The sequence below is a fragment of the Sceloporus undulatus genome, chromosome 1, assembly GCF_019175285.1.
Source record: "Sceloporus undulatus isolate JIND9_A2432 ecotype Alabama chromosome 1, SceUnd_v1.1, whole genome shotgun sequence".
Classification (NCBI taxonomy): domain Eukaryota; kingdom Metazoa; phylum Chordata; class Lepidosauria; order Squamata; family Phrynosomatidae; genus Sceloporus; species Sceloporus undulatus.
The window spans coordinates 669,925-732,414 of NC_056522.1; the positions used below are offsets into that span (position 1 = coordinate 669,925).

General features: G+C 49.2%; 5 protein-coding genes across 10 annotated transcripts in view; 3 read left to right on the forward strand and 2 right to left on the reverse strand.

The window, feature by feature from the left end:
- Positions 1-13,540, forward strand: part of ADGRF3 (adhesion G protein-coupled receptor F3) — a 27,195-nt gene extending 13,655 nt beyond the window's left edge. Inside the window, exons 9-13 of the mRNA XM_042446599.1 lie at positions 1,791-1,976; positions 8,276-9,058; positions 11,056-11,682; positions 12,848-12,889; positions 13,517-13,540. Coding sequence (XP_042302533.1) covers positions 1,791-1,976; positions 8,276-9,058; positions 11,056-11,682; positions 12,848-12,889; positions 13,517-13,540 — 1,662 coding nt within the window. The remainder of the gene's footprint in view (positions 1-1,790; positions 1,977-8,275; positions 9,059-11,055; positions 11,683-12,847; positions 12,890-13,516) is intronic.
- A 16,470-nt stretch (positions 13,541-30,010) lies between these two features.
- On the forward strand, positions 30,011-34,657 carry LOC121919294 (protein ANTAGONIST OF LIKE HETEROCHROMATIN PROTEIN 1-like). Its single transcript, XM_042445755.1, has 3 exons — positions 30,011-30,618; positions 32,446-33,023; positions 33,814-34,657. The coding sequence occupies exons 2-3, from the start codon at positions 32,466-32,468 to the stop codon at positions 34,312-34,314; spliced, it is 1,059 nt and encodes a 352-aa protein (XP_042301689.1). The 5' UTR covers positions 30,011-30,618; positions 32,446-32,465; the 3' UTR covers positions 34,315-34,657.
- Positions 31,258-49,743, reverse strand: LOC121919735 (CAD protein-like). Its single transcript, XM_042446608.1, has 4 exons — positions 49,522-49,743; positions 45,991-46,120; positions 31,645-31,787; positions 31,258-31,308 (listed from the first exon to the last, which is right to left on the reverse strand). Exons 1-4 carry the CDS (start codon positions 49,546-49,548, stop codon positions 31,258-31,260), a joined length of 351 nt encoding a protein of 116 aa, XP_042302542.1. The 5' UTR covers positions 49,549-49,743.
- An 18-nt stretch (positions 49,744-49,761) lies between these two features.
- LOC121919295 (all-trans retinoic acid-induced differentiation factor-like) lies at positions 49,762-58,544 on the forward strand. Of its 3 annotated transcripts, XM_042445756.1 has the most exons (6): positions 49,762-50,034; positions 55,659-55,730; positions 56,565-56,636; positions 56,807-56,928; positions 57,683-57,783; positions 58,204-58,544. In XM_042445756.1, exons 1-6 carry the CDS (start codon positions 49,766-49,768, stop codon positions 58,306-58,308), a joined length of 741 nt encoding a protein of 246 aa, XP_042301690.1. In that variant the 5' UTR covers positions 49,762-49,765; the 3' UTR covers positions 58,309-58,544. The 3 variants fall into 3 exon arrangements, with proteins under 3 accessions (XP_042301690.1, XP_042301691.1, XP_042301692.1); XM_042445757.1 differs by lacking the exon at positions 57,683-57,783; XM_042445758.1 differs by lacking the exon at positions 56,807-56,928.
- Positions 58,545-59,947: 1,403 nt separating this feature from the next.
- The window catches only part of HADHB (hydroxyacyl-CoA dehydrogenase trifunctional multienzyme complex subunit beta), a 29,132-nt gene continuing 26,589 nt past the window's right edge, over positions 59,948-62,490 (reverse strand). For all 4 annotated transcript variants that reach the window (XM_042451966.1, XM_042451881.1, XM_042451792.1 and 1 more), the window contains 4 exons: positions 62,033-62,120; positions 61,228-61,302; positions 60,752-60,916; positions 59,948-60,430 (listed from right to left, as the gene is read on the reverse strand). In XM_042451966.1, the coding sequence (XP_042307900.1) occupies positions 60,395-60,430; positions 60,752-60,916; positions 61,228-61,302; positions 62,033-62,120 (364 nt within the window). In that variant the 3' untranslated portion in view covers positions 59,948-60,394. The remainder of the gene's footprint in view (positions 60,431-60,751; positions 60,917-61,227; positions 61,303-62,032; positions 62,121-62,490) is intronic.

Here is a 62,490-nt window from a genome sequence, read left to right on the forward strand (position 1 = left end):
CCCCCCCCCCCTTCCTAAAATCCTAGCTATGTCCCTGCTTTCATGGCCGGCATCCATAGGTTTTGTGGGTTTTTCGGGGGGCTGTGTGAATGCCATGTCCTAGAAGAGTTTCTTCCTGACGTTTCGACAGCCATACAGCCCCCCCCCCCAAAAAAACACAAAAAACTAATGACATTAAAGAGTTTTTTAAAATTAAATCACAAATTTCATATTTTATAAAAAAATTAAATTTTATTTAAACACATCACATTTTATCAGATTTTTCACTTCCAGCGCATGAAACAACATCAATACATTTTTTCCTGTGCATATGCTTTGTGTTAAAGGTAACATTTTAAATTGTGGCACTTGTTTTATGTCACCGCTGTTCCCATGAGATTCAGTGATGTGTGGAATTACAATGTGGGAATTACGGAATCCAATCACTAACCTGGGTTCTGTATGGTCAGTATGGGGCGACTCCATGAGTGACCGCACCGGGTGACGCCAGCCCTAAGGACAGAGAACGGGTTTCAGGTGTCATGGAGGCATTTTGGGAAGAGTGGAAGATCAGCAGATAAGCCAAAGCTGATAAAGGGGACCCCAGGGAGGACCCAGAATCAGCTGCCAAGTCTAAGAGATAAGGATGGGGACCTTCTAGCAACCAATCCATGGCTCCATTCACACTACGAAAATACTGTAGTCCGGAGAGAAAGGAGTGTTGAGGTAGTCTGTAGCAAAGGGGACGTGAAACAAAACGAAATGTAAGATAGAGGGATGTAAAAGTAAGTGACATAAAGATAGATTATAACGGAATAAACTGTTAAACGGTGAGAAAGGTGTTAGTGTGATAGTGGCTGAAGAAGGTATGAGTAGGTTATATGGAAGGTGAGAGCAGGGAAGAGGAGAAGGAAGAAAGGGAGAGAAGGAAGGATGTCAGTGAGCGTGAGATGGAGGGAAGAAGGTAAAAGGATGTAGAAAGTATAACAGAAGAAGGGATAGAAATGATGAAGGCTTAGAGAGAAAGAAGGGTGGATTGTATCATCAAGAGAGATTAAAGAGAAAAGATCAAAAGGAGGACTCCCTCAGATTTGATAGAGATATTTGTTTTGCAGAAATAATGATCAGCTTCTAAAGAAAATAGTTGAATGGTAAAAGATAAGGAAGGATGCATAGATGATGATTACACTTTGAAATGACTATCATCACCTTATAGAATCTGGAACTTGAAGTTATGATGAATGTATGATATGTATTCTTTATTTTAATCAATAATTATATATATATATATATATAAGAAAATAATCCCGGATGAATCCAGGTTGAATCCCTGGTGTTCACACATGTCCCAAATGCACTTTTTTTTTTGGGGGGGGGGAGGCTGGGCAAACCCCCACTTCAACCGGGATATTCGATACCAGGTTTTCCCTGAGTTTTCCTGAAGGATTTGCACTGATCTGAATCATCGGATATCTCCAGTGTGAATAAGCTTCCAAATCTATTCGGATCGCTCTGTATTGTTAAAGGGAGGGAGGCAGCTCCATTTTAACCCAAAACAATGGGGTGTGTGAACAACACAAGTAATGAGAACACCAACCCCGATATGCATCAGCGCGGCAATCTGCATCTCCTCAAGAGAAAGAAATGAGTGGGAATGCCTCCATAAGGATTTAGAGGAGCTGAGGACCGGACTTCAACTTCTGGTTAGGAAAGTTGGGAGCTGCCTTTCTAATGGGTGGCAATGAGTTCCATAGCTTCCTCCCCATTTATGGTGTGCTCTAATGTTCCCTTGGGTCTCTGTCCATGCGCAGCTGCTCCAAGCGGGGCTGGGCGATCCCCAGACGGCAATCCCCATGATGCTGGCCACGCTGGACGGGACACTTGCGACGGCTGAAGAAACCTCCCCGTGGGACCTCCTGACAGCGATCGCCATCATGGAAGTCCTCTCCCAGGTGGCCCTGGAGTCCCAGCTGCGCCTGGAGAGCAGCGCCGTGGCTGTGAGTGACCGGTCAAGGGGTCTGGCCACTGGGGATGGGGAGAGACCTCTGAGCTGGAGAGCACACCCTTAGGTGCACCCTGAGCAGGGTGGCCAGGCATGCCCTCCTTTTCCAGGACATGATGTCCCACATTACAACCTTTTGTCCAGGAAGAATTCCCAAATGTCCTCCATTTTGAGCATAGCTAGGAGGCCCATTGAGTAGGGCCAGGCATGCTTTTCTCCTATGATAAATGCATCTTCTGGCCCTGATGCAAATACGGGGATAAGATGGATACTTCCAAAGTTCTTTTTTCATTGAGGCATCAGCAGGCAAGACTCGCGCCCAGAGCTTGAGGCGCATTTGTTTCCCAGAGGAGAAAAGGACAGCAAACATGTCAGGCACAATGCAAACCTTGGAAGGGTTCCCCCCCTTAATTTTAGCACAACGGAAAAATGAAATATAGATTCAGTCCAGTATTTGTGGCTGATAAAGTACAATTTTAAGCCTTTCTCTATAAGTATATTTCAGGCCAACGAGGCATTTTAACCTTTAATGAAGATAAGTTTATCAGGAAAATATGCTTGAGTACATAATAAAATACAGTATGTAACGCAGGAAATGAACTTATATTTACATCAGTGTTGTTAGCTTTCGTTTTGGAATGCCCTGCATTTTGTGGTGCCTTGTCCTCCTTTGTGGTTATTATGGCATCTGGTCACTTTGTCTCTGAGGGAACGATGCAAGGATCTGGCCAGCATTCAGTGCCACACAGTTGTCGGTTTGTGAGTGAAGAATGAGTTTATCATGTTTCTGAAGAACACAAGGCCCCAAGACTCTGCCCTGCTCCAGACCTTGAGCAATCCCTATAAGGAAGACCAAAGCAGCGTAACATGCGTGGTAGTAACCCATTATGATGCAATTGCAATGTGCAATGTGCCAAGGCAACACATGGAGATTAGAATCATAGAATCACAGAGTTGGAAGATACTTCCAATGGTCTGATCCAGTCCAACCCCCTTCTTCTGCCATGCAGGAACTCCAAATCTAAGCACTCCCATTGTCTCTGCTTAAAAACCTCCCAAGAAAGAGGCTCCACTGCTCTCCATTGAGGGAGCATATTCCACTGTCAAACAGCCCTTATTGTCAGGAAGCTCCTAATCTCTCTGGCTTTTCTCTGCCAACGAAGATCCAGGAAGGACTCATGATCCCTCGCTTTCTACAAGCAGCGCGTTGGTGACTAAAAAGGCCAATTCGGGACAAACAGGTCCAGTTGCAGAAAGCACAGTGGAAAGTCTCCTTGGGTGATGTTTCTGGCTTGCGGTTCTTTCTGCCTTGTCGTTTCTCTTCGAGGCTCGTTCGGCATGAGCTTTCGAAGAAGGCTGCAGCGTCATGGATAGTGCGTCTCCATGTCTCCCGATGCGAGGCCAGGGAGGACCATTGTTGGTGATCTATCTGGCCAAGCCTGAGATGTTGTTTCAGGGAGTCCTTGTATCTCTTCTTTTGGGCGCCCCTCTTACGCTCTTGACCCGTGGCGAGTTCACCGTAGAATACTATTTTGGGGAGGCGATGGTCCTTCATCCTAGAAACGTGTCCTGCCCAGTGCAGCTGCGTCCTCAATAGCATGGCCTCAATGTGGTGATCCCTGCTTGCTCAAGGACAGCAACATTTGTCACATAGTCAGTCCAGTGTATGTTTAGAATTGTGTGTAAACAGCGCTGATGAAAGCGTTCCAGGAGTCATAGGTGTTGGCGATAGGTGACCCATGTTTCAGACCCACAGAGGAGAATAGACAGTACAATGGCTCTATACATACTGATTTTGGTGCTTCGCCTCAAGTGTTTGTTACTCCAGACTCTTTTGTGAAGAGTCTGTTTGTGTAGTAGTAGTAGTAGTAGTAATAATAATAATAATAATAATAATAATAGACTTATTCCGCCTTTTCAGAAGGATCAAGGCGGGTTACAATAGAATACATAAATAATGTATTAATGTTGAGGTGGAATCTCTTTCCCTGCAGTTTGCATCCATTGTTCCTGGTCCTGTTCTCTGGAGCATCAGAAACCAAGCTTGTTCCCTCCTCAACATGACATCCCTTCTAATATTTAAACAGGGCTCTCATCATATCACCTCTTAACCTTCTCTTCTCCAGGCTAAACAGCCCCAGCTCCCTCAGGCATTCCTCATAAGTGTATTCATGCACTACTATGTCTAATCAATGTGCTCTTGTCCCACATAACTCCACTTAGACAACTGTTGTGCATTGGACAAACAAATTGGTCTGCATGCATCGCACAACTTTTGTTGTGCATGCACAACACAGCTGCATATGTGTGTTTGTATGTGTGGGTGTTGCTGCGTTGGAACAATGCAGCAGGAGACTGTATACTCTCTGGCGAATTAAAGTCCAAATGCCTACCCACCCATGCCAAAAGCATTGCCAAAAGCATAGGGAAGAAAGCATTTCTCTTTCTCTTCTTGTTGAATATGTCATAAACAAAATATTCCATCTGCCAGGGGTCAAGACACTGACCCATCTGAAGCTCATTCAGCCGTCAGAATCGCACGGCTGTAAAGCCCCATTTCTGAATGCAAACTCTATAATAAGTTTCCAAAGTAAAGCAACAGTATTCCTTACCTGTCTCTCTCTGCGGCCGGAGGCAGGGAACAACAACAACTTCTGTTAAAAACACAGGTTACGCATCAGTTTAGAAGGACAAATAAGACGTACACGTATTAACACAATCCACGTTGACGATTCCTCATTTAAAATCCACGACTGAAACATAATCTGGATCACCTCCCCAGAGGAGGCTGCTCCTTCATGCTGCTCTGAATTCGGCAGGTCATTCCACAGTTTAGGGGGCTGAGGAACAGGTCCTCTGTCTGACGGACACCAACCTAGTCCTGTCCGTCTGGAGTAAATGTCCGCCAAAGGACCTGAGTTTACAGGATGGAGTACTGTATACAGATGAATAAGGATGGTCTTGCATCCCTTTTCCTATGCAAAGGGATTTTGGAGCATCTTTGAGGCTGAATGAAAGGGCGAAGCTGGCAGCCTGAGCTTTCATAGACTGGAGCCTCCTTCCTCAGATACTTGGGTTGGAAAGAGAGGAGTTGGTGGGACCCTCTGCTCCAGCAAATGCATCTGAGGAAGCAGGCTCCAGTCTGCAAAAGCTCATGCTACCAAACAAGAACTCTGCATAAAAGGAAAGGAAAACACATGTTTCTCTAGATCTGTTAAATATGCACATATTATATATGTACTCTTGTATACAACTTTTGTTTCTAAACAAACCCCATAAGTATTTTCCCTTTCCATCTCTCTACTCAACACTTAACTTCCTGAGCTAGGAGAACTCCATGTCACTACTATATTATTTTAACCCAACTGTTCTTATTTTGTTATCAATAACAAATAGTATCTAATTCTACTATAACCTCGGGTACGCCTTTATTATCCTAATCTATCTACCTATCTACCTATATACTATCAATTTCAGTAACCCTGTACATCTGATTTGCCCATATCTCCCACATGTTTCATTGTCTGTTCCCATATTTTTGCATGTTCTCCCAGTGTATCACCTCTTAGAAGACATGTCAGTTTATCAATTACTTTTAATAACCAGTTTTCTATATCTGGGTATATCTCTTTCCAGTTCTGTGCTATCAATAATCTGCTGCTGCTGACAAATAGTAAATCAACCTTACATTCTTTTCCCTCAATTTGATCATCTATCATCCCTAATAGATATGTTTCTGGCTTCATTGAAATTTTATCTGCAACATTCCCCCCCCCCCCCAATTATTCAGTGAATACGACTCCAGAATGTCTTAATTTTAACCCATGTGCTCCATTGGTGGCAATACTTCCTTCTTGTACTTCCAGCATTTATTATCGACATGTTTGTACATCTTAGATAATCTTTGGGGGGTAAGATATAATAATAATATATAATAAAATGTTTATTTCTACACTTCTTTTCTTGGAAGATCAAAGCAGTTTACAAGTTCAAGACAGATGTACATTACGCCATATTGCAATATAAAATACAATCAGAAATACATTTCATTGGAACATCATATAAAAACAGTTTAAGATCTAACAATCCCAGATTAAACATCTTGAAGTACACTTCAAATTAGAGGATAGGAGGATATCTTTCTCTATAAAGGGTCAGGAGGGTATGCTAGCCAGAAGGGATGAGTTTGTAGAGCGCATTGCAGAAATCCAAGCGAGAGGTTACCAGTGCATGTGCTACTGTTTCTAGGTCCTTTCGGTCCAGACAGGGACGCAGTTGGCGCATCAGCCGGAGCTGGTACCAAGCACTCCTGGCCATCGCATCCACTTGGGATGATAACTGTAAGGATGAGTCCAGGAGTACTCCCAAACTGCAAACTCTGTCCTTTAGGGGAAGTGTGACCCCATCCAGGACCAGATGACAAATTCCTCTGTCTGGACTTGGGGTACCTATCATGAGTACCTCTGTTTTCTCTGGATTCAGCTGGAGTTTGTTTTCCCTCATCCAGCCCATTACTGCCTCCAGACAGGCATCCAGAGGAGAGGTGCCATCCTTAGTCACTGAATCAGTCGGGGACATGGAGAGATAGATCTGGGTGTCATCAGCGTACTGATAATACCATGCTCCATGTCTCCGGATGATCTCTCTGTGGGCGGGGCAGGCGTGGCCGGCTGCATCCTGGGTCTCTAGCTTAGGAACTGACTCCTCGTGAGTAACAAACTTGCACAGGCGAGGGTGCTTGCAACAGAAACTTTAATAATGCCCAGTCAACACAACTTGCAACTTAGTCCCAACCTCTTCTCACAAACATAAACTTTCAACCACCTCCGGTCTGGCCCCTGGGGAGTCTCCACTCACAGCCCCTCTTGCCCCTTCAGCTGGATCCTTGTGGCTTGCTGCCGACCTTCGGTGTTCCCTTCAGTACTTCTCCAGCAGCTCCCTCTTGGCCTTCTCTATTTCCTTGGGGTTTGGGCCTTGTTCCCAGCACTCGCCCTTCGGGTCCCAACACTCGCCCTGCCTCCAGTCTCCTTCCCCAGGGTAAACAAGGTCTCCTTCCAGTCTGAGGTCTTTTAGTTGGACCTCCTCGTGTGGCCCCAGTTGTCGCACCCCATGTCTCCCTTGAAGGGAAACAGGTATAGCCTCTCGTCGAGGGCTGTGGGTTACCAGGGCTGTCCCTTCCCCAACTGCCACTCCGCGACCCCCTTTTCCGCATCTCCCTCCTCTCACACGCCTCTCCTCCTTACTACTTATAACCCCCTGGGGCCACACCTCTTCTTCTGGCTCCTCCTCCTCCTTCTCCTGTGCCACCTGACCCTCTTCACCCCTCCCAACTCCCTCAGCTGCCCCTGCTTTACTACACTCTCCCAGCGGCTTCATGTCAATGTTAAACAGCATGGGGGACAGGATGGCGCCCTGAGGGACGCCAGATCTCAGCTCTCTTTTATGAGAGCAACAGTTCCCCAGCCTCACCATCTGGAATCTGCCCAAGAAGGAGGACCGGAGCCACTGGAGCGCAGTGCCCCCGATACCTAACTCTCTCAGGTGTTCCAGAAGGATATCATGGTTGATGGTATTGAAGGCCGCTGAGATGTCCAAGAGCACCAACAGGGTCACACTTCCCCTGTCGATACTCAGACGGAGGTCATTAACTAAGGCGACTATGGCAGTCTCAACTCCGAACCCCACCCTGAAGCCAGTTTGAAATGGGTCCAGAAAATCAGTTTCATCCAAGACAGCTTGGAGTTGAAAGGCGACTGCCCTCTCAACCACCTTGCCCACAAAAGGTAGTAAGGAGACCAGTCTGTAATTACTCATCTGCAGGGGGTCAAGGGAGGGTTTCTTCAGAACTGATTTCACTATGGCCTGTTTTAAGGCAGATGGAAATATGCCCTCCCAAAGGGATGAGTTAATTATACGGAGTAGTGAAGTTGTTATTACATCCCCTCCCTGAACGGTCAACCAAGATGGGCAAGGGTCGAGAGGGCAGGTCGTCCTTCTTACACAGCCAAGGAGCTTGTCCATGTCCTCGGTATTCACAAATTCAAAACGATCCAGTATAACCTTGTTACCAGAGGCACTGGACACCTCTCGTCTTGGTTCTGATGAAAAACTGGTGTCGAGATGCCACCTATAATGCATCTTATATACATTCTCTTTAAATGTTTTGTGACAAAGAAATGTTCATTGTTCTCATTGATTTTCCAGACTAACATGGCGATGTCTTTCAGTTCTCCCTTTTCCTGCTGCACAAACCTTCTAGTTGCAAGACTGAACCCCTTTTTTCCTCCTTTCCAGAACTTTCTGAGCGCTGCCAATGGGATGCTCAGCTTAGACACTGAGTCGGACTGGTCAAGAGTGGAGACCTTGAACCCGCGGGCGGCTTCGGGGTTCCTGCAGGCCATAGAGAATCTCACCAGCCTCTTGGTGCTGTCTCTCGGGGGGTTCAAATTGTCCCTCCCCAACCTTGAGCTCCAGAGCTCCCAGCTGGGTCCCGACTCCGTGGACGATGATTATCTCAAGACCTTTGACACGGAGCCCGAGGTCTCCCTCCACATCACTGAGGAGGAGCTGCAGGCACTAGTGCGCCGGGAGGGGAGCATCACCATCACCAGCCTGGTGCTGAAGAAGATGGGAGGGATCCTGCCCTGGAGCCACAGCGGTGCCACCTTCAGCCTGGGCAGCCTGGTGATGTCCAATGCCATCATGTCCCGCAAAGGGAGCATCACGGAGGTAGTGGTAGACATGATGTTTGGCCGCCAGAACGCAACCAACAAAACTGAGGGTTACGTGGAAGGTGGGGAGGAGCAGGTGGCCCAGTGCGTCTTTTGGAACCACAGTCTTCTGGAGGGAATGGGAGGTTGGTCCACAGAAGGGTGCTGGGCCTCAGGCACCAAAATGGGCACCAACTGCACTTGCCACCACCTCACGTCCTTCTCCGTCCTCATGTCTGCCGGCCCCGTACCCACCAGCCTGGCCTTGACCGTCCTGAGCAACTTGGGCATCTCTGCTTCCATCTTGGCCCTGGTGGCCACTCTCCTCATCTACTACCTCGTCTGGTCCTTGGTAGTGAAGAACAAGGTGAGCAAGGACCGCTTCCACTTACCCCTCTTGGTGCTGCCCTCGCTTTCACCATCAGTTGGCATCTGGATGGTGCATTTTCGCTAGCCTTTTGCACTTTGCCCACAGTTATACAGTGGCGGCAAGGGAAGGTGTAGCAACACTGGGATCCTGTGGGTGATCTAGGGAGATGTAACCTCCAGTTTGTGCCTCCATATGTGCTTTGTAGGCCATTGCACAAGGTGTGACCCTTTTTTGCATTCCCACTGACCTTTCCATGCCAGTTAGTGGTCAGGGAAGCACAGCCCAGGAGTGTCTGGCTGCATTCCACAGCCAGAAAAAAGGGAAAAGGAAAGCATGCAAAGGCTGGGATGCTGTTGGTGACATACGCACATGCTTTGCATGGTTGCAATTTTCCAGGTGTTGCACAGCAAGCATGGCAAAGGGGGGGGGGGGGGGGAGAAAATCTGATGGGAGTTTTTGTGGCGTTTTTGGGCTATGTGGCCATGTTCTAGAATAGTTTTTTTCTGATGTTTCACCTGCATCTGTGGCTGGCCTATTCAGAGAATGCTGGCATGGAAGTGAGTCTCTGAAGATGCCAGCCACAGATGCTGGCGAAATGTCAGGAATAAACTCTTCTAGAACATGTTCCCATAGCTTGAAAATCCCACAAAAAACTGTGGATGTCAGCCGTGAAAGCCTTTGACTTCACATTGAAAATCTGATGACTCCAAGCAGCCTCTCCTTCTCCAGTGCTTTCAGAGCTGCTGCAATGGTCATGATTTCTTTCCTCCTCCTTCTGGCACCTATGCCAGGGTAGTTACCCTGGCATAACACTCAAACAGGTCCTTGGCTATAAAATCCAGAAAAGAGCAGGCAGAAGGGCACCCTTGCAAAGGAGCTGCCAAGTGAAACTGCTCTGGGTGACTCGAGTGAGTGAGTCAAGCCACGTGCTACTGGCAAAGGTCCTCCCTCCACACGACCCTCTGGTCAGAGTCCCCAAATGGCAACCGGCCAGCCCTCCTTGGGACTAACCTAGGCCACAGGGCGATGCCAGGTGAGAGGTCGGAGAAACTGGGCCATCTCACTGAGGATTGCCTACACTGACTGGCAGTGCATTTGGGAGATGAAGCTCGCTTGCATTCTGTTGTCCAGAAAAGTAACACACCTGAGCTCTGGCTGGTGGGATGATTCTCCAGGGTTTTAGCAGGCATTTCGCCCCAACTGGAGATACCAAATTTGGGAACCACCGCCTGCCTACAACACAGTCCTATTGGTTGGTTGGTTGGTTGGTTGTATAGTATTCTTCAAAGGGTACGTTTCCAGAAAATTGTCTGAGCATCTTTTTCTGGAAAGGTGCACAATCATTGTGTCACAGGCCACCACTCTGACAGTTGTGAGCTGTGTATCAGTTTGAAAAGGCAGTGTAACTGCCTACAAGGTTCACCATGAAACAGCTTAGGGAGTTGGGTATACTTTGCCTGGAGAAGAGAAGACTGAGAGGTGACATGATAGTTGTCTTCAAATGTCTGAAAAGATGCTGTAATCACTAAAGGTCAAGCTGGGTTTCTTAAAAACAAGTCACACCAGACCAATCTCACAAGTTTGGTAGATAAAGGGATTGCCATGGATGTAGCATACTGTATCTTGATTTCAGTGAGGCCTTTGAGAAGGTACCCCTGATATTCTTGCAAACAAGCTTGTAAAATGTGGGCTAAGCAATGCCTCTGTTAGGTAGATCTGTACTTGGTTGACTGCCCAAATCCAAAGATGCCCAGAACTGGACACAATATTCCAGGTGAGGTCTGACCAAAGCAGAATAGAATGGTGCATGGCAGGAGGTTGGACTGGATGGCCCTTGGGTCCCTCCCAAGTTTGGTTTTTATCATCATATGAGCAATAGCTTCAATATCCTCTCAGCTGAGTGACATTCACAGCTAAAATGGGTGGTCTATGAACAAAGTCCCAATCCAGTTCCCTATAATCCCAGGATTATCTCCCCATCTTCCCCTTGCCAGGTCTCCTACTTCCGCTACATCACTTTGGTCAACATTGCCCTCTCCCTCTTGCTGGCAAGCTTTTGGTTCCTGGCCACCTTCCAACTGACCGCCAGCCATGAGAACAAGCTCTGCGTGGCGGCTGCCTTCTTCACCCACTTCTTCTACCTGGCCACCTTCTTCTGGATGCTGGTCCAAGCCCTGATGCTCTTCCACCAGCTGATCTTCGTCTTCCACCAGCTGACCATGAGCTCCGTCACACCAGCCATGGTGGCGGTGGGATACCTGTGCCCCCTGGGGATCGCTGCAGCCACCGTGGGTGCCACCTTCCCCAAGCGGAGCTACATCCAGGAGACACTCTGCTGGCTCAGCTCGCAGAGTAAGGCCATCTACGCCTTCTCCATCCCTGTCCTGGTCATTGTGCTGGTCAACCTCCTGATCCTCTTTGTGGTGCTAATGAAGCTGATGCGGCCCTCGGTTTCGGAGGGGTCTCCCGGGGAGGAGAGGCAGGCGCTCCTGGGCATCTTCAAAGCTCTGCTGGTCCTGACACCAGTCTTCGGCCTCACCTGGGGGCTGGGGGTCATCACCATGACAAGCCAGGCCTCCCAGTTTGCCCACTATGCCTTCACCATTCTCAACTCCTTCCAGGTATGTAGGAGGCCAAGTCATCCATAGAATCATAGATTTGGAAGACTCTTGTGTACCTCTAAATGCACACAAGGAGTAGAGATAGAAGTAGGTGATGGTCAGGCTAAAGCCACAACTGCACAAACCAGCATGTTTCCACTACCATCCTTTGCGTTGTGGCTCTTGGTCTCTTTTCATGTAAATCTTTGGGTGAGTCAGCATGGCGTTGGGGTTTGTGTGTTGGACTACAACTCTGGGGACCAGGGTTCAATTCCTCACTTGGCCATGAAACCCACTGGGTGACCCAAGTCACACTCTCTCAGCCTCAGGGGAAAGCTAGCCTCTTCTGAACAAATCTTGCCAAAAAAAACCCCATGAAAGTGTGTCTTAGGGTCATCATAAGTCAGAAAGGCACACAACAACAACTTTGCAACACATGCTAGCAAATCCCTGTTAATTGGGGGAGTGATGCCAGAGAGAAAAGTGTAGAGGGCTCCTGTCCCTTGTCATAGTTGTGTAGAAGACTGGGCCAGGACTAACAAAATGAACTTCAACAGGGAGAAATGCAAGGTACTACAAGGGCAGAAAAAATGAAATGCACAAGATATAGCATGGGGGACACCTGGCTTGACAACAGTCCATGTGAAAGGGGTCTGGAATTGTAGTGGACCATAAACACACACCCCCAGGACTTAGCCAAACACTACTCCAATGCCCACCTCTCTCCCCCATCCATTGAATGGCTGGCGGGGGGCTTCAGAAGCTGCATGGTAGGACTTGAGGGACAGGGTTGATCCTTGTGGAGGGAACAAGGGAATACCAACCTCCAGCTGGACCACAGATAGGCTGACCAAGGCCTGTGCATGCCACCGACAGGATTGCCAGGCAAGGCTGGACAAAGACAAACCAAGATGAGCAATGGAGACAGACTTCCAAGGGACTTTATGCGCTGAATGGAGGCAGAGACAGCTGAGAGGGCGCTCATGGTCTTGGCGCACTCATAGCCACCCGTCCCCAAGAGTCAGCTGGAGCCACCAGCCTCATGGGCTCTGTCCTCTTTGGACTGCTTGCAGAGTAATGCTCAAGAACAGGCTGTGTGTGTGGGAAAGAGATGCTCTTTTCTGGATTGTGTTGTTTCAAGGCTGCTGGATATTCTGAACCAAAGCCTTTTTCTTCTGCTTTGCAGGGAGTCTTCATTCTGATCTTTGGCTGCCTGATGGACCGGAAGGTAAGGGCTCCACTTGATGGGTCACAGTTCCTTTCCTTTCCTTCCTCTTCCAGGATTTTCTGGGTCTTGGGTTGCCACATTCCAAAGACAGAGTTGCTGTGAAAAGGCCAAGTGCATCATTCCCCCAGGCAGCAACATCAGTGTCCTTGCCAGTCCAAGCTTTCCAGAAGGGCTAGACTGGATGCATTCATGGACCACTGTGCTTTTTGCCTCTCTTAAGAGTTAATCCATCTCAGGTTGCCTGCTGACACACTCTGGACCTTATCCCACTTGGGGGGGTTGCAGCTCAGATCCGCAGTCACTCCTTTTCTAGCATTGCAAAGCGTGATGTTTTTTCACACCAGATCCATAGTCACTCCTGTCTAGCAATGCGAATTAAGGTAAAAATGTGATGTTTTACCACACCTGGTTGCCTTTCTGTTGCCCTTCCAAATTGAGGGGGAAGCGGAGTCAGTTCTATTCCAAGCAAGTCACGTGATGCGGATTCAAGCAAAGTGGAGTGACTGCACATTGTATTACCACACCGGAGGGTTCCACGATTCGAATCAGCACCCCTGGGCATGCTCAGTGGGGCTCTGGATGCTGCCCTCCTTCCCTGCCCCCTCCTTAATTGTCATCTTTCATCAGGGTGAAGAAGTAGTCAGGGGATGATGGGCTAGGTCGCAGGGGGTCGCTGGGGCCAGGGTTGGGATGCAGGAGAAGGCAGGGGATGATGGGGATGATGGATGGGTTGCAGGGTGGCAGAGGAGGCGAGATGGCATGAAGGAGGAGGAAGGGGATGATGGAGCAGGACGCAGGGGACCAAGGGGGCTGACATCGGAGTGGTTTTCCACACCAGACCAATTCGCAGTGAATCGAAGGGAACCTGGAAGCGAATTTTGGGAAGGCACTTTTTTTCCAGTTTTATCAAAATGAGGGGTCACTTTGGAATCACTGCGGAAGCATCTCGCAAGGAGCTCCCATAGAAAGGAATGGCGTCTGAAAACACATTCATGTTATGACGTGAATGCGCATCGTTGGAAGCGCACTCACGTCGGAACTGAGCTGCAAAAGCTCTAAAAATCTCCGTGTGATAAACCTCTCTGCCTCCCTCTCTCCCTCTCTCTCACACACTCCCTGCCTTCCTTTTATCAGGCATGTGGCTTCCTTGTGTGTATGTGCTTTCATGCTGTCTGTTGACTTATGGCAGACAACCCCATTAATTTTGCAGGGTTTTCTCAGTGAAGGAATCCTCAGAAGTAATGTGAAGTCGAAGGCTTTCATGGCCGGCTTCCATAGTTTTTCATGGGTTTTTCGGGCTCTGTGGCCATGTTCTCTGAAGGTGCCAAAGCCGCAGATGCTGCGGACGAAACGTCAGGAAGAAACTCTTCTAGAACATGGCATTCACAGAGCCCCCCAAAAACCCACCAAAAATCCTCAGAAGTAGTTTTCCCAGTTCCTTCCTCTGAAATACAGCCTACAGCACCTGGAATTCCTTGGTGGTCTCCCATCCAAGTACTCACCAAGGCTGACCCTGCTTAGCTTCCAAGATCAGATGGGATCTAGTGCCTTTAGGGTATTTAGGCGCTACCTTGCTCCCTGCTACAGCCTTTTTTAAAAAAGGCGTTCTTTCCAGAGCTGCATCCACACTGGAGAGATAACCCAGTTTGGTACCGCTTTAACTGTCCTGGCTCAAGGCTATGGAATTCTGGGAGTTGGAGTTTGTTGTGGGCCCAGAGCGGAGCAAAGCTTAAGGAAGGAAAGCCCCACAACAAACTCCAATTCCCAGAATTCCATAGCCTTGAGCCAGAATAAAGTGGTGACACACCGGATTATCTCTGCAGTGTGGATGCAGCCAGAGAAGGAAGGAGCCCCGATGGTAGGCCTTGGCCCAGCGCACATTTCTGCATGGGACGCCAGGGCTCAGCGCATGGTTTCCTTGCAGGTGAGGGGAGCTCTGTCTAAACGCCTCTGCAAGTCACCCAGAGCCAAGACAAGCACCACTCAGGTAAGCCTGGCTCTTCTCCGCTTCTGCCTCTTTGCCCACCTTGGGATGCAGCATCCAAGAGCAGACCTCATCTGCCCCAAGCCCCCCATCCTCTTTGCGGCAGCAAGACTGGAACATCTCCTCTGGAAGCCATGGGTCCCTCTCGCTGCACAGCTCAATGGTCTCCTTGTAGGATGGATCTCGCCTCTGCAAAGGCCCTAAGAAGGGCCTGATCCCTAGGCACTCCTACAAAAGGGGCCATGCTGGCTAAAGAATTTGGGGAATGCAGTCCAAAAGAAAAGGGTTTCCAAGAACTGGGTTATGTCCCCTTTTTCCTCCCTTGGGGAGACCTTCTTGGCTCTTGGACTCCGCTTCACAACAGCATCCTTTGTGAAGTCAAAGGTTTTCATGGCTGGCATCCATAGTTTTTTGTGGGTTTTCGGGCTCAGTGGCCATGTTCTAGAAGAGTTTCTTCCTGATGTTTTGTCAGCATCTGTGGCTGGCTGGCGAAACATCAGGAAGAAACTCTTCTAGAACATGGCCACTGAGCCCGAAAACCCACAGAAAACAATAGCATCCTTCCTTGTTTTGCATCCTTTCCGGACCCTCAGGAAAACTCTGCCCCAAGATGGCAGAGGCAGATTTGGCGCTTCTTGTTGCATTGGTACATATTCTATTCCCGCCCGCACTGTTAAGTGTGATAACAAATGTCGGAGCAGGATATAGTTCATTGCTGACAAAGGATACATACAACGCCCAAGAATTCTCAACCCAGCTATGCTGACTGGGGGATTCTGGGAATTATAGTCCAAAAAGCCCCCCTGCCCCAAGTCTTGCATTTCCTCTTACAGGTTGATTTTCCCTTTTCTGAAATGCTGGGAGCCAGAAGTGTTTGGGTTTTTCTTTTCTTTTGGCTTTGGAATATTTGCATATATGTAATCCTGAAGATGAGGTGCAAGTCTAAACATGAAATTCATTTATGTTTCATACACACCTTACACACTTAGTCTGAGGATACTTTTATACACAGTGCTTTTAATAATTTTGCGCATGAAACAAGGTTAGTGAACACTGAATCACCAGAAAGCAAAGGCTCAGCCATCCCTGAACACAGTTCTGGGTTTTGGAGTATGTCGGATTTCAAGAATTCCAGATAAAGGACACTCAAACCTGTATAATCCCATGCAGCCTCCTTGCCGTAACTGTCTTGACCAGCTAGCTTGGTCCTGGCTTTCCCTGCTCCTTTCCGGAAGGGTTCCTCTACCAAATCTTTAAGGGAATCTGGACTTCAGCTCCCAGAATCCCAGACTATTGGCCAACATGGCTGAGGCTTCTGGGAGCTGAAGTCCAAAATCTCTTAAAGGGCAGAGTTTGGGGACCACTAGCCCTTTCCTGCAGGAAGGCCACTGTCTCTTCATCTTTGACAGCTGGGACTCAGAAGAGAGAGTTCCTGTTTGCCTGTTCCTTGGGGTGGAAAGGCAGGGATTGCAGAGGGAGGCGTGGAAAGACCATCCCAGCCTCTCACTGCTGTCCCTGTACAGTATCTCAAATTTTGCTTCCAGAGCAAGCTTGAAACCTCCAAGGCTGCTGGCCACTAAGAGGACAGAAGGCTGCACAGGTGAATGAGGACAGAAGTAAGAGGGTTGGAGTGATGCTTCTCTGGGTGTGGAAATGGGGGGGGGGGCCTCACAAAACCTGACATGGGACCTTTTCACACGCTGGAAATTGGGAGGTTAAATGAACCTTAATCCAGGGTCATCCATGGGTTTGATGTTACTATTTTGTGAGAGACTATCAAATGACATTGCAGGGAATGCAAAGGCAGTCTGAACACAATCAGAGGAAGAGTGGCAATACTGATTTCACAGAATTCTAGACTTGAGAGGGATCTCAGGGGCTCTAGTCTCACAGCAATCCATCTATAAAGCATCTGAAGAAGGAGAGTCAAACCACCCTTCCACCTTCTGAGAGCCCATTACACCGTCACAACAGCTCTTTCCTTCAGGAGGTGCTTCCTAAGGTTGAGCTGAAATCTCCCATTAAAGGACTGTGTTTGCCGCTTGGGATGCTCCTTGACTCGTCGCTCCAGATGTCAAATCAGGTAAATGCGACCGGTGGTCAGCAGGAGTGCTTGCTATCAGCTTCTGCTGATACGCCAGATGCGTCCTTTCCTGAAACCGGGGACCTGGAAACAGTAGTACATGCGCTGGTAACCGCACGACTTGACTTCTGTAATGCGCTCTACATGGGGCTACCCTTGTGCCTAGTCCGGAAACTTCAATTAGTCCAAAATATGACAGCCAGACTACTGTATATACTCATGTATAAGTCTAGAAATGTAGGTCAAAAATTGACCGCCCAAAAACCTGAGTCGATGTATCCAGGGGTCAATGGCAGTGCTGTATTTGAACTCTTATTTAAAAGAAGGAACCATCCCCTGGTAAAACGCAAGAGTATAATCTGTCCTGGAAGCACTTACCCTCTGTATTCTCTCATCCATCCATTACTGAAGAGTAAACACAAAGAGTTATGTCTGCTAGAATTTTCTAAGTTCTTTGACATTATTTTGCTTGGCTTCATCCTTTAGATTGCTATATGCCCCTACATTTTATCATTGATTTATCCACGGGTCAAAGCAAAAGCCATCGACTTAGACATGAGGTCGACTAATAAACGCGTATATATGGTCATTACTGGATCAGCTAGAGATGCTCATATAACCCCTATCTTGAAATCTCTCCACTGGCTGCCTATTAGTTTCTGGGCACAGTACAAGGTATTGGTGTTGACCTTTAAAGCCCTTCATGGCTTGGGTCCAACCTGTTTGCAAGATCGCCTTCTTCTGTGCAATCCAGCCCATGGCTTTAGGTCCTCTGGGAGGAATTTGCTGCAGCCGATAAAGACTTGGCTGACTGCAACCGACCCGGAGAACCTTTTCATCATCCGCTCCCAAAGTATGGAATGGCCTGTCGGAAGAGACCCGGAATATTACCAACCTGGACAGCTTTAAAAAGGCTGTCAAGACGAATCTCTTCCGACAGTCCTTCCCTGAGTAACTCACCTGATCACCCATTGACATGGACTACCATACGAAGAACCCCAAGATGCCCATCTCTTTGTCATTTGATTGTTTGCTTTAATTACATTAGATGTTATTTTACAGGTTGTCAGTTGGGGGGAGGGGTAACGGGTTTTATATTGATGCATTTTATGGTATTTTATTTTATTGTTGTCTTGATTGTGTCAGAACTCCAAACCAATAAACTAATCAATATTCCCATCCACTGTAGTACTGTTCATATGTTGTTGTAATGGCTTAAAATGTAGTCTGCCAGCTTGCTTTTCTATGGGGTTGGGATGCTTTGGCGGGATAATTGCATAGGTCTGGAATGCACTGTTAATTAGTAAGAGGGACATCTGCAGAGCTTCTCCAAGGTCACCCTGCTTTCTCTAGCCTGGAAGCAAACCGGAGGGAGAGGTGTGGGGAGTAGAAGGCGGGAGAGAGTAAAAGGTGGGGCCAGCCAGGAGTGCTTTAACTTGAGGCTTGAGATTGCTTTTCAGAGTTCACTAAAAGTCTGTCTGCATCACTTTCATTCCTCATATCAATAAACTTCACTGCTTTAAGCAAGTTGTGTTGGAGATTATTGGTGAAGGTTGTTGGATCTTACAGTTAGTGAACTCTATGCGTAATCTCTTTGTCATCATGACCGAGGTGAAGGTGCAAGTTGACCCATCCGACCTGGAGATCGAGGGTGGTGAAGGAAACCGAGGCCCTCGGGACTGGAGGAAAAGGTTGGCGTCGAGGGACCAGGGAGCCCAGGCCCAAGACCGGGACCGGCGCTGAGAGGAACAACCAGAGGACTGGTTGTATTTGCCAGCAGGGACCCGGAAGACACCGGCGCGGGTGGCAGATTAACGGCTGGGACAAAGGCTTGGGGGAAGCTATGTGGAAAGCCCCGGAGCTGAGGACTTAGCGGAGGAGGGTGGCAGGAGTCAAGGACGACCTCCGCCAACTGAAGGAGATGTGGCCACCCTGATGCCCAAAGAAGGGAGGAAGAAACCGAGCAGGAGGCCCGGAAGGCAACCCGTAGCCACCGCCGCCAGGGCAGCCCGTCGGCTGGACTGGAGGAGGACTCCGCTCCGACTCGGGAGGAGGAGGACGAAGATGTCCAGGGCTCAGGCCGCCCTCTCGTCGGCGAGGAGGGGGAGGAACCGCACGCAGTCACGTGGGGAAGCAGAGCACTGCGGGAGCTGCTGGCTGGTAAGCTGGAGCTAAGTTCAACGGAGACCCGGAGCAAGCTTCCCTTCTTCCTCGGCAGGTGGCGGGACACATGCGGGCGAGAGGGACTACTTCCCGGATGAGCCGGAGAAGGTGAGATGTGTGGCCGGCCGACTGGAGGGCCAAGCGGCTCAGTGGTTGGTGCAGCTGTATGATGTGGGGCTCCTGAGCTGCGGTCCCTGGATGCCTTCATCGGCCTTTCGTGCAAGGTTCGAGGACCCATCCGCGTGGATCGGGCGAAAGCCAAGTTCGCCACCTTGCAGCAGGGAGCAGATCGGTGGCCGAGTACGTGATGGAGTTCCGGAGGGTGGCATTCCAATATTACGTGATATCCGGACGCGCGATGACGACGCCAGTTCCAGGAGGGCTCCGCGCAGAACTTGCTGGAGTGGATCCGATGAAGGAGTCGCCCACGGTACCTCCAAGACTGGATTCGTTTGTGGCTTGGGGAGGCAGAGCGGTACCCAGGGCGCGGATCAAGCTGGCCAAGCAGCGGGCGGCTCTCCAGCAAGGGAAGGCGGCAGCGGCTCCAGGACGATAGAGGGCAAACCCAAGACTACGGCGAGGTGGAGAAACAACCGCCGGGATGAGAAACTTGGCCTCTGTTGTGCATGTTGGAAAAGAAGGGCCCCCTGATGTGCTGTCCGGAGAGGGTCCACAGTCAAAAAGGCGACCAAGGCGGGCAAGCAACCGGCTCCGGGAGGGTCAGGAAGAGGGGCAGCCGGCCTAGGCGGCCCGCCGGCAGGTTGCCGATGACAGTTGCCCAGCGTACCGGCTCCGACAATGACATCCCGGACTTTGGTAGTGGAGGGGTTTCCATATATTACCTTGAAGTTTAAATTGGGGAACATAAAATAAAAGGGACTTACCGAGCCCATGTTGGCGGCTCTAGACTCGGGATGCACCCCGAGGCTTCCTGATCAGTGAGAGATGGTGCAATCTCTCCAAATTAAACTGGAGCCTTTGCCCAGAGACAATCCCTTTCCGCAGATGGATGGGACAGTCAGGGGGGAAAACCCAGCAGCCCACCAGACGCGAGACTTACTCTACAGATTGCAGGACACTGGGAATCCATCCGGTTTGTGGTGGGTCCTACCAGGGGTTGTGATCTGTGTTGGGAAATCGACTGGCTAGCCTTTCACAACCCATACATCAATTTGAGAACACAACAGTTGGTGTTCAACGACCCTGGGTTGTAGCAAACATGTGGCTTTGTCGGAACCCTGGGGAGGGAACCCAACCGAGCCACAGCGGTGACTGTATATGGCCCTTTCCCAAAACGGTCGTCAACCCAGCTTCAGGAGATGGGGAAATTTTCCATGGGTCTACCAGGACCTTGGGGGCGGTGTTCGAGGAAAAAGAATGTGTGACCTCCTGGCCGCCCCACGCGGACACGGATTTGCTATAGAATTGACACCCGGGGGCCCGCTCCCAAAACCTAACACTGTACTCAATGACTCCTAGAGATGGAGACATTGAGAGTCTTCATCAATAAGGAATTTGGCTAGTAGCTTTATTCGCCCCTCCAGTCTCCGTTTGGGGCACCGGTGTTCGTTAGAGAAAGAAAGATGGACCCTTCGAGTGGTAAAGACTATAAAAATCTGAATGCTATCAGCACGTGTAGCAAATACCCTTCCATTAATGAGGACAGGCTGAGCAGGTTGGCGACAGGGAAAGTTTTCACCAAGTTGGACTTGAGGGATGCTTACTTTCGAGTAAGGATGAAGAAGGGATGAGTACAAAACGCTTCCATGCCCCTTAGGGGCTTTGAGTACTTAGTCCTCCCTTTTGGACTTTCTGGAGGACCTTCTTGTTTTATGCAGCTGATACACGAAGTACTGCAGGACCCTGTTGTACGAGGGGGGTGCTGTGTACTTGGATGATATCCTTATTTATTCCCAAGACCTGTCCAGCCATGTAAATTGGTGCGCAAGGTGTTGCAAAGACTGTTGGAAAACAAACTGTATGTCAAACTGTCAAAATGTGAATTCCATACCGACAACGTGGAGTTCTTGGGTTATAGAGTATCCACTAAGGGTCTGCAGATGGACCCACACAAGGTCCAAGATGTCATGGACATTGGCCGCAACCAAAAACCCGCAAACAGGTAGCAAAGGTTTCTAGGGTTTGCTAATTTTTATAGACAGTTCATTCCCAACTTTGCTCAAATTGCCTTGCCCATCACAAACTTGCTGAAGACCAAAGTGAGGGAACTTCAGGGGGGCTGCCACTGTTGAGGAACAGGCAGCCCGAAAGAAAACCCTCTTACAAGGTGGAATGGACTAAGGAGTGCCACTGGGCTTTTGTGCACATTAAGAAAAAACTGTTCAGCATGAGCTGTGTTTTAAAGCACCCAGACCCGAACAACCTTTTGTGGTGCAGGTGGCACGCCTCGACGAGGCCGTGGGGCAGTGCTGTGAGAGGGACAGTGAGGCAAATTGAGGCCTTGCGCCTACTTGTCTAAGCGCTTGATTCGACCCAAGCCGGTTGGCTGCTGGGAGAGCGTGAAGCACTATGCATTAAAAGGGCGTTAGAGGTGTGGAGGCAATTCTTGGAGGGGACTCCACACCCTTTTGAAGTGTGGACTGATCACCGAAACTTAGAGGCCCTGCAAACCCCCAAGCGTGTTTGACTCCCAAACGAGACGCGGCGAAAGAATTACAAGTTCAATTTCACATAAAAATTCTTTCCTGGCAAAGACAATGTGCTTGCCGAGGGTTGTCCCGAAGCATGGTCGGGGTCAACAGAACGGGGGAGTACAGACTCTGTTCTCCTCAAAACAATTGGGGCTAGGTGTGACCACCCCTCCCAGGCCAAGAAGGAACAGGAGTCTCCTTAGAAAGCCTAGACCCTATGTTGAGGGAAATTTGGAAAATTATGAGACTGATGAGGAGTTTGACAAGCCTAAAACCCAAACTCCAATGTTCGGAACAGGGGTATGGACCAAAGATGGGAAGTTTATGTGCCTGAAGCCTGCAGGCGAAAGTGCTTGAACTTTGTCATGATGTCAAAGCTGCAGGACATTGGGGGTTTGTTAAACCTGGGTGACCCTGAGTGCAAAGTATTGGTTGGCCCAAAGCTCGTAAGGAGTTGAGGCTTATTACAGGGTGTTCAATCTGTGCCAGAGCCAAACCTCACACAGGCAGCCAAGTGGGCCTATTACAACCTGTGGAGAACTCCATCTAGACCTTGGCACACAATGCAATGGACTTTATACGGATTGCCAGAAAGCAAGGGCAAAGACACCAGTTTGGGTTATTTACAGATTTGTTCTCCAAACAGGTACACTATGTGGGTTGCAGGGGGTCCCATCGGCATCCAAACTGGCTGACCTTTTTATTGAAAACATTACAAGTTGCATTGCTTACCAGACAAGATTCTGTCTGACCGCGGATAATCTTTCACTTCAAATGTTGGAGGTGCTACAGGATAACTGGGGGTGCAATTGGCCTTTAGCTCTGCTTTCACCCACAAACGGACGGTCAGACGGAAAGGGTTAATCGGTCTCTGGGTATATTTAAGGTGCTATGTCAATTACCTACAGACAACTGGATGGACTTGTACCCCATGCTGAGGTGGCATTCAACGTATCTAGTCATGCCAGCATTGGAATGTCTCCTTTCAATGGTGTTTGGCTATGAGCCAGGGTTATCCCCTCGCTACCCCTGAGCCAAAGGATCCTGTGGCCAGTGGGAAAGTGAGCAACTATGCGGGACAGTTGGCCAAAATGAGTGAGGCTTTAAAGCAGGCCAAGTTGGACTACAAGCATTTTGCTGATCAGCACAGGAAATCTGGTTGGGACATCCGGAGGGAGGACTGGGTTGTTTTCTGACCAGAACTTAAAGTGTAGAGTGCCTTGCAAAAATTAGGCCCCCAAGTTTGTGGGTCCTTTGCTGTAAAAAGACTGGTACTGAGGTGACTGCTGGTTGGATCTTCCAAAGATGTACAACACATTAACCCCACCTTCATTTCAGCCTGCTGAAGCCTGCTGGGAAGAGGACTGAAGATGAACTGAACGAACCTGCTCCCCTGCCTTTGCTCATTGAGGGGGAAGAACATTTTGAAATATAAGGAATTTTGGACTCTAGAATTGTAAGGGGGATTGGAGTATCTGGTGCATGGAAGCATTTCCAGTTGATCTGGATGAAGGGGTGGGGGTTAACTGAAAATGCTGACAAATTGATTCATGAGTTTTCATTTGGCCTACCCTGACAAGCCTAAATTGGATAAATAAAGTGTTGGGGGCAGAGTGTCAGAACTCCAAAGCCAATAACTAATCATTGTCCCATCCACTGTAGTTACTGTTCATATTGTTGTTATGGCTGAAAATTGGTAGTCTGCCAGCTTGCTTGCTATGGGGTTTGGGATGCTTTGGCGGGATAATTGCATAGGTCTGGAATGCACTGTTAATTTAGGAAAGAGACATCTGCAGAGCTTCTCCAGGTCACCCGCTTTCTCTAGCCTGGGAAAGCAAACAGGAGGGAGAGGTGTGGGGAGGAGGCGGGAGAGTAAAAAAGGTGGGGGCCCAGCCAAGGATGCTTTTATTGAGCTTGAGATTTGCTTTCAAGTTCACTAAAAGCGTCTATACTTTCATTCATTCAATAAACTTCACTGCTTTAAGCAGTGCTGTTGGAGTTATGGTAAGGTTGTTGTCTTACATTGTCTTATTGTTATATTGTACTGTATTGTAAGCCGCTTTGACCCAGCTGGAGAGCCAGTGAAATAAAATTCCTATTCATTCTATTCTATTCTTTCTCGTAACCTTAATCCACTGATTTCTGTCCTGCTAAATGGATGGGCACACAGTGAACTTTTCTAGGTCTCTACGAGCAGCTATGAAAGAACTAGAGAGATCCTAAACATGTAAAGCACTATAGTTAGAAATCCCAAGCCCATCCTCATTCCCCATCACACCATGTCGATGTGGAGGTGGACAGTGAAGGCGCGGGTAGGAAGAAGATCAGCCCGTTGGACCTGCGGTGCTGGAGAGGAGTGCGGAGTGAGGTGGGAGAAAGGAAGGAAGCCCCCATTGCAACTTAGCAGCCAGCAATTTGCTTGCGGCCCACAAGGCGCATTGCTTTTGCACCAAACCTCCTGCTCATGAGTAACTGCTGTGTCCAAAGACGAAGGGATCCGTGCTAGGGCCCCAGGGGAAGGTGGTCTGAGGTTCATGCACCCCAAGTGTGTTTGTAACCTCTCCATCTCTCCAGATCCCGCAAACCACACTTTGATTCTCACCCCCTTGCCCCACGTTTACGTTTTTGAAACCACCTGTTTTTTTAAAAGAAGAGACGTGTCCAGGAAGGGCAACCAAAATGGAGAAAGGTCTGGAAACCACCAGACCTATGAGGAGCGGCCGAGGAGTGCTGGGTATGTTTAGCCTGAGGAGAAGAAGGCCGAGGTGGAGATGTTGAAATACGGAAGGGGGTCATATTGAGGATGGAGCAAGCAAGGAAGTGTGTTCCACTGTTGAAATTACTGTGAAGAGTTGAGTAGAATCTCTTTTCATCATGCTCCTATTGGTCCTATCTCTGGAGCAGCAGGCAGAAGCAGAAACAGCTTGCTCCTCCCAATATTGCCATCCCTTCAAGTATTTAAACCGGGCTCTCATATCACCTCTTAACCTTCTCTTCTCCAGGCTAACATCCCCAGCAGTTCCTAAGTCTCTCCTCATAGGGCTTCATGTTTCCAGGCCTTTCACCATTTTAGTCACCCTCCTGGACACAGTTCTCCGCTTGTAGTTTGAAGCCATTGTTCCGCATCCTATTCTCTGGAGCAGCAGAAAGTAAGCTTGCTTGTTTCAATAGGTTTGACACTACACTCATCCCTCCCACACTTGCAGCTTTGACTTTTGCAATTTGATTATCCACAGATTTCTCTAATTGTCCTCTCTAGGATATCTAGGTCCTCAGCCCACTCTGTGGAACTTTAACCAAAGTTGCACTGAAAGACCTAGAGATTCCTAGAGAAGATACTATACTAGGCCTTTGTAGCTCCTCCAGCGCAGTTCTATGTCGGTGTCTCAGACTTGACCATAGAGTTGCCTGGAGGATCTAGAGATTCCTAAAGAGGATACTATACTAGGCCTTTGTAGCTCCTCCAGCGCAGTCTTTGGTCAGTGTCTGTCAGACATTGACCATAGAGTTGCCCTGGAGGACCTAGAGATTCCTAGAGAGGATACTATACTGGCCTTTGTACTCTCCAGCGCAGTTCTGATGGTCACTGTTGGATGTTGACCACACAGAGTGGCCCTGGAGGACCTAGAGATTCCTAGAGAGGATACTAATACTCAGGCCTTTGTAGTCCTCCAGCGCAGTTCTATGGTCACTGTTGGATTTTGACCACAGAGTGGCCCTGGAGTAGAGGTTGCCATAACTGTCAACCTCCAAACCGGGAGAAATGTTAAAAAATGTAGGAAAAATATCCCCCCCAATGTAGGACATACTTTTAGAATGGAGGACTGCGAAAAAATTTAATAATTTAAAAAAGCATTAATATAAACATGTTTCTTAGACTGCTAAAATGCAGGACATTTGGCATTATTCCTAGACAGATGGCAGAATGTACTTCCCTTTCTGGTCACCCCCCCCCCAATTCCAAAACACACACAACGCAGCACTTTGGGCATTTCACATGGGCTTTACTGAACATGGCCTCTTGCATATTCAGAGGCTTATTGCATAACCACAACCCTTTTGGTTTAACACTTAACATGGGTTAACAGGGCTATGCATATTGAACATGTAAGGTGGTTTAACAAGAAGTGGATTTGCCCTCGGTTTTCAGGTGTCTGGCACCAACTGTACTTCTCAGAAGTGTCTACGTGGTCAGGAGACTTTGATTTTCTTCAATGCTCATGAGCTTGTAAAATCAGAGCAACTACATTGCCATGCCTCAGAGGCTTGCTGATATCAATATCACCATCATCTCATCATCATCACCAATCATTTACAACAAGGCAGCTTGTTAGCATTAAAAGCACAAAAAATACCAGAAGAAACGCATTTTGGAAAGTCACACTGTCTTGCCTGCTAAATTTCCCTAAGAGCCCCCTGCAGTCTGCTTTGCCCACCCTGAGTTTTGGCAAAACCAAAGTGTGGCTTGGATTGTGTGTTTCTGCACAGCACGGGTTTGGAATGGATGGCCCTTGGAGTCTCTTCCAACTCTAGGGTCCCCTAGGCTTCTAGCATCTATCTACTATCCATGGGCCCTCTCCTGAGGCCTAAGAAGGCAAATCCCTCTCCCACCGGGCTCCTCACCTGCTCACCTCCCACCTGCCGCTTGTCTGCCTGTTATAAACAGGTCGTTTTTTCTCGCCAGAAGAGACAAGATAGAAAAGGGCACCTTGGAAAGTGGGGGAGGAATGCCAGTCCTCCGGGATGTTTGCAAGTGACCTGAAAGTCGCCCTTGCCAAGAAGAAATGCCAGCAGTGTCCAGGGTGAAACTGCTGAAGATGCTTTTATCAGAAGCCTGTTTCTGTTTGTTAGATCTGACCTGGAGTCTCAGTCTCCGCTCCCCCATCCAGGACTCAGTTGGCGCTGCCAGCTGGGAAGGGGCGGCCTCCTGCCAAGGACGGCTCTTGGAGGTCACTCTCCATGCCTCTCTTGGGCACACCGCTCAGCTTGCGTGAAGCATCACAGGTGAGACACGTTGCTTGTGTTGCATAGACCTTTGGCCTCTGTTGTGTCCCTCAGTATCCTCTGCTCCTCCAAAGACCTGCAGAAGGCTGGGGAGCATTTGGAATATAAATACAATAGAGTAGGCAATGAATACAGCAAATCATAGAATCGTAGAGTTGGAAGAGACTCCAAGGGACATCTAGTATACCCCCTTCTGCCATGCAGGAACTCCACAAAGCATCCCCAAAGCTCGCCTTCCTCGGAAGGAGGGAAGGAGGAAGGAAGGAAGGAAGGAGCCGCGGAGTACGGTCGGAGGAGTCTGCTCCGCTGCGAGGAAGACGAGGAGAAGGAGAGGAGGAGGAGGGTTGCTGAGGGAGGCTCCGTGAGGAGGGAGGCCTGTGATCTTTGACTGGGGCAACTGAGGGGGTTGGACTGTTCTTGTGGTGAGCGGAGAAGTTGACCAGTTGGGTGTCGTGGGGCCTGTTCGGGGTCCAGGCTATTCAACATCTTTATCAATGATTGGATGACAGATTGGGGCATACTCATCAAATTTGCAGATGACACCAAATTAGGGGGAAGACTAATACTCCCAGAGGACAGGATCAAGATTCAAAGACTACTGAATGACTAGAAAGCTGGGCCAGGCTAACACAAATGATAATCAACACCGAGAACATGTAAGGTAATGCACTTAGGGCAGAAAATAAAATGCACAGATATAGGATTATGGGGGACACCTGGCTGAATAAACTACGTGTGAAAAGGGATCTTGGAGTCCAAGTGGAACGAAGCCTGAACATGAGTCACAGTTGTGATGCAGCAGCTAACAAGGCCAATGCTATTTTAGGCTGCAATCAATAGAAGTATAAGTCTAGATCAAGGGAGTAATAGTTGCCACTGTTATTCTGCTCTGTGTCAGGCCCCACCTGGAATATTGTGTCCAGTTCTGGGCGCCACAATTCAAAAAGGACATTGAGAAACTGGAGCCATGTGTCCAAAGGAGGGTAATAAATGGTGAAAGGTCTGGAAACCTTGCCCTATGAGGAACGACTCAGGGAGCTTGATATTGGAGATGTTTCGTATATCCTGAGAGAGGAAGGTTAAGAGGATGCATAGAAGGAGCACTGGTTTAAATCAGGGGTAGGCAACACTTTTGGAGACCGGGGGGACCCGGGTTGCTGGTCCCCTACAGCACAAGTTTGGGGGGGGAGGGGGGGGCGAAGCCCGAGGGGGGTGGGAGCTGTCCTCCACCCTCCGGGGGCGTGGGCTGCATGTCTGGAGCTCTGGAGCTTCCCACCATCCAGGGGTGGAGCCTCCACTGTGAAGCCCCGCCAAGTGAGGAGTGAGGCGGTTGCCCGCACCTCTTCCTACCCTCGGTGTCCCGTTTCTGGACACACCCCCCCCCAACCCTGCATTACACAAACACACACAACAGCAGCATCTTTGTGGCATTTTCACACACTTTGGAAGGTGACACGAGATCGGCTTCTCTCGGATTCAGAAACAGTTAGTTGTCCTGCCTGCTCAAAGCTCCACTAATACATCATCACACCATCATCACCACGTATCATTGTCCAAAGGCAAGGGAGACTTGGGTTTAGCATTAAAAGAAACCACAACAACACGCGTTTGGGCAGAGTGTGACCACTTTCTCAGCGTTACAGACAACAGTAGTTGCATGGCCTACTCAGCTCCACTCCATCCATCATCAACGATCACCACAACCACCACTATCATTGGTACCAGCAGGAACTCTTTAGCAATTAAATGCACTGAACTTAAAGGAAAGCACCTGACTATTCCTCCTTCCTAACTTAATTACTCCTTCTTCTCTTCTTTCTACCTTTCTTCTCTTTCTCCCTCCCTCCTATTTTCCTCCTATGCTTATCTTCCTCTACTTCTTTCCTTCCTCCTCCCCCCTCTTTTCCTCCTTCTTCCTTTCTCCTCCTCTCTTCCTCTTTCCTTCCCCCTCCTCATCCTCCTCCCCCCGCGCCTTCCTTCCCTGCATGGAGCGAGCGGCCCGAGCCACGCGAGCCCTTGCTGCTAGTGGCTCCTTGGCCTCTGGCCGCCCTCCGCCGGCGGGGAGAGTCCGCGACGAGCCAAGGAGGCCTAGCTGCAGCGGGGGCTCCTTGGCATCTGGCAGCCCTCCGCCGGCGGGGAGGTAGAAGCCGGCCAGAGCCAAAGGGAAGCCTCGCTGCAGAGGGGCTACTCCCCTGGCTCTGGCAGCCTCCCGCCCTGCGGGGAAGGAAGGAAAGCCGGCCATACAAGGCTGCCTCGCTGCAGCGGGGGCTCCTGGCTCTGGCAGCCCTCCCGCCGTCGGGGAGAGCCGGCCGAGCCAAGGAGGCCCGCTGCAGAGTGGGCTCCTTGGACTGGCAGCCCTCCCGCCGGCGGGGGGAAAGCCGGCCAGAGCCAAGGAGACCTCGCTGCGAGGGGCCTACTTGCTCTGGAAGCTCCTCACGCCGGCGGGGAGAGCCGGTCCAGAGCCAAGGAGGCCTCGTCCAGAGAGCTCCTTGGGTTGGGCTAGCCCTCCCGCCTGGCGCCGTGACCGGCCCCAGCCCTCACAGAGGCCCGCTGCCGCGTCTGACCCCATTGAGGGCTCCGGCGGCTGCAGCGGGTCCCTCCTGAGGGCCGAAGTCTCGCGCCACCTTTCTGTGGTCGCGCGAGACTTCGCCCCTGGGCCGCCGCCATTTTTTCATTCAAAATGGCGGTTGAAGCCTCGCGCGACCTCGAGGAAGCGTCGCGCGAGGACTTCGCCGCCCTTTTGGACGAAAAAATGGCAGCGTCCAGAGCGGCAAAAAGCTGCGGACCTCCGGCGGTCTCGGTGGGGGTGGTCTGTGGGCGGTTGGTGGCAGCTGCAGTCGGGGCTCTCCCAGGCCTCTGCGGCCGCATCCGGCCGCGGGGCCGTAGGTTGCCGGACCCCTGTTTAAATCCTTGAAGGATGCCACATTCAGGAGGGGTAGCACGTTGTTTTCTGCTGCCTGCACGGAATACGACACCATGGAGCAAGGAGCACGCTCCAGCAAAAGAGGTTCCAGCTCAACATAGGAGGAACTTCCTGAGGAGTAAGGGCTGTTCTGGACGCGGAACCGACTCCTTCCCGGAGATTATAGTGGAGTCTCTTCCTTGGAGGTCTTTAAGCAGAGGGCCATCTGTTGGGGATGCTTTGATATGGATTTCCTGCATGGCAGAAGGAGGTTGGACTGGATCAGGGCCCATCTTGGGGTCTCTTCCAATTCTATGATTCTATGATTCTATGAAAGGCATTTGGAATTCTCATTCAAAGAGCTCTTAGGCCTCAGTGAACTACAAACCCCAGAATGCAACAGGAGGCAGCCGGAGCAGTCAAAGTGGAACAGCAGTGCTATAAGAGTGCAGTGTGGGAATGTGGGCACACTCCGCTGTGTACATTGCTTTTGGCTGTAGCTGGGTGGTTTTGACTGGGACTGCGCCAGGAGTTGGCCTTGCCCAAAGATTATTGCTGGCTGACACTCCCCAAGTCTTTTGTGGGGTTTTTGGGGCTCTGAGGCTGGGTTCTGGAAGAGTTTCTTCCTGGCTTTTTGCAAAAGAACCCATGGACTGTACTTCTGGCCCTGGGGCATGGCCTCTGCTCTGAGTTTGGTTGCCTCCTGCCATCTTAAGGAAGCGCTCGGTGTCCTTGGGAATTCCATTGCAAATACGCATTTGCAAGCAAGAAGGACGTTTGCACACGGCAACCAGGCATGTTTTTGGAAACACCTCCCTCCTTCCCTCTAAAGCAGCCACTTTGAATTGTTTCTGAAGTCCTTTCTTTCAGGAAGGCATGATCTCTTCTTCACGTCTCCTCACCTTAAGCACTTGCCACTGCCTTTCTCTTCTAATTAAAACTGTAGGTCTAATTTGTGCAATTTTGTATTAGTGAAAAAGTGAGAAGATATATATAAGACCCCAGGATACATCCCTTTTCTCACATACTTAATTAAGGGATGTATCCTGGGGTCTTAGCCCTTTAGGGGAAAATATGAAGACTGGCTTTGTCAGGAAACAACCTCCCTAGCAGAGTTTTGCCTCTCATTCCTCCCTGGCTGCTGCGGACTGAAGCCAAAACAAGGAGGCGGCATCAGGCTCCAGTTCCTCAGTGCCTTGCTGGTTCCTGCAGCCCCTAAGCCCCACAGCCTGTCTTTCCCCACAGGGCCGCTGTGGGACGCCCTCCTCCTCTGCTCTGGACGGGTGGCCCTGGGCATCTAGGAGGAGGTGCCAAAGAAGACCACGTCCTGCACTGCCAGTCCACTGCTATGCTCAGACCGTGGGACTTTCCTCTGTGGAGGCCCTGTAGTAGACCCCCAGCCTATTTGCTACTTTTTCCTATTTCTTTAATAATAAAGCTTTAAAATAAATAAATAAAAAAGAGTGACTCTGGTGGGGTCCATGTTGCTGGTTGTACAACTCAGAGCATGTGCCTTGTGCCCAGTGTGTTAGAGAGAGGCATCTTGGCACAAGAGGAGAGAGAGAGAGGGATGCGCTTCCTTCACTCGTTGGCCCAGGTGGCCTCTCTCCTCTGAAGGGTGATGCGCTGCAGCTGTGGGCAATGCTTCAATGGTTCAGCAGAGGGTGCCTCCAGATGCTCCAGCCCAAAGCAGCTCAGTGGGGATCCCCACCCCCTGCAAGCCCTGGGATGAAAACAGATAGCTGGGTAGCCCTCTTGCCCCCCCCCCCAACCTGGCTGCCTCCCCTCCTCCCTGGGAGCTGTGTGGGGCAGGGGTCCCATTGGGCTGGGCATAGCACCATATGGGAGCACTCAGCTGCACCCTCTTCTGAACTGCATCCTCCTCTCTGCCCCATTGCTCCTTTCCCCCATCCCAGGGAACAGTGGGGCCGCACACACTGGCCCCAGTCCACATGTCCCCACACCTACTTGCACAGAGACCTCCTTCACCAGGTGTGTCTGGTTTGGATCCTCAAAGGGCAGGTGTGGACTGTGGATGCCGTCCAGCACCAGTCGGCCTAGTAAAGTCCCCTTTTCCCGGATCCTCTTGGTCAGCGCTCGTGTGTCCACTCCTGCGGGGAAGGGAAGCTGTGATCCCATTTTACAGATGGGAAAGGGAGGCAGCGAGTGGGCAGCCACTGGGGGCTCTCCATCCCACACCAAAACCCACAAGGCTTGCAAATGCCAACAGGGCTGTATTTGATGCCAAAAGGGCCTAAAGCCACAGGAAGGCAGGAATGCCACCTGCTCACGCCCATCTCCACCCAGAACTCTCAGCTGTGGTGGGCATTGGGGGCGTTTCCACTTGCGATTTAAAACGATTTTAAATACAGCGGTTTGTTTTAAAGCGACTCAAAATAAAGTGATTGTTATCCCGCTTTCCAAATTGCTTTATTTGTATCGTTCCCATTTACGTTATGTTTTATTTTGATTTGCTGTAATTGACCCAGTTTTGTTCCCATTCATGGATGAATCGATGTATATTTAAACCGGTCTTGTTACTTTTTAGTTCACATTCACTTGTTTTGGCTGTCAATCAAAGAGACGTCATCATGATGTCACAATACTTCAGAGTAACATGCACCGATGTAACCTTTACCTGCGTTCCCACTACCTGACCGTTTTTAATTCGTTTTAAATTTCGCGTTTTTTTTAATAGAGCCAATGAGGAGGCGCTTAAGCTCTTAAGAGTCTTGTTATTTCCATTCTGTCTCTTACTTTTGTTATTAGCGCTGATCGTATCTAGAAGCATGGTCCCTCGCCAGGAGCTCATGAGGATGTATGTCTTAATATGCATGCTTATTCAAAACTGGATGCAGCGTAGAAGACAACTTCTAGGGATGTTTGATGGCGGTGCGCATAACGCGGAAATCCATGCTTATCTTGATATTATGGATGGCATGCTTTCTTCCTTTTTGCAACCAACTCAGATGTGCTTAGAACCAATTCTGAGAAGGTGGTGGATAAACCCCAAGACTGATGTACACTGGAACGTTTATACCAAAACTGTCTGGTCGGACTGGATGTGGAAAAGGTACTTCAGAATGCCGCGTTCAGTATTTAATATGATTGTGGAGGAGCCGCGTCCTCATCTAGCCCGCCGCGACACACGGCTGCGTAAGGCAGTTCCTGTCGATAAGCAAGTGGCCATGGCCATACTGTACCTCTGCCATAAAGGTTCCTACTCCACCGTGGCAACTTTTTTTGGAGTTGGCAAGTCAACAGCGTACAAGGTAATAATACAAGTGCTGCTATGTATGGAGATGGTACTACTCCGGAGGGCGGTTTACCTCGGTGATTACAGAAAGGTATGTTGAATTGTCTGTCTGTCTGCCTATCTATCCAATCGTTCAATCCAGTGTATACGTCTGTCTATCCTAACTGACTGACTGTCTGTCTGTCTATCTATCCATCCATCCATCCATTCAATCTGTCTATCCAGTGTTTACGTCTCTCTATCCCAGTGGTTCCCAACCTTTCTAATGCCGTAACCCTTTAATACAGTTCCTCATGTTGTGGCGAACCCCAACCATACAATTATTTTCATTGCTACATGCAAATATGTGTTTTCCGATGGTCTTAGATGACCCCTGTGAAAGGGTCATTCTACCCCCAAAGGGGTCCCGACCCACAGGTTGGGAACCACTGCTCTATCCTATCCATCCATCCATATATCTACCTATCCAATTTTCCTATCCAGTCTATCTGTATATCTATGTATCCTGTCTGTCTGTTTGTCTCTCTCTCTCTCTCTATTCCATAGCATAGGAATCATAGGAGAGACAGCATGGTATAGGGGCTTGAGCGCTGGATTATGTATCTAGCCATGAAAACCCACTGGGTGACCTTGGGCCAGTCACACTCTCTCAGCCTCTGGGGATGGCCATGGCAAAACCCTGCTAACTGGAATCCTGTTCTATCACTCACTGTTCATAGATAGCTCTGCATTGAAAAAGGAGTGGAAAATGGTTATATAGTACAAATCTGACATAATTGCTGTGTGTGAAACACAGCTTTGATGTGGTGGTTTTCTATAGATGATTTTCTATGTTTATGTTAATAATAAAGACATGATTAATTAATATGTTTCATCCTTAGGTCATGGACGGTTTTGCAGAGTTAGGATTTCCTCAAGTGGTTGGAGCAATTGATGGGTGCCATATCAAAATAACTGCACCTGTTCATGAAGATGCGCAGTACATAAATCGGAAACAGCAGCACTCAATGATTCTCCAGGGAACATGTGATCAGACCGGAAGGTTCATAGATATCGTGACTGGGTACGCAGGATCCAACCACGACACCTTCGTTGCTAAAGAATCACCCATCTTCCATGCACTCAAGGCTGGAATTTATATCCCTGGCTGTCCAACATTGACAATAGCAGGGAAGCAGGTTGGCCCGATTCTGCTTGGTGACGGTGACTATCCCATAAAGCCTTGGTTGCTAACCCCTTTTAAGGTCGGACATAGCAAGAGGGAGGGGGTCTATAACCGGAAATCATCGAAATCAAGAGTGGTGGTGGAACGTGCCTTTGGGAGAATGAAATCTAGATTTCGTGCCCTATCATGCAATCTAGACCTTGAATTGAAAATGTGAGCTCTGCGATTGCCTCCTGTGCTATTTTGCACAACATTATAAAGACCAATGGCGAAGTTCTCAAAGGACATAATGGCTCTCCTGAAAAATATGTGATTGATCCTACAAATTATGTCAGTGATGATGCCGAAAAAAAGGGGAGAGGAGAGAAGAGATGCCTTTGTTAAGTATTTTAATTCCAGAAATCGTTGAATTCAAGGTTAAATGCAATAAAACTTAGATTTAAAACGCTTTGCTATTTGCAATGTATATTTCTTGTTGGTTTGTATGCTTCCTCTGCATAAACAAATGTTACCAATTTTGATCCTCATTTTTTGAGTACACAACTTACAACAGACATGCTGCATCCACACTGGAAAAATAACTTTGTTTGGCACTGCTTTAGGTCTTTGTCTGGGCAAAGACTATGGAAATCTGGGAGTCTGTTGTTGGGTTTGGACATGTTCTGCTGTGCTTTAGCTCATTTGCACTTTGCAAGGCATGCATGCAATAACAGCGATGCAGCATGGCCAACCCAAAAATGGCACGGAATTTGAAAATGGGAACACAGTAATCTTCCAAACACACACATGCGACTACAGCTGTAGCAATGCAAAACTTTGCAAAGCAAAGGTATCACCTATGCACCATGTACTGTTTCTTTGGCGCCATTGTGTCTCACCTATCCTGGAACTCCTATTAATTTTGCAACTATGGAAAGCCAAATACATTCCAGTAATTACAAATTACATGTTTGGTGCCATGTTCTGCTTCGCTTTACCTCATTTGCAATTTGCAAAGCATGCATGCAATAATAGCGATGCATCTTGGGCAACCTAACAATAGCGCGGAAACTTAAAAATGGGAGCGCTCTACTCTTGCAAGCGCTGTGCTCTTGCAAGCGGCCCGGTTTTTAGGCGCTTAGTTTCATAGACCTACATGCAAGTACACCTGTTGCTATGCAAAACTTTGCAAAACAAATGTTTCCCCTATGCACCATGTAAAGTTAAATTGGCGCCATTGTGTCTTACCTCTCCTTGAACTCCTGTGGGACTATAAAAGGCCAGTTTGAGGGTCCTTGGGTTGTGGGTAGAGAAGATGGCGGCGGAAGGAGTTAGGAGGCTGTGTTATTGGAGAACGGAGAGGTGGAAATGATGCTAGTCATCATTAAATCTATGGCTACCGTTGTTCCTCAGCTGATGCAGTCAACTCTGAGGAAATAGACTCACATTTTCCGAAGGGTTGCTGCTAGGCTGAGGGACGACGGTGGCTATAGGCGCGACGCGGTCATGACTCGCCGCAAGTTTATGTATTTAAAATCTGATTTTTATGACCTGTTAGGCAGGCATGGGGCGAACCCCCCGATTCTGAAAAGGCAAAGGCTCCCCAATTCGATCTATTGAAGGAGCTATGGGAGATGGCGGGGTCCCCCCATCGGAGAGAGAGATTTCCCACTGGTAGGTTGATACTTTACTCCACTTACATTAAAATGTTCATTTGAAATATAAATAATAATAATAAATAATAAAATTTTTATTTTTATCCCGCCCTTCCGAGCGATCAGGGCGGCTTACAAAGTGCACCAATGTGCAAGCAACATACAAGGTTAAAAACAAACATACACAGTAAACCTTAAAAACAATAAAAAGCCCCTTAGCCCAACCTCACGGCCACGAGAGAGGAGGGAGGCCCACAGGATATTCAGTCGGGGAATGCCTGATTGAATAGGAAGGTTTTAAGACCCTTCCTAAATTGGGCCAGGGTGGTAGATGAGCGGAGCTCCGTGGGCAGCCTATTCCAAAGGGCTGGGGCAGCCGTGGAAAAGGACCTTCTTGCAGTAGAAGCTAACCTGGCCCCAGGCACCTTCAGGAGTTGCTGCCCAGATGTTCTGAGGGTGCGAGGCGGATTGTACGGAGAGAGGCGGTCCTTCAGAAATCCTGGGCCCAAGCCATTTAGGGCTTTATAGGTAATAACCAACGCCTTATATTGAGCTCGGAAGCGGATGGACAGCCAATGGAGATCTTTAAGCACAGGTGTTATGTGGCTGTTCCTGGGAGCGCCAGTGACCAGCCGAGCTGCCATGTTCTGCACCATTTGCAGCTTCCGAGTTTGGTATAAGGGTTGCCCCATGTAGAGTACATTACAGAAATCCAGTCTCGAAGTTACCAGAGCATGTACAACAGTTTCAAGGTCCCTCTGGGCCAGGTATGGGCGCAGCTGGCGAATCAGCCGAAGCTGATAACAGGTACTCTTGACCGTCGCATTCACCTGAGCAGTCAGGTGAAGGGACGAGTCAAGAAGCACCCCCAGACTGCGCACGGAGTCCTTCACGGGGAGCATGACCCCATTCAGGACAGGTGGAACCACCGCCATTCCTGGACCAGGGGAACCTATCACTAGTACCTCCGTTTTCTCTGGATTTAGTTTGAGTCGGTTTTTCCTCATCCAGCCCATTACTGACTCCAGACAGGCCACGAGAGGAGAGACCCCATCCCCAGTCACTGCATCAGTCGGAGACATAGAGAAAATGATTTGGGTGTCATCAGCGTACTGATAACCCCGCGCCCCATGTCTCCGGATGATCTCTCCCAGCGGTTTCATGTAAATGTTAAATAGCATGGGAGACAGAATGGCTCCTTGAGGGACCCCGGTTTTAAGGGCCCGCTCGCTGGAGCACACGTCTCCCAGCTGCACCATCTGGGACCTTCCAGAGAGGTAGGACTGGAACCACTGGAGCGCAGTGCCCCCGATTCCCACCTCTGCGAGGCGCCCCAGAAGGATACCATGGTCTATGGTATCGAAAGCCGCTGAGATGTCCAAGAGCACCAACAGGGACATGCTTCCCTTGTCAATGCTCAGACGGAGATCATCGACCAAGGCGACCATGGCCGTCTCAACCCCATGACCCGCCCGGAAGCCAGTTTGAAATGGGTCCAGATAATCCGTTTCATCCAAGACCGCCTGAAGCTGGATCGCAACTGCCCTCTCAATCACCTTTCCCAAAAATGGTAGCAGCGAGACAGGCCGGTAATTATTATGAACCAGGGGGTCAAGGGAGGGCTTTCTTAGGATCGGTTTTACTATGGCCAATTTGAGATCCGATGGAAATTGCCCATCCCTGAAAGATGTATTAATTATCCGGCGTAACAATAATGTTACCGCCGGTCCCCCCTGGGCCGCTAACCACGAGGGACAGGGATCAAGAGAGCAGGTTGTTTTCCGAACACTTCCGAGGATCTTGTCCACATCCTCGGTACTCACCAACTCAAACTGATCCAGTATAACATAGTCCACGGAGGCTCTGGACACTTCTACCCTAGGTTCTGCCATAACGTCGGCGTTCAGACCTTCGCTAATACGAGAAGTTTTATCCACGAAAAAGTCGTTAAACAAGTCACAGCAGGCCTTAGAAGGTTCAAGGATCTGGTTCAGGGCAGGAGGGAGCTGAGTTAGCTCCCTGACCACCCTGAACAACTCTGCCGGACGCGACTCAGCGGACGCAATACGAGCACCATAGAACGAGTTCTTTGTTGCTCGTATTGCCTCTCCGTAGTCCTCTAACAGTTGGTCTAGGAGAGTTTTGTCGTCTAAGCGAAGGTGTTTCCGCCAACGGTACTCTAGCCGTCGCAGAACCCGCTTCCTTGCCCGGAGATCTTCCGTATACCAGGGCTTACGTTTGGAAGCAGGCCTGAGAGGGCGCTTGGGAGCGATCCTGTGTATAGCCCTAGAAAGGCCGGTATTCCAAATACCGGTGAGGGCATCAACAGAGTCGCCGTCATTTCCAACCGTGAACCCCTCTAAGGCTTCTTGGAACCTCTCAGGTTCCATCAGCCTTCAAGGGTGGACCATCCTAACCGGTCCACCACCCCCGGGGGGGATCTGGGTAGAGGCCTTGATTTTCACCTCTACCAGGAAATGATCCGTCCATGACAGGGGGGAAATACAGTGCTCCCTCGGGTTACGAAATTAATTCGTTCCGCGGCCGCTTTCATAACCCGAAAAGCCTTCGTAAGCCGAAATGCCATAGGCGCTAATGGGGAAAAGCCGCGTTTCGTGCGAAAAAGCGCCGAAAAGCACCAAAAATTTTTTTCGTAACCCAAAAAAACATTCGTAACCCGGAACAATTATTTCCTATGGGATTTTTTTGTATCCCGGAAATTTCGTAACCTGGGTATTTCGTATCCCGAGGTACCACTGTATTGGCTATTTCCACCCACGGATTTTCCACCTCCGAACAGAAGACCAAATCGAGAGTATTACCCGCACAATGCGTAGGACCCTGTATCAGCTGGGACAGGCCCATGGCCGTCATGGTCTCCATGAATTCCCGAGCCGCACCAGATGGAACAAAGCTGGCCGTGAGGGAGATGTTGAAGTCACCCAGGACAAGAAGCCTGGGCGTCTCCAACATCAGCTCAGCAACCAGCTGTGTCAGCTCGTTAAGGGAGTCCGCTAATGCACGGGGTGGCCGATACACTAACAGAATCCCTAGACTGTCCCTAGCCTTTAGGGTCAGGTAAATACACTCGATATGGGTGGTCTGTCGGATGTGGTTCCTGGAGAGGGACACGGTGTTCCTATGTACCAAGGCCACACACACACCCCCCGCCCACCTAACCTGCACTGGTCCTTCACCGAGTACCCGGCAGGCAGGGCCTGAGCCCACACAGCATCCCCTTCAGGCCCCAGCCAGGTCTCGGTAATGCAAGTCAGGTCACACTTAGAGTCCTCCAGGAGGTCCTGGAGGATGTGGGCCTTGTTATTAATGGACCTGGCATTGCACAGGAGCAGCGACAGGGTTTGTGGCACGGTTGGAGAGACCCTCAGGTCCTTCAGGTTGGGAGGGGGACAGGAAGGCGAGATAGATATGATGCATCTATCCCGCCTTCCCCTGGAACGGAAGTCCCTTCTCCCACCGCCATACCTCCCCCTGCCCCACACAACCTCTATAGGGGCTCCGCCTACCAAGGTGTTATCCCCGGCCCAGGCATCCCCCACATCCCTATCCTCCCCCACCCTTCTATGGCTTTATGGGGCCGCTCTCACCAGTCCCCACCCCCACTGAAAGCGCCACAGCGGCGGCGAGAAAGAGTCCTCCTGAGCCGCTGCCCAGGTGTCAAAGGGCGGGCGGGCGGCGTCTTCAGGGGGGTGGCCGGGAGCCGGCTTTATGGGGCCGCTCTCACCGGTGTATGTGTATATATATATATATATATATATATATATATATATATATATATATATTATATATATATATTTTAATACAGGCCGGGCTCTCTCTCCACCCAGAACTCGGGCACCTTCTCCTGCCCCCTCTTTCCTTCCCCCCTTTCCAAGGCTGCTTCTCCTGCTGCTGCTGTTGCAGACCAGGATGGTATGTTAACTTGTATATAATAGGTGCATTATGAAGCATAGCTATATTGCTTTAACATGCTTTGATTGTGATTTCCTGCATGGCAGAATGGGGTTGGACTGGATGGCCTTTGTCTTCTCTTCCAACTCTACGGTTCTATGATTCTATGATTCGTTCATTCAATGTCACACTGGCTACATCTTGTTAGTATCTTAAGTATGAAGTACATCCTTTGGGAGATTTCGAAAACACTAGTCTAAGCAATAATAATAACAGGATAAACACACTGTCTCAACCACAATACAGAAATCGATGATGCATTCATTAGGGTGCATCTATAGCTAAGCAATGGATAGCTGTGTAGTTCATAGACAGTCAAGTTTTTGAATTGTTGTGGGGTTTTTTTAATAATTCAAGGAGATATTGATATATTTTTCCAATTATTAAGAAAAAAGCCCTTTAGTGTAGAATAAATCCCAGTTATTTTAAGAGCCAGGCGCAGTGATGATGTGCCAGAGCCAGGGAACCTGGGAAGCAGCTGGGTCAGTACTTTAAACAAATCTTGCATTGCCTCTTATTTTAAAGGCCATGAAGGTAATCACCTCAATAGTCAATTGTTCAGCAATCAACTAGAAATGTATGTTCCTCTGTATATGTGTATAGGCAACGAATGCCTAGAGGCTCATGTATATGGCCTCCATTGTTGTAAAATGAACACTCGCAGCAATGTGTATGCATTCATGGCAGATGGATTTGCCCCTTTACCCTTGCAGTCAATTGAGATCATTGCTATTGCACTGGTAAACTTGATGTTGCAGCTATATATATGTATAGGGAAGCAAAAGCGACTTTTTCTCCCTAAGTCTGTATGCGCATGGTAATTAGTGCGCTTGTTCCTAGCTCCTAGAAATTATCCAAATGAATATTGCTTGGTGGCAGATGGAGGTTAACGGCATTTTTCTTGCTTCCTTGGCTAGAAATGGTTAGAATCCATCTAAATGGGATGAATGCCCTTCATACATAAAAACATAGATAAATATATGCATATGTATATCTCACAATTACCAATCAGGAATGTGACTTATGCTGATTTGCAGCATTATACCTGAATGTTATACAGTGGTACCCCGGGATACGAATTACCCAGGTTACGAATTTTTCGGGTTACGAAAAAATCCCATAGGGATTTATTGTTTCGGCTTACGAAGGTTTTTTCGGGTTACGAAAAAACCTCGGCGCTATTTTCCGCCACCGGAGGGCAGCAGAGAGCTATTTTTCCATTAGCGCCTATGGCAATTCGGCTTACGAAGGTTTTTCGGGTTACGAAATTAGCCGCGGAACGAATTAATTTCGTAACCCGAGGTACCACTGTACAGGCGCATGGTATTAGGGACATTCATTCCTGCCAAAGAGCCAGGAGAAAGCTGTTCTTGTTCTGGTCCAGTAACTAATATTTACAGTTTTGACTGGCTTATTAATTAAACGAAACGCTGCTGATGTGCCAATACTTACAAGTGGAGATTTGATTCGCATTTATAATGCTAGTTTCAGGGTTAAGATTTAATTAATTGGAATTCAGGGTTATTTTTTCTTTTTAAGTAATCATTTCTTAAACTCGGGTTTTGTGAAAAGTGTGGTTACTTCACACATGGCATTGCCATTTTATTCATTCTAGAATCAATCAATCAATAAACCAACCCTTGGGGACACGGTGCCCAGACAGTCCTGGGAGCATATACCACAACACCATTTTTGTTGTTGCTGTTGTTGATCTGTTTTGTTTTGCAAACACATTCAGGACAGTGATTTATCTAACTGCCACGTATTGTTATAGTTGGAACTCTAGAGGAGAGGATGCCGCAGCTTCCTTCTCCTGAGCAAAGTCAGTGTAGCTGCTCTTCGCTGCTTCAGTTTGATCCATTTTTAAAACTACTCTCAGTATTAATACATCCTTTTTTCATATGTTCTATTTGCAATTAGGGAAAGAGATGAAAGTGATGATCGAGACCAAAGCTGGATTGCGGCCTCAACGCTGGTTCACCATTAATTATCTGTTGAAGTTCCTGATCGTTATGCTGTTAATAGTGACAAGGTTTTTTTTGGTTGGTGGTTGTTATGCTTCCCATCCACATCACTGCTATGCATTTAATAGTAGTGATCCTGTTATGTTTTATAAAAATGCTCTTAAAAGTTGCAGGAAGCAAAAAATTATATCTATGTTGTTATTATTAATGGTTTGCTATGTAATAGTTTTGAGATCTATATGTAAAATAGATCACATATGCAATGTTATTTATTACTGTTCTATAAATATGTACATTGTTATTGCACTATCATAATGTGAGAGCTATGCAATAAGTATGGACTGGTTCCATGCCATGCTGAGCAGCAACTTACCAGTTGTTTACACAACAGCTTCTAAGGGACCTGAAGGAAATACTTACCTTGTTTTTGCCCAATGAAATCTACATGGTACTGGAAATAATAGCTATTACATTTGCACTCCTTATTGAAAATGTATGCACTTGGGCAATGCAGTATCTTAATTTCTGTGACAACATTAGTTCACAACACCAGACTTTCAATGTTTACGTATGATGTATTTAAATCATATCTCATCACTATGTGATGATGCCATAATTATACCTTCACTGTGACTGACTTCTACTTGAAATCCTGTGAGAGATGTTCCTACCCAGACATAATTTTTTTTTTGGGGGGGCTATGTCTTCAGATAATGCTTTTCTACACAAATCATTGTTTGTTTACATGTATGTAAACATTTACTGACCTCCCAAAAGTAGAGATTACTGATGGTTATATTCTACTGCAATTTAATGGTTCCTCAGAATGTAAACATATGGAATGTGGGCATTATCTAACTCAAGAAAGATATGTGCCTTAACAGTAGGTTTTACGCAATACATCTTTATGTACAAAACCAACGTTCACTGATCATATCCACCTCATTTTCATCTTTACTGTTTCTGGTCATAAGCTCTTTAATACGCCTTTCTTGACCAGGTTTTCTTAATTGCACTATTAGAATTTGGAATAAAATTTAATTGTTACATAAAACAAGTGTTTGTTTTCCTATTTATATATATTTAAGAAATCAGTATTAGCTAATATTAGGAGTGAGAATCAGAAAGCAGCAATACAACCAATTTTAGGAATTAAAAAATTAAGCCTGTTTCTGGACTATGGTCCCACAAAGGAAAAGAGGGAGAGGCAAAGCAATCGTTCTACTTGGTATTTTTATTTGGCCATAGGTCTATGTATTCTATGCCTTGCACATTAATGTGTGGGTAGAAAGCAGTATCTAAGGGAACATACCATCCAATACATCATGGAGAAAGGGGGATAGCTTTCTCAACAATTCTTTGGGGCCTTGTTTTGCAAGGTATTGCCAAATTATTACTTGTAGACGGTTGGCCTGTATTTTGTGGCAAGGGCTCAGATGCATCAGTTTCCAGCAAGCCAGAGTCATCTTCAATGGAGTGCTGTTGCTGTGAAGCAATTGGCACTTTTGCTGGAACCTGGCTGCTCTCGGACATTCCCTTTTTCCTTATGCGCTTAATGACCCTGACCGTGTTGCTTAAAGACTGAGGTAACATCTTTTAAAACACCTATTAGCTCTCTGAAATCAGGCCTAGTTTCCTCCAGACATCTTTCCTTGAACCTCATTTCTGCCACAAAACTTTCCTGACTACGTCCCAACATACGGTCCAAGTTCATTTTGGAGCTCTCCATCATTTGCTCAGCCATTTTCTTGGAAGCTGAGCGTTCCTTCTTTCGGCGAATCAGTGCCAGTCGTTCGGCCGGCGTGAGGCTCCGCAGTTGTCTCGTGCCGTAAGTTTCTGTAAGAAGATGACATTTGCAAAGAAGGACAAGAGTTTTAAAGATCAAGTTATGTATATGGTATACTGTATATATGGATAACCTAACAACATGCTGATTGCAGCATTTGTAACAAAAGTACGCTCTTGTCTCAAAAGCATAGCTATTTCTACATATTTTTCTAATTTTGACAATGACAATCTACTTTTCTCTCGCATTCTTACAAAAGGAAAGGTTTGTTATTTTAAGGTTGAAAAGCATAATAGACCAGTAATAATAGGAGTATAACTGTGCAGGTCCAAAATCTCCATTACTTTCAATCACAGAACAATAAACCAGTAACATTAGATTCAAAATAATTTGAAAGTAACGAATTATATGATAATAAAGTCCTGTGAAAAGAGATATAAATACGTTTATGCATAAACGGAAAGAACACAAGTAGTTCTTAGGGTCATGTTCTTCATCAGAAGAAATATGTGCATCAACCTCATCTCCCTGCTTTCCATTTGTTTCGTTGAGTTTGCGTCACATCCTCCTCATCTTCAACCTCTGTCAAGGTTAAGACATGGGAGGCTCCTGGCTGTGCCTCTGTGACATGGACCAGAATAACAGAACAATAATGTACATCGATAGCAGTTATTTATACAAACATAGTTTTTTGCTTTCATATCAGTTTCAGAAGGTATACAAACATACTGGATTATTTCATTAACATATCAAACACATATCCATCACATCTATTAATAATTAATATGCCTTTGAAGCAAATCAAAGAATATTATGTATTGCGACTCTTCAGAACAACAATAAAACCTACACCATTTGCAACGAAATGGTAAGAAATGTATTGAGTTACATTATTCACGATGTTTGAGATACAGTGCTTTAAAATAATGTAAAATATTACCTTGGGAAAACAAATCCTCAGAACCATCCTCCGCTGCAAAACTCGCAGAAGCCTGTGTCTGGGGGGCATTTCCGGCGGATTGCCTTTTTCCTCACGCTTCCTAATCTCTAGACCATTACCTGCAACTCGTCTGATTGCCTCGACGCTGGAGTCGCCTGCAAAAATATCCTGCCGCTCCCTATAGAAAGGCATGGAAACAGCCCCCATTCCACTAGTATTAGCAAGCTGGCGGGATTTTTTAAACGCACATTTCAATGCCTTGGCTTTTGTTCTACATTCCTGACTCGTTCTCTGATAAGCTCTACTCCGGAGTTTAGAAGCAATTTTTTCATAAACGCAGATGTTTCTACGGTTTTTACTAAGCTGCATCTGCACTGTCTGTTCCCCCAAAAAGAAATCAAATCCCTCGTCTCCTCAAATTTCCAACTAGCGCTTCTTCCGCCAATTTTAGAGTATTCCTCCATTGATTAATGGGGAAAATTTTTAAAAAGCCAAGAGAGGCTGCAGCAGCAAAAGCAAAAGCAAAAGCAAGCGGCTTTGCCAAAAGTGTTTTTGAAAATGGCTCTCTCAGGAGGGCGGGATAAAAGGTAAGCAATGCCAGGAAAGGTGATCCTGCCCCACCGGAGAAGCCATCCTAAAAGGTGTCTCCATGACAACTGGCAATATCCCATTTCCGGTCCTTTGTTCTCGCAGGGACCAAATGGAGAAACAAAAAACCTACTACAGGACCAAACATCCATCCGCCATTCTTCATTTGCCAAAACCCCAGAGATGGTAAAAAGAAAAAGCTTCCAGTGACAGCCTATTCCCTAAACCCTAAGGAAGGCTAATAAATGAAGGCTATCCATCAACATTTTGTATTCCCGAAAAAGGCACTTATGTTATCAATATAACGCTATTACTTTACGTGTATTGTTTACTGAAGGAAAAAACATTTATAACACATCAAAACATTAGGAAGATGGCACATCATCAAAATAAAAAGCCTCTCTGCAGGAAGGCGCATTAAACAGAAAAGGCTACACACTTTGACAGATGCAGGCGCTTCAGGTGACCGAGTGCCTATGCGCCTGTGGACTTTTTAACATGTTTAAAAAATATTATGCATTTAACACACTTACCTGCTTAGCGCACAGACCTCCACGGACAAAGGGGCAAGGGAGGGAAAGATGGCGGCGGCGATGACGGATGGGGACAAAAAGGGCGACTCCCCTGAGACAGCCCATTGCGCTCCGCTCCTCCCATCCTGTGGAACCCGAATCAGACACCGAAACGTTCCCATTTAAATAACGCGATTCGTATCTCGGATCAAGGGATAACCCGGGGTAAAACCTACTATTTTTTGTGCCGGTTTATAGGCTTCTGATCCGGTTTAAATGTTTGGATTCGAATCAGATTCGAAACGCAGTGGGAACGATAGCGGGTTATTCTAGAACTGTTCTAGAATTAATTCGGGATTGAGTGGGAACAATACACCTTGGATTCGATTTGTAAACCGGTGTATAAGCGAGTGGGAACGCGCCCATTGTGTCCCTGACGGGAAAGGCCCAGATCACTTGAGAGTGCCAGCCCAAGGCTTGCCCTGCCCACCATTTACCTTCCAGGCCTGGGACCCCCTGTTCCTGCAGCCACTGGTCGAGGGAGTGCTTGGCACTCCAGTGGCTGGGATTTCGGGCACACTCGCCCACGATGAGGGCGGCCACATGGATGCAGCTAGACTCGAACCACTGAGGGAGACCAAAGACAACTCAAATTAAAGCCCAGAAAGCGGTCGAGGAAGAGGAGAAGTGAACATGAACAACCTCTAGATCTCACCAGAGACTCTCATCAGCCCCACTAAGCCAGCATAGCCAATGGGGAAAGGTACTGGGACTATAGTCCAACATCTTCCCTCCATGTTGGGGAAGAGCCCAGAACTAAGGGCAGCCTTCCCCTGGTGTCTTAAGACTTCAGCTCCCACAATCCACCAGCCAAGGGATTCTGGGAACTGTAGTCCAGGACACCTGGTCAGTGCCTGGAGGAGAAAGACTGCCTCTACCTGGAGAAGCCCAGGATCAGAAGCACGGCCTTCTCCCTGCCAGCAGGGACTTTGCAACTGGGTTATGTCCTCACACTGGTGGCAGGGTCCAGGCAGGCCCTCACTTTGCCCACAAAGAAGCTGCCCCACAACCCTCCCTCCGCAAGAGCACCTTCTTCCCACTCTTCCTGTCTCACCTCCACCAGCCTTGACCAAGTGCCAGCTGCCAGAGCATGGAGGAGGGTCTGTGCCCATTGCAGAGATGCCGCAAAACTTCAGGCTTTGCCAAGGGAAATCTCTCCCCCCCCCCCCCTCCACCAGTCTGGAGACGCCTGGGCTTCTCCAGCTGCACCTCCTCAACTTCTGGATCTCCATGGGAAGCCAAACTCTGTGGCATTGAGAGGGCAGAGCATGTGTGTGAGTGTCAGGCTGAGTAAGACCCAAATCAACCCCTCAATTGAGCATAATACAGCATAATTATCTAAAGGACAATCCCCAGCTCTCTCCTTGCAGCAAAACAACAACCTGTTAACAATTCCATGTCCAAAATGGTTATGCTCTAGGCTGCTGCAGCCAGGTGTTCCGGGGCATTGGAGCCGGCATAAAATGCTCTGCTGCCCTGCTCTGCGCCCTCCTGCTCTGGGCCAATGCAGCCTCATTTTCCATCTCAGCCTTCTGTGCAGGAGGAGGAATTCCAAAATGCCCTCCCATTTCAGGCGTGACTAAGAAGCATGCATTGAAAGATATAGCCAAGTTGGTCTGTAAAATCAGTATGTAGACAGCTCTTGCAGCACCTTTGAGACTCACTGAAAGAAAGACATTGGCAGCAGGAGCTTTCCTAGACCAAAGTCTACTTCCAAACGCATCTGAGGAAGCAGACTTAAGTCTATGAAAGCTCATGCTGCCGATTTCTTTCAGTTAATCTCAAAGGTGCTACAAGATCTCTCTACAACTAAGAAGCATCAATTTACATTTACGTTAGTGCTGCCAGCTTTTGTTTTGTCACGTCCTGCAAAAATGGAGGACATACGTGGCGAAATAGAGGTTAAAAACACTCCTAGAAATGTGGATTCATTGCATGTAGTTTAGTTACAGGCGTACAGCATGTAGCTGTGTTTTATTACCTACTGAACTGTATCCTTCTGATGAACTCATCCTCCTTCAAATGCCTTCCTGACTTGCAAGATACTGATAGGATCCTGAGCAAGACAAAGGAGATGGGGATTGCTCTCCTGTCCTTACTCCGTCCATGACAGCGACCGCGCAAAAGCCTTTCATAACTTAGCACTGATCCTGTCATTGAAGCAGCATTGCATTAACATAAATTCCCATTAATGCCAAATGATGGGCAATGCCACTTCAATGATGGGACAATGACAGGATCAGCGCAACGTCATATGAAAGTCTTTAGCGTGATGTAATCTGAAAGTCCTTCCCAGAATCACACAGGAAAGACGGGACAGGGAGGGGTCAATGAGGTCCCACCCCCCCCCACTTGATAATCTCCATAGGTTTAATATTGTACTCATAGAATCATAGAGTTGGAAGAGACCCCAAGAAGGGCCCTGATCCAGTCCAAGCCCCTTCTTCTGCCATGCAGGAACTCTCCTTCAAAGCATCCTCTGTGACAGATGGCCATCCAGCCTCTGCTTAAAGGCAGCCTCCAAAGAAGGAGACTCCACCACAATCTCCGAGGAAGGAGAGTGTTCCTCTGTCAAACAACCCTTACTAATATTGAGCTGGAATCTCTTTTGCTGGAGCTTCCATCCATTGCTCCGTTGGGTCCTATTCTCTGGAGCAGCAGAAAACAAGCTTCCTCCCTCCTCAGTATGACCTCCCTTAAACTGGGGTTTCATATCACCCCTTAACCTTCTCTTCTCCAGATCCCTAACTCTGCCAGCAACAAACCCTTGACTGAATCCACATTTAAATGTTCATTCCATTTGTCCGTTCTGCAGTGTGTCTTCAAGCAGCAATTTGCCTAACGCTCTTGCTGTCCTTTTCCTTTGCCATGTCCTACATTTCAACCTTCTCTCCAGGAGGAATTCCAAAAGCCTCCATTTTGGGCATGACTAAGAAGGCCATTAGTAACACCAAGTTTCCCTTCCAGAAATTCATCTGCTTGGCAGCCTGTCCTCATTGCAAACAGGAGCCAGGATGGATCCTCCTAGAGCTCTTCCTTTCCAGGAGCAGCAGCAGCAGCAGCAGCAGCAGGCAAGACTCGCACTCAGAGCTTGAGGCGCATTTGTTTCTCGGAAGGGAAAAGGACAGCAAAGCGGTGTCAGGCAATGGGCCGCTTGAGGACACACTGCCCAGGATGGATGGGTTCTCCCCAGGATTTCAGCACAATGCAGAAATGGGAGGCATGGCTCAAATGTGGGTCCAGTCGAGGGTCTGTGGCTGCTGGCAGAGTGCAACGTCCAGAAGCCTTCCTCTTGCTCCCATTCTCTCAGTCTATTGCAGAGGTAGGCAACCTGCGGCCCGCGGGCCAGATGTGGCCCGGCGAGGCCTTGGGACCGGCCCCAGCCCGGTCCTGCCGCCGATTGCCGCCGGGGCCTTTGGCCTCTCGCGCGTAGGGGCAATTGTCTATAGAAGCGTCAGAAACATGCATTTATATTAACATTTTTTTAAAAATCAGCAATTTTTTTCGTGTGTCCTCCACTTTTTTAAAAAAAGTGTCCACCATTTGAAAATTTTGTCCTACATTTGTCCTGGTTTATTTATATATTTAATTTTGTACAAAAAATTATTTATTTATTTATTTATTGGCTTCGGCCCCCCAGTTGTCTGAGGGACAGCAACCCGGCCCCCGGCTCAAAAAGGTTGCCTACCCTTGGTCTATTTCCAATTAAGCCCCGAAGGCATTTGAATGAAGAAGATGAGTTCATCAGAAGGATATTATTATTGTTATTACTGTATTATTATTATTATTAGACCTCCTTCCTTAGAGGTCTTTAAACAGAGGCTGGATTGCCATCTTTTGGGGATGCTTTGATTTAGATTTCCTGGACTGGACAGCCCTTCTGGTCTCTTCCAACTCTATGATTCTATCATTGTCCAACTTTACAGTTGAGCATGTCATAAATTAAGCCCTGTGCCATGAATTTACACCTTGATTTCCTGCTCTCTGGCCTCCATTGGCCGGCGATGATGACGTCAAGGCCCCCCTTTCACCATCATCATCATCATCATCATCATCATCTCTTCGGGATAAAAGGCTGTCTTTCCAGCGGACGCCACTAGATGGCGGCAAGGGAGCGAGGCCGGCTCTAGCTCGGCTGCCATGGCGACCGCGTGACGCAAAGGGGCGTGCCGCGCAGCGCAGCGCCACGTGACGGGTCACGTGAGGACCAAAATGGCTGCGCCCAGCTGGCCCTTCTCCTCCGGAGCCCCTTTGTTGCTCCTCGCCTTCCTGGCCGCCTTCCTCGCTGGGGCCTCGCCAGGGGCCCTGGGCAGCGGAGGGCCGGAGAGGGAGAGGGCCTCCGCATGGCTCTGCGACGGCGAGTGCTGCGCGGGTCCGGCGAGGAAGGGCTCTGCGGTAGCCGCCTTCTGCTCAGGACGGGGGCCGGGAGCGGCGCTGAGGGGACGCTGCTGCCTCGAAGGACAGGCGGCGATGATAGTGGGGTGAGTCTCGCCGCCCCTCGGTGGCTCCCTTCACCTTCGCCGGGGAGACAGAGGCCCTGAATGAGGCGGGGAAAGGCCCAAAGCAAGCCCCACCAATCTGTTTACCTGAGGGAACGCCCCTCTAGGAACCTCCAGAGCAACTCTATGGCCAGCGTCTCCCAGAAAGATTATTCATAGGGTCACCCTGCAGGACTACAAAGGCCCAGATGAGTGTCTCTCTAGGAACCCCCAGGTCCTCCAGGGCAACTCTATGGCCAACGTCTCCAGAAGATATCCATAGGGTCACCCTGCAGGACCTACAAAGGCCCAGATGATGTCTTCTCTAGGAACCCCCAGGTCCTCCAGGGCAAGTCTATGGCCAACGTTTCCTAGAAGATTTCATAGGGTCACCCTGCAGACCTACAAAGGCCCAGATGGTGCTTCTCTAGGAACCCCCAGTCCTCAGGGCAACTCTATGGCCAGCGTCTCCCAGAAATATTCATAGGGTCACCCTGCAGACCTGCAAAGGCCTAGATGCGTGTCTTCTCTAGGAACCCCCAGGTCCTCCAGGGCAACTCTATGGCCAACGTTCTCCAGAGAGATATCCATAGGGTACCCTGCAGGACTACAACAAAGGCCCAGATGAGTGTCTTCTCTAGGAACCCCCAGGTCCTCCAGGGCAAGTCTATGGCCAACCTCTCCTAGAAATATTCATGGGTCACCCTGCAGGACATACACAGGCCCCGATGAGTGTCTTCTCTAGGAACCCCCGGTCCTCCAGGGCAACTCTATGGCCAACGTCTCCAGAAGATATTCATAGGGTACCTGCGGACATACAAAGCCCAGATGAGTGTCTTCTCTAGGAACCCCAGGTCCTCCCGGGCAACTCTATGGCCAACGTCTCCCAGAAGATAGATATCACAGGTCACCCTGCAGGACATACAAAGGCCAGATGAGTGCTTCTCTAGGAACCCCAGGTCCTCCAGGGCAACTCTATGGCCAACGTCCCAAAAGATATTCATAGGGTCACCCTGCAGGCCTACAAAGGCCCAGATGAGTGTCTTCTCTAGGAACCCCAGGTTCCAGGGCACTCTAGGCCAACATCTCCCAGAGATTTCATAGGGTCACCCTGCAGGACCGCAAAGGCCAGATGAGTGTCTTCTCGAGAAACCCCAGGTCCTCCAGGGCAAGTCTATGGCCAACGTCTCCCAGAAGTATTCATAGGTCACCTGCAGGACTACAAGGCCCAGATGGTGTCTTCTCTTGGAACCCCAGTCCTCCAGGGCAACTCTATGGCCAACTCTCCCAGAAATATCATAGGTCACCCTGCAGGACCTCAAAGGCCCAGATGAGTGTCTTCTCTTGGACCCCCAGGTCCTCCAGGGCAACTCTAGGCCAACGTCTCCAGAAGATCATAGGGTCACCCTGCAGGACATACAAAGGCCAGATGAGTGTCTTCTCTTGGAACCCCCAGGTCCTCCAGGCAACTCTATGGGCCAACGTCTCCAGAGATATCATAGGGTCACCCTGCAGACTACAAGGCCCGCTGATGTCTTCTCTGGAACCCCCAGGTCCTCCAGGGCAACCTAGGCCACGTCTCCAGAAGATATTCACTAGGGTCACCCTGCGGACCTACAAAGGCCAGATGAGTGTCTTCTCTTGGAGCCCAGGTCCTCCGGCAAACTCTATGGCCAACTCTCCCAGAAGATTTCTAGGGTCACCCTGCGGACCTACAAAGGCCCAGAAGATTCTTCTCTTGGAACCCAGGTCCTCCAGGCAACTCTATGGCCAACGTCTCCCAGAGATATTCATAGGGTCACCCTGCGGACATACAAAGGCCCGATGAGTGTCTTCTCGGAACCCCCAGGTCCTCCAGGGCAATCTATGGCCAACGTCTCCGGAGATATTCATAGGGTCACCTGCAGGACCTACAAGGCCAGATGATGTCTTCTCTAGGAACCCCCAGTCTCTCCGGCAACTCTATGGCCAACGTCTCCCAGAAGATATTCATAGGGTCACCTGCTGGCCCAAAGGCCCAGATTAGTGTCTTCTCTGGAACCCCAGGTCCTCCAGGGAACTCTATGGCCAACGTCTCCCAAAGTATCATAGGGTCACCCTGCAGGACATACAAAGGCCCAGATGAGTGTCTTCTCTAGAACCCCCAGGTCCTCCAGGGCAACTCTATGGCCAATCTCCCAGAAGATATTCATAGGGTCACCCTGCAGGACCTCAAAAGGCCAGAGAGTGTCTTCTCTAGGAACCCAGGTCCTCCCGGGCAATCTATGGCCGCAATCTCCCCGAAGATATTCATAGGGTCACCTGCAGGACCTACAAAGGCCCAGATGACTGTCTTCTCTTGGAACCCCAGGTCCTCCAGGGCAAGTTATGGCCAACGTCTCCCAGAAGATATTCATAGGGTCACCCTGCACCTACAAAGGCCCAGATGAGTGTCTTCTCTGGAACCCCCAGGTCCTCCAGGGCAACTCTATGGCCAACGTCTCCCAGAAGTATTCATAGGGTCACCCTGCAGGACATACAGGCCAGATGAGTTCTTCTCTAGAACCCCAGGTCCTCCCGGGCAACTCTATGGCCAACGCTCTCCAGAAGATATTCATAGGGTCACCTGCAGGACATACAAAGGCCCAGAGAGTGTCTTCTCTAGGAACCCCAGGTCCTCCAGGGCAACTCTGGGCCAGCTCTCCAAGAGATATTCATAGGGTCACCCTGCAGGACCACAAGGCCCAGATGACTGTTCTCTGGAACCCCCAGGTCCTCCAGGGCAATCTATGGCCAACGTTCCCAGAAGATATTCATAGGGTCACCCTGCAGGACTCCAAAGGCCCAGATGAGTGTCTTCTCTGGAACCCCCAGGTCCTCCGGGCAACTCTATGGCCAACGTCTCCCAGAAGATATTCAAGGGTCACCCTGCGGACTACAAAGGCTAGATGGTGTCTTCTCTAGGAACCCAGGTCCTCCAGGCAACTCTATGGCCAACGTCTCCCAGAAGATATTCATAGGGTCACCCGCTGCAGCAAAAGGCCCAGATGAGTGTCTTCTCTTGGAAACCCCAGGTCCTCCAGGGCAACCTATGGCCAACGTCTCCAAAGATATTCATAGGGTCACCCTGCAGGACATCAAAGGCCAGATGAGTGTCTTCTCTAGGAACCCCCAGTCCTCCAGGGCAAGTCTATGGCCAACATCTCCCAGAAGATATTCATAGGGTCACCCTGCAGGACCTCAAAGGCCAGATGAGTGTGTCTTGTGGAACCCCCAGGTCCTCCAGGGCAATCTATGGCCAAGTCTCCCGAGATATTCATAGGGTCACCCTGCAGGACCTCAAAGGCCCAATGAGTGTCTCTCTCTGGAACCCCCAGGTCTCCCGGGCAACTTAGGCCAACATCTCCCAGAAATATCATAGGGTCACCCTGCAGGACCTCAAAGGCCCAGATGAGTGTCTTCTCTTGGAACCCCCAGGTCCTCCAGGGCAACTCTAGGCAACGTCTCCCAGAAGATATTCATAGGGTCACCTGCAGGACCTACAAAGGCCCCAGATGAGTGTCTTCTCTTGGAACCCCAGGTCTCCAGGGCACTCTAGGGCCAACGTCTCCAGAAGATTCATAGGTCCACCCTGCAGGCACTGCAAAGGCCCAGATGAGTGTCTTCTTTGGAACCCCCGGTCCTCCAGGCAACTCTAGGGCCAACGTCTCCTAGAAGATATTCATAGGGTCACCTGCAGGCTACAAGGCCCAGATGAGTGTCTTCTTGGAGCCCCAGGTCCTCCAGGGCAACTCTATGGCCAACGTCTCCCAAGATATTCATAGGGTCACCTGCAGGACATACAAAGGCCCAGATGAGTGTCTTCTCTTGGAACCCCCAGGTCCTCCAGGGCAACTCTATGGCCAACGTCTCCCAGAGTATTCATAGGTCACCTGCTGGGCCACAAAGGCCCAGATTAGTGTTCTTCTCTAGGAACCCCAGGTCCTCCAGGGCCCTTATGGCCAACGTCTCCCAAAGATATTCATAGGGTCACCCTGCAGACATACAAAGGCCAGATGAGTGTCTTCTCTAGGAAACCCCCAGGTCCTCCAGGGCAACTCTATGGCCAACATCTCCCAGAAGATATTCATAGGGTCACACTGCAGGACCCTGCAAAGGCCAGATGAGTGTCTTCTCTAGGAACCCCAGTCCTCCAGGGCAAGTCTATGGCCCAGTCTCCAGAAGATATTCATGGTCACCTGCAGGACCTACAAAGGCCCAGATGAGTGTCTTCTCTTGGAACCCCCAGGTCCTCCAGGGCAACTCTAGGGCCAAGTCTCTAGAAGATATTCATAGGGTCACCCTGCAGGACTTGCCAAGGCCCAGATGAGTGTCTTCTCTGGAACTCCCAGGTTGAAGGGCATTTGTGGCCAACATCTCCCAGAAGATATTCATAGGGTCACCCTGCAGGACCACAAAGGCCCAGTGATGTCTTCTCTTGGAAACGCAAGGTCTCCAGGGCAACTCTATGGCAACTCCCAGAAGTATTCATAGGGTCACCCTGCAGGACCTACAAGGCCCGTGTCTTCTCTTGGAACCCCCAGGTCCTCCAGGGCAACTCTAGGGCTAACGTCTCCCAGAAGATATTCATAGGGTCACCCTGCAGGACCTGCAAAGGCCCAGATGAGTATCTTCTCTTGGAACCCCCAGGTCCTCCAGGGCAAGTCTATGGCCAACGTCTCCCAGAAGATATTCATAGGGTCACCCTGCAGGACATACAAAGGCCCAGATGAGTGTCTTCTCTAGGAACCCCCAGGTCCTCCAGGGCAACTCTATGGCCAACGTCTCCCAGAAGATATTCATAGGGTCACACTGGAGGACCTACAAATGCTTAGAGGAGTGTCTTCCCTAGGAACTTTTAGGTTTTCTCTAGCATAACTCTATGATCAACTTCTGGCAGAGTTGTACTGGAGGGCCTAGAGATTCATAGAGAAGACGTATTGTCAAATCCACAAATAATCCAATCAGCAAGTGTCTTCTCTAGGAATTTCTAGGTTCTCCAACACAACAGTATTGCCAACTAAATCTGGGCAACGTAGAGCAGTGATGGTGAACCTCTTAGAGGCCGAGTGCCCAAACTGCAACCCAAAACCCACTTATTAACTGCAAAGTGCCATGTCCCTCTTTCTAGTAACAAACTCTGGCAAACTCTGTGCTGGGACGATGGCACATGTGCCCACAGAGAGGGCTCTGAGTGCCACCGCTGGCATGTGTGCCATAGCTTCGCCATCACTGACGTAGAGATTCCTAGAGAGAACATAATTCCCCAAAACCCAAAGCCACAAACGTGGAGGGATTCATTCTTCTTACTCATGTTCCAGATGTAGGGCATTTGGGAATTCTTCCTCTTGGTCAGAAGGTTGAAATGGAGGACATGCCCTGGAAAAAGAGGACATCTGGTCATCCTCCGTGGGGGGGGGGCAACTGGCCACAGCTCCTGCCCCAGAGGCCCAATTAATGTCCTTGTCCAGCAGAGCTTTAGGGAAAGCCCTTCTCTGCTCCAGCCCCAAATGCCTTCCTCCGCAGGGAAGTTGAATTGGGTTGAGTTGGGTGGGCTGGGAAGTAATCTCAGGTGGCTGTGGCCTCCTTGTCTTCCTCTTCATCTCTAGGCTGGACCTGGGGAACTGCTCCCTGCAGAGGCTCTGCTCCAGCTTCCAGGAGGCCAGCACCGCCATCGTCATGTGAGTCCAGGTCACTCCTGAGATGCAGAACCAGAAGAGGGGTCTCTGGCCATTGGGTCCCCTGGGGGTTCTTCATGCAGATGGGGAGGGGAGGAAGAAAGGTGGATCTCTGGCCCTTAGAGGCCCCTGCAAGGCCCCCTTCATGCAGACAGGTAAGGGAGGGAGCAAGGGAGGGAGGACAGCCTGTGAGCCCAATACTCAAGGAGTGGGCTGCAGTGCTAGAGGTCTCGGCCTAGGCTTCAATGTGTGCAAATAGGACTAAATGCCCCAAAGGCACCTGATCCCGTCTGATCTTGGAAGCTAAGCAGGGTCAGCTCTGGTTAGTACTTGCGGGGGAGACTGCCAACAGATGCTGTGGGCTACATTTTGCAGGAAGGAAGTGGCAGAATCACCTCTGAGGTGTCTTTGCCTAAGAAAACCCTATGGAATTAATGGGGTCACCATGAATCAACAGGTGACTTGAAGACACAGACACACGTTTGGGTACTGAAACCTTAAAAATACCCAAGCGGCTCCGGATCCCAATAGGTAGGGGTCCTCTTTGGTCTTGCCCACCTTCCAGGCTACTCTTAGCTCCTATAAATAGTCCATAGCAGCCCACTGCTGGGTTCAGGCATGTTGTTCTGGGAAAGTGGAGGCGCCTGAAGTCTGAGTTGTAGGTGCAGCGTCCATCTTTAGGGAAAGGAAGGGACAAGTCACTCCAATACTGTTAAATTTGGGTCATCACAGGAAGTGGTCAGATCTGAGGGAAGTGTACAATGCCATAAATCTTTCACAGGTCAAGAGGGGGAGCTTGGCTCAGAGCCTGAATGCACTTTCCTCTTCTTCTTGCAGTGATCTGAGCGATAATCCATTGGAACCTCTCCCCACGGAGGCCTTCCGGGGATTTTCTCACCTGGAGACCCTGTGAGTGGTGCGGAGGGAGCTGGGTCCAGATCCTGGACTTGGGCCACTTGTCCTCCTTAGTGGAAGCAGTTATGGGTGCTTGGCTTCTGGGTCCTGTTGGGGGTTGGCACACTAGGCCTTGCCCCCGCTGCCTCCCACCAGACCCTGAAAGAGTCCTTCCTGGTCTGCAGGGTTCTGCCTCTGAATGTGGACTGCCCTGGGGGCAGCGAAGGATGGAACAGCACCTCCGTCCGAGGGAACAGCCGGGTCTGCCAAGGCCAGAGGAACCCCTGCGATGGCTCAGCTGGACTAGGTGCGGAGGGGAATGTTTGGCATGGGGCTTGCACAGTGGAGAGCCAACAGACAGGCCTGATGGGTGGCAGCAGGAGGTGGGGAATGGCTTTGCAGAGCCACCAGAGTTCCTTATGGAGCCTGTTGCAGCTTCACAGCGCAGAGATAGAGGCAAAGGATCCTCTGGAGCACATCAGCTGCAGGATGATGGATTAGGGTCTGGGGCAGCAATGAGCAAGAGGGGAGTCTCAGAGTGGGTCCTCTTCTTTTGCCTGGCATAGAAGCATGTGCTGCAAGTCTTCTGGCATAGCAGAGCTCTTGTCCCTCTTCTCCAGATCCCTTTCTTCACATTGACAACTGAACTGGGGGCAAGGAGGGAACATGGCAGCCTTGGACTGTGACACAGGGCAGCAGATCCCTCAAGAGGACAAGGCCCTTCCTTCTGGTGGGGGCTTGGCTTCTGCTGTGTGCCATTTGGAGCACCTTGGTCCAGTAGTGGATTTGGACCCACTGAGGAGCTGGGGCAGAAATCCCCAAAGGATTTGTGAGGGCTTGCTGCTGTTGGGAATGGGAGAGTATTGAAGCAGCCTCCAACTGTACAATCCACCCCATGTATCCCTAGGGGCAGCCCAAGAGGGGATGCTGCTTTGGGAAGGAGACAAGGATGGCCAGGGACTGGGAGCTGAGAGCTAATGCTGGAGTGAGCCCTGGGGAGGGAAAGCCAAGGGAAAGGGGGGGCCCGTCCTCACCTTGTCCCTCTCCTGCCCTTCCTGCAGGCTGGCTGTGCCCAGAGGGCTCCCTCTGTGCCCCCGATGGGCCTGGCTTGCCCCAGTGCCTATGTGTGAGCCCATTCCATGGCTACAAGTGCTTGCGCCAGGTGAGTTGGCCCTGAAGAGAGAGGGCGGGAGGGGGGTTGCAGGGGGCAGCTGGTTCTGGAGTGAAGTGGCCAGAGGGAGCAGCTGTGAAGGATTTCCCTGAGCCCCAAGGGAGCCTGGGCACTGGGGCAGAGAGGGGTTGGCAGAACTGGCATCCATCAGCTTCCCCTTTAGCAGCATCACTGGACCCACTCTGGGCACAGACTGTGGCTGGCCCAGGGATAGCTCTGGAGGAGCCAGTTCTTCCGCCCAGGGCAACCATAATTGCAAGAGATGCAAGACAGACAGAGCTACCCCTCCATTCATAGGCCGTGTTCTCTCTCATGTCCATGCTGGGGGTCAGGGGGCCTTTGGGGTCTTTCCTTGAAGCTGAGCTTTTTTGAGTGTGTAAATGATGCCCCTGACTTGCCTTTCCCTTGCAGGGCACCTTCCCTTACCTGCCCTTCTTTGGGACTTTGGGAGCTGTCACTGCCACCCTCTCCGTCCTGCTCTGGACCACCCAGCGGAGGAAGGCCAAGGCGTCCTAGTGCAGACGGACCCATCGGTGTCTGGCACAGGACAAGGGGCAGTGGGGCAGCCTTTAGTGTGCCATGTCTGATGGACCATTCCTGGGACAACAGCATCCGTTGCACAGACTGACATTTCTCTTCTCCAAGAACTGGAGCCCGGTCATGTGGGGCTGAGCTTCACTCCCAGCCCAAGGGGCCAGATCCATCTTTTGCAGGACTCTGACTGTTGCTAATAAAGGGGCTGCCCCAGTCTAGCACTTTGTTTTTGGGTGTGAAATCCTCGGGAGCGTGGGGGGATTACCGACCTCTGCAGGGCCTGATTTGGGTGGCCCCCCGGGAGGGATTCCCATCTGCAGGCTTCACATTTCCTTGTGTGAAAATGGTGGCATTTGAGTTGCACAAGGGTTCAGAGCCTATTCCTAGAGGGGGACCAGTTTGCTGTGGGTGGTGGTAGTGACAAGCAATGGAGCCAAAGGCATACAAGGTGCCTCCATCTCACCACAATAGCCATGGGGTCCCCCAGAGAGGTTTGTGGATGACATTCCCAAGGCCAGCAAAGGTGGAGACGCCTCTTCTCCAGTGGTGGGTGAAATTGTTTCTCCATGTGCAGCTATGGGGCGCATCCTCCCTAGAGGCTGGGGGCGCACTCCCCACCTCCCATGGCTGCCTTGGGGTCTCCTGCTCCTTTGGAGTCCTCTGCTTGAACAACTACTGGCACCTCAGCCCCCTCTCTTTGAACCCCTTCTTATAGAATCCTAGAGTTGGAAGAGACCCCAAGAAGGGCCATCCAGTCCAACCCAACTCTGCCATGCAGGAGCTCACAGCCAAAGCATCATTGACAGATGGCCATCCAGTTTCTGTTCAAAGACATCCAAAGAAGGGGACTCCACCACTTTCTAAGCAAATGTGTTCTTGACTAGACTAGGTTTTTATCATCATATGAGCAGTTCTGTAATATCCTCAGCGGGACACAATATTCTAGGTGAGGTCTGGCCAAAGCAGAATAGAGTGGTTTGTGGCAGGGGATTATCATCCACAACTCAAGAGTGGTGATCCCAACCCAGTTCCCTGTAATCCCAGGATTATCCCATTTTCCCCTTCCCAAGTATCCTACTACCGCTACACCATCCTGGTCAACATTGTCCTCCCTCTTGCTGGCAAGCTTTTGGTTCCATGCGAACAAGCTCTGCATGGCAGCTGCCATCTTCACCCACTTCTTCAACCTAGCCACCTTTTTCTGGATGCTGGTCCAAACTCTGATGCTCTTCCACCATTCAAGACTCGCTTGCTCTTTTCTAGCCTCCTGGTTTTCCTTGGGGAAAAAGGCTCTATGTGTCCAGTAAGTACAGAGGTTGTAGTTCTTCTCTCTTCCACTTCCAGATCATCAAAACAAGAGTTGGAACTGCCCTTGCTACTGTGCCAGGATCAAGGACAGATGTGTCAAGGGGCAATACATCTTTGCAAAGAGTGTTATACATGCATGACTATAAAAGCATCTGAGAACTCTGAAACAGGACCATGGCTGCCCAGATGACCATGTGAATGGCCACACTTGGGGTTTAATGAATGAGGCCAAACCTGACACCTTCTGGCCACTGACATACAAGTGTAGATCAGCAGGGACAAGCTCCCATTGAGAACAAAACACACACGCCTCTCGCAATGTTGCTCTGATTTATTAAGGCCAAGGTGTGCTGACAGACATTGCTTTCAATACACTTCCTTTGCACTGGCCACCCCTTGTTTAAAAAGTGTATTTTTTGGAAAAAGGCACACCCTGAATACAACCAGCTTCGCTTTAAAAACCAAACCACTCACCCACACAGCCGTTTCCTTTAATAATGGGAGTCCTCCAAATCCTCACGTTGCTTCCATGTGCAAAAAGGGCTTGCCATTCATTTGATGGATAAACGGCAGAAACCCAATTACTGACTTAAATACTGAACGTAGTCCATCCACTAACTGTTCAACTTCTTCAGGCGACTGGAAAATATTTACAAAGGCCACTTGGGAGTCTTCCGAGGGAGGAATGGAGATGAATTTTGAGTTAGTGCTTTGGGAGGGTAAAGGTGGGCTCAAGTAGGAGCAGGTCTTGGCTGTGCCTTTACTGTGGGTAAAGCTCTACAAGCATCGCATGGCCCTGGAAAGAGAAAGACAGAGAAGAGGATCAGGCATGGCTTTGTTAAGGAAGGAAGGAAGGAGGCCTTCTCCTTTCCCTTCCAGAGCCTGTCCTGGACAGCAAAAAGGGGATTTTAAGGGGTCGGACAAGTAAGTTCTCTTCCAGCTGTACTACAAAGCATTGTTTCTTAAACTCTGGACTTTGGACTTTTAACTCCCAGAGTCACAGCAAAGCTGGCTAAGAGAAGCTGGGAGCTGAAGTCTGAAAAATCTAAGTCCAAAGAGGGAGAGCCTTTCGCGTGGAGGACACAGCAGCTGCCTGAGAGACTATGGGTATCCTTACCTGTCCTCCAGCAGCACATGCTGCCACTAGGCCGTACTGTCCTCCCTCCTTCTTCAGCCTGTGAGCTGCAGTCATAACCAGGCGGCAGCCGGTGGCTCCAAAGGGGTGTCCCAGAGACAGGGACCCACCCCAGTTGTTAAATTTCTCCAGAGGGGGAGCTCCAACCTGCAAATGGGTGGATGGGGAGAAAGTGTTAAGTATGGCCCCTGCTTTGAAGAAGTTACTCAATTCCTCCGCCTGCAAATATGGGAAGGAGCAAGTCAGAAGAAAAGACTCTGTGAAAACCACATCCATTGAGAAGACACTTCCAAGGTTAGTGGATTCTGGACTATAAAGATTGCTTGAAGTTCCCCATGACTAGCAAGCACTATGCACTGGGGACAGGACGAAAAACAGGGGCCAATGTCTGCACCAGAGCTTTTGTGATTTACATCAGAGGTAGAAGGTAGAGCAAGCAAGATTTACTATAACCTTACCTTCGACTTCCTGCCCATGTAGTTCTGAGCAAACCAATCTGAATCCATTGCCTTCATATTTGCCAAAATTTGCCCCTAAGAGGGAAAAGGAAGAGAGAAAATGAACCTGTAGAAGCAACTGCGAAGTGAAAGGGCATGAAAACGGATGCAACTAGCTAATAAAGAGACAGGCTCCCAAGGGACACTACATTTCGCTCTCCCCATTATTAAATCCACGAATTAAAGTGGCAAGAGGCCATTAGGTGAAAAAGATGGGGAAGAAGACTGAGAGGCACTTGCTAGTTCTAGCTAAGGGTGCAGATTCTGCAGAAAGGTTAAGAGAAAACTTACACAAGAAATGCCACAACCCTGAGCATCAAGCCGGGGGTCCTTGACAGAGTCTGCCAGGGTCACTGGACTAGAAGGGGCCCGTGCAAACATTTAACATTTTTGTACAGTGTACATTGGCAGGCAGAATATGGATTTTGCCCATTTGCCTAGAGAACAGGAAGGAGATGCTGTTGTTCCTCTTTCTAGGTTCTATGGGGTGAACTATAACTGAATACAGGTTGAGTCTCCCTTATCTGAAATGCTTGGAACAAGAAGTGTTTTGGATTTGGAGTTATTCGGAATATCTTTATTTCGGTAATGGTGCATGAAACAAGAGGGTTTGCTCTGTATATGAGGGTTTGGTCTGTATATTTTAATCTTGTGAGCCGCCTCGATTGCATTTTGTAGAGAGGTGGGATATAAATAATAATAATAATAATAATAATAATAATAATAATAATAATTCTCTTCTGTGCGTGTCTTCAGAAGTACTTACTGCAAATGCTTCATGAAACTCAAACACGTCGATGTCGGCCATGGTAAGGCCTGCCCGCTCCAGAACTTTGGGCGTTGCATAGGTTGGCCTGAGAGGGAAAGAAGCCAAGAGGGGCATTCAGACTCTGCAAAGAATACTACTTGAAAGTTGATTCATTTTTAGCAAGGGAAGGCCCATGCAAAAGAAACTGCCTGCATCCACCACCATCAAGAGGAAGGGCTTTCTTGCTCTGATTCACCTGGATCTGTGGCTCACCCCCCTCTCACCTGAATGCCTCCTACAACTACAAAAGATCATAGAATCATAGAATCGTAGAGTTGGAAGAGACCACTAGGGCCCTGATCCAGTCCAACCCCCTTCTTCTGCCATGCAGGAAATCCAAATCAAAGCATCCCTGACAGATGGCCATCCAGCCTCTGTTTAAAGACCTCCAAGGAAGGAGACTATCACCCTCCGAG

Coding starts and splice junctions, on each gene's coding strand:
- LOC121919294 (XM_042445755.1), top strand. CDS start 32,466: ATGGTCCCTCGCCAGGAGCTCATGAGGATGTATGTCTTAATATGCATG. Junction 33,024..33,813: donor ACCTCGGTGATTACAGAAAG/GTATGTTGAATT, acceptor TTTCATCCTTAG/GTCATGGACGGTTTTGCAGA.
- LOC121919295 (XM_042445756.1), top strand. CDS start 49,766: ATGGCTGCGCCCAGCTGGCCCTTCTCCTCCGGAGCCCCTTTGTTGCTC. Junction 55,731..56,564: donor GCCAGCACCGCCATCGTCAT/GTGAGTCCAGGT, acceptor TTCTTCTTGCAG/TGATCTGAGCGATAATCCAT. Junction 56,637..56,806: donor TTTTCTCACCTGGAGACCCT/GTGAGTGGTGCG, acceptor CCTGGTCTGCAG/GGTTCTGCCTCTGAATGTGG.
- LOC121919735 (XM_042446608.1), bottom strand. CDS start 49,548: ATGGAGGCCAGAGAGCAGGAAATCAAG. Junction 46,121..49,521: donor CCAGAGAGCAGGAAATCAAG/GTGTAAATTCAT, acceptor GGTCTCCCTCAG/TGGTTCGAGTCTAGCTGCAT. Junction 31,309..31,644: donor TGAAGGAGGTCTCTGTGCAA/GTAGGTGTGGGG, acceptor CATTGCCCACAG/CTGCAGCGCATCACCCTTCA.